We start from the raw sequence: 58,467 nt of genomic DNA, 5'->3' as shown, positions 1-58,467 counted from the left end.
ACAAAGTTTCTGAGCTTGAATAAGTTAAAAGTGTTTTAAGCAAAGCGCTACTTGTGCCTGCTCCTGGGTCTTCACGTAAAGAACGGAATTGTTCTGATCTTGCGACTCTCCTCGGAGAACGTTTAAAATTATATTTTGTGGCCGATTTATCATGCTTATCAATCACCATTATGCGAGTTGTTCTTTGATCAAGAAGGAACTGTTGTTCTGTAACAGGGACACAATTTTCCTGCGGGCAAGTACATTGCAGAAAATTGGAACACCTAGGCTACACCAACCGATTTCAAATATTTTTACTTAGCAGATTCTTTCATTTTGGTCCAAATTTTACTGAAATTTAGGCCCACCTCTAGAATTTGACTTCAAAATGTTATTCATTTTTTTTGTAACTCTTTATCATAAATATGTACTGATGTTCGTACCTCATTCGTATCATCCTGCAAAGTTAATGGACAGAACATAAATGAGCGTACAGCGTTAACACCATCTCGCCCTTTTGCGACAAGTTTGTTTATTGAGCAATGACAAAATAGCATCTTAAATTGGTGAAAATTCAGCATTTTGGTCGTCGATGCGGGGCAGTAAACCTTAAGCTTCGAACATGCCTTTACATAGGAAAGTTCTGGGTACACCCCACTTACAATTTATAACTAGCCAGTCGAAAAATTATAAAAAAAATTATGTTAAAACGGAAAGTGAAATTTCCCCTTTTTTTTCAAAATATTGAAAGTTTGACCCCCTGCGGGGGCAGAAGATGCACCCCCAAACTGACAAAATTTTGCACACGTAATTTTTTCATGCATGTGCCACTTTTTATGACTAGCCATTTTTGAATTTCGAAAAAAAGTCAAAAACGGCCCACCCTATTGCCCACCACTGTATCTGTACCGGTACTTCAATTTTCAGTAAAAATGTTGAGATTCCAATTTTAAAGATGTTGTGACTCCCATTTTTCTTGGAAACTTAGCTCTCACTAACAGCTTTGCACTGTTCATTAACAAATGCCATTCTGCATACGAGCAGAGAAAGATCACACAAATTTTATTACAATCCCTCTTGTATTTTCTTTGACATTTTTTATTGTGGGCTTATGAATTTCTGTTTGTTATTGTTTTCAAATAGATAAATTACACTGGTCAACACAGTTTCTGGTGCAACGAAGACAAGAGGGGTTTTCAAGGGTAGGAATCTGAAAATGAAGTCCGTTTTTGCGAATCAAATCTTATTTTTTTCACTGCAGCGGTGCAGCCATGACACGTCAACGTGTGATGGCTGCAGTGAAAAAAACACATTTGATACGGGAAAACGGACCTAATTTTCAAACTTAGCGACCCAAATTTACCCTTAAAACAATCTTTTTGTTCATGCACCAGAAAGTTGGTTTCAAATTGTTGACCTGTGTTATTAGTCCGAGTATTCAAGAATTATATGTTGTTGCTTCAGATGAGTTTGTCAGGTGCTCGCTTTCCAACAATTTTATCAGTTGTGCTAAGCTTTAATATAGCCTTTCTGTATAGCTGATATGCCCCAAATAATTTTTGTGTTAGTTTAGTTGGAGCAGTATCTTGGTATGTGCTGTGCAGAGGATGATGATGACTTCATCAGGAAAAGAAATCATATTGATACTTATGCTATCTATTGAAGTTTCATTGATTTTGTATATTTGACTTATCATACTCACCTTGTGAATTAGACAATTGCGGAAAAAATGTTTCAACTACTTTATTGGAACTTTGAATCAGCAGAGTGAAACAAAAATTTACCAATTGATTTATGTATTTTAAAAAAAATGCAGTATATTTTGTTATATGTATTAATTTTTTTAATCTGCATGTGGCACAGTGTTTCGATGCTGAAAGGGGTTGCATCAAAATGGTCATAATTGGTTTAAACTTACAGTGATAACAATTAAAACTAACTGTAATAGCACAATTTTAACAGCCCAACATCGGTTAGTTAAATGCTGTGTTGTATTGGCAGAACATTGGAAAGAGTTTGCAGTAGGCCTATGTTAACTACGTGTGACTTTTTCTGTCTCAAACCATGTCTCAGCAGACACCAATAATATCAAAGTTGACCCAATGGTTGGGCATTGTGAGTACACAATTTTCTATAATGCACATCTAATTACAGTTTGTTAAAATGCTTGATTTTGTACATGTTACACAGTCATCCAAATTTTTGATTTTCTTTGTATGGTTCATTTACCTCAACTAGTTTTCGAACAAAGCCCAAAGATTTTCACTTAACTATGCTACAGTAAACTCTAAGAATGCTGTGGTAATGTATTCTTACATAATGTTGGAGAAAAATGATTGTAGTACTGTGTCTATTGTGAAGTATGCTGAATTTGTCAGCAATCAACACTGAAGTCTACTTTACTATCCCGGATGTATTAGTGTGTTTGTACAACACTGTGTAATTTGGTCGATTTAAGAGGAAGCATGTACGACGTACGTACGTGGCCTACACTTAATTCTTATCATTTCTTTAGAGACGAAACAAAATGTGGCTTCGATACAAAGATGACATTTCCCCCAGGTAAAACGAAGACTAAGAAATATCATAGAAACTTAATTTTTTATGATCAATGACATGTCTGCTGCACACTGCACAGCCGAGGACTAAAAGCCCTGGTATAACGTTCGAATTGGCACCGGTTCGACACTGCTCAAACGCATGCAGCTGAGGCACGAAAAACGCACATCAAGGACAACCTCTATATATAAGCGGCAGCTATTGGGTGGAACAACTAAATGCCATCAATCTTAAGATCCGAGTCAGTTATTAAAACTTCTACAAGCATTAGAAACTACAGATAGAAAGCTTAGGAGAGACTTTTCGTTTGAAGATTAATTGCTCCGCTGCTCACCGCACGGTTTCATTTGAGGACTGGCTTTTCCTTTTGATATGGAACGCGTATAGTGTTTCTGCGGCTTTAAAGTGAATATTAAACAATCAAGGTTGTTTCCAGCTTAAACTGTTTATTAACAATACAGGACCATACCAAAGCCCAATCTTCCTCCAACTTCAAACGAAAAATTATCCGCCAATTACTACCACCAACGGGATCAGAGAAGGAAAGCAAGCCCTCCCTTCATCATAGCTAGCTCATTTTCTACCACCACTCCGAAGCTAGAAGCCGGGGCCAGGTTTGTTACGGTTGATATTCAATTTCATTTGCATATGTTTTTTACGTTGGTATCTGATGTTCAGAACGAGAACATATGTATGCACCAACAGTAGGCTGGTGGTAAGCTATTGTACTGTTCATATTGACAATGCAATGAAGTCTTGGTGACTCGAAAATTAGTATTATCTCCCTCGCATTTACTTAAAATGATAAGATATAAAGACTAAGCCCGCTGTAGCTACGGAAGCTTTCAGAAAGTATGCAATTATTCACAGCTACGAAAGAACTGATAGGTCACAATTTTTTATGTCAACAACATTACAAATACTTTTTTGTTTAGTTTGGCAGACCAGGCGGAAGTGGCTCCGACAAAAGCCAAATCCTCAGAGCTGCCAACTCCTGGATTTCCAACCAAATGGACGCTATCCACAGATGAACCTTATTTAAGAACATAACTTATGTGCTTATTTTTACGCTAAAATTTTCTGTGTAAGGATTGGGTGCACCAACAGCAGTTCTCTTAAGCCGTCGTTAGACCTAATCGTCTGATGATTTATTCTGCGGATCGGTAACTGGCGATTCTACTCTCCGGATCACGGTTGGTGTGTAAATGAAATTGCTGTTCCTTGAATGATCCACTCTTGGTGCATCCAACCCTAAATATATTAGTGGCGATATGATTTGATTAACGCAACATGTAAGACTCTATTGTTATTGAAAAATATGTGATTGGTTAATGCGAGCGATAGATCCCGGTTGCTGACTTTTGTTAGCTTTGTATAAGTGCGGCGTTCCCACAGTAAGAAATTCTTTGAGAAAACATGTCGGCACTGATGGATGATCACAGCAGGCCTACACTTTCAACCCTTATGTTAAACTAAACCGGAAGCATATTTCCACAATTTGGCCCAAATATCGGCTGTATTTCATAGTTTACCCTCAGATCAATATTGAAGCATTGACCATCACTGTATAACTGAAACTTTATTTATACTCGTTCGATAAAAAAGCTAAATCTTTTCCCACTTGACGGAATACTTCCAATACCCAGTGAATGACAAGAATACTGATGACAACGGCACAACAACATTCGCACAAGAGAACATATGGAAATAACTACGATTTGAAGAAATTGCAGGAACGATTTTACACTCATGCAAATATATCATGCATGTGTCAGGCGACAAACAAAATACAATCGCCACAAAAGTAAAATTTCGAGACAGTGGCAGACTCGGTTATGCGACTATCAAGTCCACGATAGTAAACTATAATTAAGTATATGATTTAACTAGATACAAAAATATGATTTAACGCAACAGAACAAATCCATTTGAACAGCCTGCAGCGTGCGTTGTGGCAAGATGCAAAAATAAAGCATCGTAAAGTTAACCCGGTGGCTCATACCTACTTCAAAGTTACATTTAAAACTGTATTGATACAAAATTGAATATAATGACATAGCCTATACAAAAATAACTTCGGTTTTGGGCAGTACGTTGGAGATAGCATACTTGAGGCTCTATCAAGCTAAAGTACAGTGTAGGTATAAAAGGTACTACGACAGTTTATCGAACGACGGTTAATCGAAACGACTGTTCATCGAACGACTAACCCTAGATAAAATTTGTTTCGGGAGATTCGTCGTCCGATAAATTGTCGTTTCGATAAACAGTCGGTTCAATAAACTGTCGTTCGATAAATTGTCGCGTCACGGTATAAAACAGCGCCTACCATTCCAACTCGGTGTTTGGAGATAAACCAAGTGCAACAGAAAAAATTACTATGAAAAGTTCTATAGGTTTAAAAGACGACAGCCAGCGCCCCCACGTGGTCGTTCCTGTAAGTACCGGATTGGGAAACTAAACTCGCCATCAAATTTTGACTCATAAATATGGTGCAAAAAACTGTACTTTTCCACATGAATTTACGCAAGCAGCATCGATTCGATTCATGGCGTCGGCAGCAGTGGCCGAGTGGTTAGCGCGTTGGGCTCACAGTCGAGAGCCTGCGTGTTCGACTCCAGCCACCCGCACCTGCTGTTGTTTCTCTGGGCAAGAAACTTAACGATAATTGCCTCTACCCAGTGATCGATTTCGAGTAATGGGTAGTTCCAAATTAAAGTCATAAGCAGAGTAGTTGTTGTCGGCTGCAGCGTGGGTCAGGTGTACGTCGGAAGGCGTACACCGATGCATAGCGCTCAAGTCCGCTTTCCCGCAATGCAGGATAAAGATAAACAAACAAACAGCACAGCCGAAAGCAAAAAGACGTGGTTAAGCAAATTGACAGCGGATACTCGAATTTTCTATAAATGGCAAGGTTGATTATATACAATGATTGAAGAGACACCACAGAAAATGTGCAAAACAAATATATGTGGCATAACAGTGATGGAATATAACAACCAAACACATTCAGCAAAACTTTGATATAAAAACAACATCATTGGTGCAACTTCGCTGTCATATATCTTCATGTAGTCCACCAATACAAAAAAGCTATGTAACAAAAGGTTATTAGGTAAAACAGCCACTCTCAATCAAGATAATCGCGAAAACGTTAAGGGGTTCCAAGAGCGATCATTTTACGTAGAATTGATGATTAAAGTTTCTTCATTGAATCAGGGATCATTACACTTCGGCACACCGACCGCAAATACTCTATCAAATTGACTTTAAAATATTGGGTGGGGCAAAAAACGATAACACTGAAAACATAATGAACGCTACGATTTTAAGTTTTGATAGTTATAAGTTAGGTAATGTAACACTGTGAAAATTTCAACGTTTTAGGTGAAACAACAAACGGATACCATCATTTTTAAACATCATACCAAAAAATGCAGTGTCGAGACAAATAATATAGATTAAAAAAACTATAGATTATGTTATGATAACGTGTCTCCATAATAACGATAGTATCAAGCACCACATGAGGGCTGAAACTACACACCAGAAACCGGCAATACAGCGGCCAAATTTAAATCAACATATGAATGACCACGCCAATTTTTAGATTGCAATCCGATGGATTATAGTTGGATTTGCTTTCAGAGAAAGTTTACAAAAGAATGCTAATGCGTTTGAAGAATGCAAAGAAATTTATTTTCACACGAGTCAGTTCAATCATATATAGCTAAAAATCGATTTCGATCAGCTTGAAGCTAGATCATCTTCAGTTAAGCTTATTCAAATAGAATGACACCTGTCAGAAGATACTTCTTTTTCTTGATGCGTTTGAAGAAATACGAAAGATTACAAAAGTGGAGGGAATGATTTCAAGTACGAAAAAAAAACTAAAAAACACAGTTGCAAACAGTTTGCAGGAAATTCGGCTGTCACAACGATCACCTTTTCAGTTCAATGTATCATTGGACTTCCAACATTTCAAATTCGTTTCAACACTGCATTTTTGGCAGCTAATTTTTAAAATAATAACGTTCCGTTAGTTTTTCCATCAAAAAAGTTGAAGTTTTCAGAACAATACAATTATTGTAAGACGTGATAGTCATATTTTAGGATCATAGTTTTTAGGGTCTGCTACTATTCGGTGAGTTCCTAACCTCTAACCCTAACCCCAAAACGGCAATGATAATTAGGCTACGGTACCCGATAATTTAAAAAAAAATTTAAAAAAATCCCCCGTTAAGGGATCGGACTCACCGAAACGGGCCATTCCGTAGTTTTTAACCTTTAAAAAATTGAAAGTTTTATCTTTTTTCAGTAGTTTTATATCTGAACGTTGTGAGCTAATTTGCTCTCTATGAGATGCCAAGCCTCTTCAATGGTTGGTAAGCGCCCAGTAAAGCGGATTATTAAAAACGAATGCAAATATTTCATGTAAAACTAATGATAAAAATATGTAAGTTCAAATGAAATATATATGATAAAATTGCTAACAATATTTAGCAGCTATGTCTTTAAAAAAGTATCAGAGAATTTCCAGGTAAGTGGTAATTCCAAAGTTATCCATTGCCTTTGAAGAAAAAGAAGAGTATTCACATATTACAAAATCAATAGTACCTTTTGTGATACGCAATAACGTTTGCACCCACAGCAACAACATGCACACCAAATACTGACAGTAGAAAATCTTGTTCATGCAGTGTAAAGTACAGTTGACCTTAAAAAGAATTCAAACTATTCAACAAAAGCATTACAATTAAAAAGAACAGTGAGCTACATCTTCAAGCATGCTTTGGTAAAATGGTAGCATTGGGTCGTTTGCGCCTCTGTCTTTTTCGAACATGTCTTCCGTTGATGTGCGCGGTTAACATAGCCTTCGCTGAATAACTGCACCCGCAAATAAGGCATAAATGCCTGTGAGTCGTACTGTGATGAACAACAGCAATGTGACTTTTGAGAAATATCAAGCCAGAAAATCTTCGGTTGGCGCAATGTTTACATTTGTATTGCAAACGTGTTGAAGATCTGCTCTTGGAGACAATAGCACAGTCTTTATACAACCAGGCTTTTTTTGGTTTTCTTCCACTTGATCTCTGATTGGGTATTGCTGAACGAAACAAAGGAAATTGGATTCGCTTCGTGTGTTCTTTCGTTCTAGATTGCGATAACTCAATCGTCGTATTTTTTTCCATTTGAATGTTTGCGTCGGATTTGGTACAAACTTGCCTCTGTAGCAAAGCTTGCAACTGTGGCGCGTTGCCGTAAACTTCTTTAGTCGCTTCTGCCTTCTGGTCTGGGAGAGAATTCTGAAAAAATGTACCACTTATTCAGAAGCAAAAATGGAAAATAAGCTATGCTTATGAGCATTCGGTTCAGTTTGTTTTGTATTTTTGACCATCACAGCAAAAACAATACAAGTGAGTGTAGCAGAGGTCAAGAAAAAAGTAAAAGCGACAAAACACAAACGTTAAGACTTGCTCGAGACCGAACTAGGTCATTAAGTTAAATAATTGGTTCGGTCGCAACACCTTCAGAAAAATTTAAGATTCGAAAGAAACAATAAGTGGCATTAGGCCTGATATTACTAACACTACTGGAATTCCTTTTCCAATATTACAATAAAATCATTCTTTTGTGACAATAATGTAGGCTCTGATTTAGTTTCTGAAGTTTTGCACTTTGATATCTAAATCGCTAGGCCATCTTAATTTTGTTGCCAGCATCATGAAATTAAAAAAACAACAACAATAAATTCTCTGCACTTGCAGCTACGTTTGAAAAGCTACATAAAGCGATTAAATGTTAACAAACACTGTGAAAGGAAAATATTCTTTCGCTTTTTAAATCACTGTCACATAATTTAATTATGTCTATAGTTTTTTATAAGTACAAATATTCAGTTTTCGATTAACACAATAATACCCCAACCATGCTTTATCTGCTAAACTTACCGCAATATTTACCTCTTCTGTCCTCGTGGCTTTCCTTGATATCATCTCATCTTTACACTCACCTACTTTTTGTGACTCAGCGCCTGTCATGCACTCGTCCATATCGTTGAAGAGATGCCCATATTTTTGAGCAAAACCTTCCGATAATTTCTTACTCTTTGCAAAATGCTTTCGTCGCATGTGGCCGCGCAAATGATGAGCAGTCAGGCACCGCTTTCCACACTCGGGACAATTGCAAGGATTCAGCCGAGACACGTCACGAGTTTGAATTTTTGGATCAACGTGAGAACGCATGTGACGTTGCAGATAGCACAACCTGCAAGCACATAAACTTATAAACAGTATTCTATTGAGATCACATGTAGGCTGCATAGCCGAATGGTGAAAGCCTTTATGCGCACTCCAAAGGGCACCGGTTCGAAACCGCTTAAGAGCATGGGCCAGTGTGTTTTGGCAGGATACTCAAAGGCAATATGGCTTAATGAAAGTGGACACAAAGATTAGATTCCTTTGCCTTCCAGTCCACTAAATCATCAACCACCGGGTGTAAGCTTGGATACGACAAAAATCACACGAAAAAGGTTATGCCAAAACGTAAACACAGTATCGTTTCTTCATACAGTGGATCGCAAAAAATGTGGCGGAGATCATTAGGAGGCACGAAGTCAGCGGATCGCATTGTTTTTTAAATGTGTGTTATATAAATAAGTAAATTCAAACTAAACCTGATGACTGCGTTAGATTTTTTACACGTAAGTTAAGAAAATTAGGGACTTGTACTCAGCCTGGCTTTGTGGAGATTTTAATTACTTGCACCAACCTGTCAAAAGTTGAACTGCAATTTCTGCACTGAAAAGGCCGCTCACGCAAGTGCACGAAGCGAATGTGTCTTTTAACATTCCCGGCCTGGGCAAACCTTTTCTTGCAAATGCAGCATTCGTGGGGATTCAGACTGAGGTGAACTTTTTCAACGTGCTGCATTAAGTTGTTCATACCCTGGAATGCAACATGATTCTGATGTAAACAAACGTACTACATTATGTGAAATAAACACAGAGCAAGCACCTGAGAGTAGGCTTATTTAAAAATACAGTGAAAAATATTGCTCATTTTCTCCACTTATCTTACGGTAGTGTCCAAACAAAATAACATGACTTGAAAATATCAAACTTTCCAAACAGCGCAAATGTATAAAGGAAAAAGTGGTATAATTTAAGGTGATTTCAATCTGCAAAACAGTTATGTATCTAGAAATAATGGATATTAGAAATAGGTAACGAGAAAAACAAAAATATGTTCTACATTATTATCAGAAGAATGCTGCCAAACTTAAATATGCAGCTAACATTGTTGATACGGTACTAACTTTTGTGAACGTTTACAGAAGTTAAATCAATCTAAAAAAGAGCTGCTTCGCTGGTTTAGACAGTTTGAACGCATTAACTTGAATGGCTACAATATCAGCCTACCTTAAAGATTTCATTGCAAACAGTGCAGTTGAATGTGACAAGGTTTTCAGCATCATCTTCTTCCTTAAGTATCATTGTTTGAGCACCAAAATCTTCTTCCTCACCATCACAGCCTCTTTTTTTCTTGGGCCGACCTCTCCTCGCTTGAAGAGAAGCACATGTGGGGTGTGTGCTGTAATCTGATGTCGATGCTTTGATAGCATTTGTATTCGTTGTGGCTTGCCATGATTCATTGAGCTTCTGATCACTGTTGATGATCTGAGATTGTGAAGCTTCAGATGTAAGAGATGACGGTTCATCAATAAAAACTGCATGTTTTGAATGAGAATCTGCAAGAGCAATTGGACTATTCAAAGATCCAGGATGTGCAAGGTGCACTGTATTTGGATGGTGAAAATTAGATAAAGGTGAATTGGATTGAAAGACAGATAGTTTTGTTGGAAGGTATTCTGCAGTATAAAGAAATAGACCATCATATGAAAAATCAGACAACGTCTTCATTGCTCTTGAAAAAGCTTCAGAAACTGTGTTGGCTTCACAACTTGCTTGACTAAGATCTTCATCAGTATACTTTTTTCGCATCTTTAAAACCCATGTATGGCCACTGCAAGTTTGACAGTATATCTTGATTGCGACGCAGAAGCGATTTGGAAACTGTTCTTAACAGATCAATATTGTAGCATTGATGAATTTGCATAATCTGGTATTCTTACAAAGAAAGATAAACAGTAGGCTATTTCTTGATGACATTGTCAAGATCAATCCAGCTTGCACAAATGTGAATCCATGGTTTTCTTAAATGCCTTGATGTTATAAATTTCCTTCAGCTGACATGCTATAGTTGGTAAAGATTGTTCGGAAATAATGGATAAGCACCAGTGCCAAAGCTGTGAAATGTTTCACAAAATATCAATATGTGAGAAATTTCTTCCCAGAAAAAACAGTTTGCGATACCGTACCAAACAGGTTAGGTTCAGATTTTTCTGAAGCAAAACACTGGCACAGTAGGAAACAAATATTACACCTAAAATCAAAATACCATTATGCTTCCAGTACTTAAAATAGACAACAATTTTGCTTAAATAGTTACAAAAGCCACTTAAAAAACTTTTGTGTCTAGCTTTATATGAACTAATGTCACAAAAATGTAACCAGAATTTAATTTCTCTGACAGGATATTTTGCACTATGCAAATGTAACATTCTGCAAGCAATGTATATCGAAATAAGAAAACTATCTCTAGGTGTTTTTACTTGCTAAGTGCTGCATTCATAATGCTGATTTTAAACACACAATTTAGTTTATGTCAATAACAATAAAATTTTGTGTTCATGTTTATTGCAATACATGATGAAAATGTTTATTAAATATACAGTTCAACTTGATCATGGACACTAATTATTCAATTCATCTATTGTTTGTTCTTTCGCTTGTATCCTTTGTATACATTTCTGTCTGCTGAATGTACCATGGTCATAACTACAAACTAGTCACAGGGAAAAAAGTCAATGCAGCAAAATTACAATAATACTTATATATATCGGGAATTAAAGGCTCAAACAGCTCTAAACCTCCATCAAAAAACTTCTTCAGTTAGTAATTTGATTCAAGGTTGTGATTTTAGCAGTTCACTAATTTAGTCATGACAACAAACTAATGTAAAGCAAACACACAGTATGTGAGCCTTTGATTGAAAATAAGTTTAGCATCATAAGTAAAGCCAACATCATGTCACAAGCCAAAACTAGCAGATGCCCTTTTGTGTCATGCATAACAAAGAAGATTATCCCAGCAGCCTATGTATATTGCAGCAAAGTGTACTAATAAATGTAGTAATGCAAAAAGTAAATACAGTAGCAGCATTGATGTGATGAGCCTCTGAATGTATTTGCAGTGCAAGGGGGAAAATACCTGCAAGGTGAATGATCTGCATGTTTGCATTATTTGAAAATTCTATTTGGGTGACAAGTTATGCAACTTTTAATGACACCATAAATCATGATTAATATGCACTGCTCTGTCTGTACATTACACCGGCCTTTGCAAAACAAAAATAATCCCATTCAAGCTGTTTTGTTCATCAAGTATAACAGCATCTGCCAAAGCTCAATGAAAACAATCCTCAACTCTGAGCATTAATTATGTATGAATTACTTTCAAAAATATCTCCAATTACATTTTAATGTTTTTTATGTGGGTAACAAAGTGTTTTTGTTGTTGTTTAAAACAAGGAATTTTCTCAGTTATATAGTACCCAAATAAGCTGTGTGAATGAAAATTAGTTTGACAAGTTTCACAATGCAGAGAGTATGTTAAATATATACACAAGGAAAGCCACAACATTACAAGAGTGACAGCACAAGGGGTCATGAATAATTCAGTCACTTTTACTTTACTAAATCTAAACTATGTACTTCCATTTACACCAGAATAGTAGCTATGCCATTACATTTTTCTCAAAAACTTGCCAGCACTAACAAACAAGATAGCCTATTCATCGTAAAATTCAAAAAGACACAGCCTGGTTGCAATCATTATAAATGGACTTAAGATTAACAAAACCATCCATGGTAAATGCACAGCTCGCTTGAATCAAGTGTTATAACAAAGTTGTCACTAGTTTTTATTTAGATATTTTAAGGTAACATACGCCTTACTTGATTGCATTTTATATCTCTCCTGACTCCAAGAGCAAAAATAAAAATTATATAACTTATGACAAGAATAAAGATCCAACTGATGAGAAAAGGTGAGGATCGGGATGAGGATTGAGGAAACTAAAATTATTACCCAGTGAAGCAAATGAAGTACGTACATTACAAAATTTATTAATCAACGATTAGCAAGCCATAAGGCTTAATTGTTTTACATGCTGTATTTATTGTTTAACATCTTCTTTGTTTTGCTGCATTGCTGCCCAACATTTTATCAAATCGGTTCAAAGTTTGTCCTAAAATTCTTTGTTTTGAATTCCGTCGTTTTTTAAAGTGCCTTTGACAGGAAAATAGATTCGCTAAATTTACCTAAGATCAGGGTTGGAAAAAATCATGATTTTTTTAAAAAAATCAAAAAAATCAGATTTTTTTGATTTAAATCAGATTTTTTTGATTTTTTTTATATAAAAAAGCGTCGAGTCTACCTGGGGGAAGAGATCATTTTAGTAAGATAGCAGATTTTTAACCCCTTGATTGATTGAAAGGCTTTGCTTTGCAAGTGTTTAATCATTTTTATTATCATATTGTAGGCTAGCCTGTCTATTGCACATATTTTTAAGTAGGTGTGATATGCTGCTTTATACTAAATCATAATGTGCATATCGAGATTGAGGTACGTCTCAGACTGTCATCTCACTACACTAAGATCTTTCCTTACGTTTGAGCACAGATCACTTTGCTTTTTTGCTCAACTGATGCATAGCCTACAACCAGACTGTTTGCAAAGAAAGTTTAACTGTGTAATATAATTATGTTACCGACGTACCATATCAAAACAATAAAAGTTCAGATGACACAAAAATTGCCGTTTATTTTGCATTGAGAAGTTTGTACATAAATACAAGCTCGCCAGCTTTTGCAGTGCCCAATCGATTTCAAACTTCTGATTGAACCAGACCAAAAGTGGAAAAAACTCGCTCAAAAACTATGTTTAGTGAACAACACTGGGTGCTCTTGCACAAGACGCCCTGTTGGTCAACTGGACAAAATGATGACGTCAAAAACGTCACACACATTGGAATATACTATTATGAAAGAGGAAGTGCGGGGTGGAAATGCAATGAAACACACCAGAAGGAAATTGTCTCCCATTTATTGATTTGTTGTTCAATTTAAACAAATATGCGATCGGTGAAAAGCACAAGCATAGATCTAACCAAAAAAGTTAATACCAAGTCCCACTATGCTACTAGCTCCATCTGGTGGCCACCTAAACTTGACCAAATGCAAACCATTATCAAAAGTTTATTTGCAATGATAAAAACATTAAACGACAACCAATTAAAAGAAAATGTTACTGTTTATTGAAGGGCTAACTTTCATTTTTATATCTTGTTTAATATGCGAGCAATCGTTGTTCGGAGACAGCCCCCCAACGAAGCTTTTGCCCAATGCATTTCAATGGCGAATCGATCGTCTTTCAGTTCACGCCCTGCTTGTTCACGACAATTAATTGTCTCCCATTTATTCATTTCTTGCTCAATTTCAACAGATTTGCTATCGTTGAAAAGCACAAGCATAGATCTAACCAACTAAGTTAATATCAAGTCCCAAAAACTACTAGCTCCATCTAGTGGCCACCTAAACTTGACCAAATTCAAACCATTATCAAAAATTTATTTGCAATGATAAAAACATTTAACGACAACCAATTGCAAGAACATATTACTGTTTATTGAAGGGCTAACTTTCATTTTTATATCTTATTTAATATGCGAGCAATCGTTGTTCGAAGACAGCCCCCCAACGAAGCTTTTGCCCAATGCATTTCAATGGCGAATCGATCGTCTTTCAGTTCACGCCCTGCGTGATCACGATAATTAATTGTCTCCCATTTATTCATTTCTTGCTCAATTTCAACAGATTTGCTACCGTTGAAAAGCACAAGCATAGATCTAACCAACTAAGTTAATATCAAGTCCCAAAATACTACTAGCTCCATCTAGTGGCCACCTAAACTTGACCAAATGCAAACCATCACCAAAACTTCATTTTAAATGATAAACAATCTAAATCAAATCCAATTAAAAGAACATGTCACTGTTTATTGAAGGGCTAACCAGAGATATAAATACAAGAGATAGGCAATAGAATCCGCGTGCGCTTTAAACAGGCGGCGATGTTGAAAAGCGGTCACGGTTGACTGGATAGGGATCAAGCGGCAGCTCTCGATGCCCGCAAACTGCAAAACGTGATAATTTCAAGCAGTTTACCCAGAGGATTACAGGTTTAGTGAGGAAGTTCCATGGAATTTGATGGTTCCAAATTCAGTTTTGTAGAGCTTGCATTAATATTCGTCTATTGGAAAATTAAATATGGTAGATAACTTAATTGCTATCAAGCTAAGTTACCGTATGTATTATTGACCAGTCGGCAATAACCCTAGCAGATTACGGTAGCCCTTTTGGATTTATTGATTATTTTGCGAGTATATGTAGGAAGCAACATGCAGGTTTAGCAAGAGTTTCAGTTTTTAAACTAACTAGCTAAATACTTAGTCATGGGCATGGTAGTTCTTATCACCATTTGCAAGATTAGGTTATGAATTGTGGTGTATTTTACAGTTATGAATTCTGTTGTTATAATCATTCATATTTGTTTTATAATTTCAGGAATGTTATCATTATGCTATTTATTTGCAGTTATTTATTAGATTATAAATGCCAGCTTCGAATCGCCCAATCCCTCAGTGTCACACGGATAGAAGTAAAAGGTTTTTCGATATTTAAGCTGTCAATGTTTATGCGAAAGGGAAATACAGTGTGGCATAATGAAGTTTTGAAGAATGTCATACTTAAGTATAGAGATGAACGTGATCCAAGAGATAATATTAAACAAGTTCTTCACAAAGGAAATGCTAGAATTTGTGAGAAACACTTTAATGCAGAGGACATAATAATAAATTCCAAAAGTAGCAGTAGGCTAAATCTTTGAAGTTTGGTGCCGTCCCATGCTTAAACTTGCCACAGAGAACCGGTGATAAGCTGCTGTATCCACTATGCGTCTAACACTGGTCCGAGACCGAATTACACCATCAATACATGAAAACATTGGAGATGTCAAGAAATCTTTTAACAGGATAAAACGAATTGGGTGGCAATTTCAAGAACATGCAGATTATATTTCAATTCAAAAGAACGACCTTGTTCTTATTGTAAATATCTCAACATTACAATACAAATTTAGTGTGTCTAACTTTCATTTTAAAGTGTCTGAGGACAGTCAGGACACAATGTTCTGTAACAAGCTTGGTGCCCAAATCACAGAATTAGAAGCACTTCCAGCAAAAATTTGTCCCGGTATTACAACAAAGCCGGTCATTGGCACTAATTGCATTGTATATATATTACAAAGCATACAATGTATTACAATGTTGAATGATTTTCAATAAATATTTTTTGAAAGTCAACTTAAAGTTAATCAAAAGAATTGTAAAACAAAATATCATCCTGAGATTATCCGATTTGCTCTCAGCCTGCAGTTAAAAAGTTCCTCTGCATATGATCAACTCGGATCAACTTCGTGGAGTTTTGCGCTTGCCATCAAAACGTACTTTATTTGATTATCGTCATGTGCATCAAAACCAAACCGGGACATTCAGCAATCATATTCTGGATGCATTAAAAAATCAAAGTGATTCATGCAAAGATTTTGAGAAATACCTTTATATAACGTTTGATGAAATGAAAGTAGCCTAAGATCTAATTTAGTATTCAAATCGGAAACCGAAAAAAACATATTATTCAACTACTGATGCCAGACTTGAACGATTGCAAGGTGTATTTTTGCCGTATCTTAATAATTGGCATGAACAGATAAATGCAGACACTCAAGTTTCCAGGGAAATTAGAAAAAAGAAATTCATATCTGACCAAACCTTTAAAGGATTGAAATTATCAGTTAATGGCATGATTGGAATTATCGAATGCCTTTTCTTTTGTCAAACAACATGCCATTTGTTTGTACAAAACGTGTGAGCCAAGACGTATTGGAACATATAAAACTTCCATTTTCCTATACCGTAGCCTAAAATATATCGTATGCTTTTATAACCTTCGTTTTCAAAACGTAAACTAAGTGAACTCCGAAATCGAAAATACTGTACTGAATGCCTCGTAGCCTTTCCCTTATCGCTGTTGATCCATATCCACGCACCGTGACGGTGACGTCATCATTTTTCAACATCGATTTACGAATTGGCCACTTTGCCTATCTCTGTATTTATATCTCTGGGCTAACTTTCATTTTTATATCTTGTTTAATATGCGAGCAATCGTTGTTTGGAGACAGCCCCCCAACGAAGCTTTTGCCCAACGCATTTCAATGGCGAATCGATCGTCTTTCAGTTCACGCCCTGCGTGATCACGACAATTAATTGTCTCCCATTTATTCATTTTTTGCTCAATTTCAACAGATTTGCTATCGTCGAAAAGCACAAGTATAGATCTAACCAACTAAGTTAATATCAAGTCCCAAAATACTACTAGCTCCATCTAGTGGCCACCTAAACTTGACCAAATTCAAACCATTATCAAAAGTTTATTTGCAATGATAAAAACATTTAACGACAACCAATTAAAAGAACATATTACTGTTTATTGAAGGGCTAACTTTCATTTTTATATCTTGTTTAATATGCAAGCAATCGTTGTTCGGAGACAGCCCCCCAACGAAGCTTTCGATCGTCTTTCAGTTCACGCCCTGCGTGATCACGACAATTAATTGTCTCCCATTTATTCATTTCTTGCTCAATTTCAACAGATTTGCTATCGTTGAAAAGCACAAGTATAGATCTAACCAACTAAGTTAATATCAAGTCCCAAAATACTACTAGCTCCATCTGGTGGCCACCTAAACTTGACCAAATTAAAACCATTATCAAAAGTTTATTTGCAATGATAAAAACATTTAACGACAACCAATTAAAAGAACATATTACTGTTTATTGAAGGGCTAACTTTCATTTTTATATCTTGTTTAATATGCGAGCAATCGTTGTTCGGAGACAGCCCCCCAACGAAGCTTTTGCCCAACGCATTTCAATGGCGAATCGATCGTCTTTCAGTTCACGCCCTGCGTGATCACGACAATTAATTGTCTCCCATTTATTCATTGTGACGTAATAGTGAAAGACATTGTCACGCAATTCAAACAGGTGTTCAAAGATGGTGATGCCATGTTTCATGTTTAAACAGGTTTGACACAAGTCTTACGAACGATGGTGCAATTTTGGCTCATTTTTAGGAAAATTCCATGACGTAATACGCTAAGATTCAGTAGACCTGAACGGTTTTTATATGACGTTTGATTAGGTGAACCATTGTCGGGAACATTATCTTAAATACGCTTCTTTTTTTTTGGTGCGTATGTTGATTCGTTGAAGCGCGGGAACGTTTTAACGTTTTATTTATTTTTTCTCTTGTAAGCTTATTATGGCAAAATCGTTATTTCCGTAGGGTGGCAATTGACTAATAGACCGTATGGTCGTCTCGTTGTCTCCCTGTCGGTATGGGAACTTGTGTAACTTTTGCATTGTGTAGCCTATATTATTTGCATATTTCAAACATGTACCTATATGTTCCTGTTACTGACAAATAAAACATTGATTGATTGATTGATGAGTTGATTATGAGAGTTGTGTTTTGAGTTGTGGATTGGTAATAAGTGCAGAGATTATTGTTGATTGAGATTTGAAGTAATTGAATACAAGTAGATGAGAATTGGTGCTGATATAAATTGTGTTCGAAATGAGATTTATTCGAGAAGCCCTTCGTTAAAGTCCTTCAAGAATTTTCATTATCATTTCACCAGTAGAACTATCCGACATTTAATTGACTGCCTTTCGGTAATATCTCATTAAACTACGTCATTGAACCTTTCCAAGTCTCTTTCCTGGTAAGAGATAAAAAGAAACCTTGACAGACTTAATGTTTCGTTTTTTTCTGGAGACGTGTTTTCTTCTATTCAGCTTAGTTCAGTGTTATTGGATTTAAGGACATTCACCTCTCTCCTCTAATCTTTGCCATTGTGATTGATGTGAATACCGAATGTGTAAGTGGTCACAGCGGTAAACCATAATCTCTTCGTGGGAAAATTGTAACATAAGATTCCCAAATCCGTTCGTCTGCATGTAATGACCGAAAAAGAAACACTCCTTCGAAACGTTTATTCAAAATTGTATTTCTGTAAAATTAGCCTCAAAGCTGTCAAAAATGGGGTGCAACGCCGTACACCACTAAAACTTGTCACTACAGAACAGATTACTTAGATAAAAGACGGAAAATTTGTCCAGCTAGCAAGCACCAAGCAAACAGTTAAATATGCGACTGACTTCCAACAAACAATTTTAAGAATGACTAGAATAATTTGCGATATCTCAAATGCACGTAGACAGTAACTGTGACGCAATAATGAAAGACATTGTCACGCAATTCAAACCGGTGTTCAAAGGTAGTGATGCAATATTTCATCAGGTCTTACGACCGATGGTGCAATATTTGGACATTTTCTAGCAATTTCCATGACGTAAGATGCCAGCTAGGTTAAGTAGACCATAACGGTTTTTATATGACGTTTGATTTGGTGAACAATTGGCTGGAACAGTAAGAGAAAATTCATTGATGGAGATATACTGTACGCCGATGATTTAGTTTTGTTGAGTGACAGTGACGCAATGGAAGATCTGAGAGAGAAATCTCAGAAATAGAAGGAGTCACTGCAATGTACAGATATGCGTGTCAATATGAAAAAGACAAAGATTGTAATAGAATGGAAAGAAAAAATACAATGAGCAAAACCGACCCTTGTGGGGTATGTGGAAAAAGAGTGAAAAAGGCAAAATTATGTTATGTGTACGAAATGCAAGAAGGAGGTGCATGGAAGATGTGCAAAGATGACATGCAGATTGCAGAGACTGACATGCAGATCTGGAGATGGTTTTGAATGTCAAACATGCAAGCAAATTGAAAAAAGAATGGTTAGTCCAGTTGAATGGCTGAATGACGAAGTTGAATCAGTGAATGCCTTTTGCTATCTAGCAGATAAATTAAATGCCAGTGGTAGTGGTGAAGCGGCAGTGACTGCTGGTCACAGCGGTAAACCATAATATCTTCGTGTGAAAGCTGTAACATAAATTTTCCGGATCCGTTCGTTTGTATGCAATGACACGAAAAAATATTCCTCTGAAAACGTCTTTTTTCAAGAATTGTATTTCAGCAAAATATAACCACAGGCTGTCGAAAATGGAGTACAACGCGATACACCACTAAAAACTTGTCACCACAATACAAATTACTGAGATAAAAGACGGAAATTTCGTCTAGTTGGTAAGCACAAGCAAGCAGTTAAATATTCGACCAACTTTTCAAAACGACATATCTAAAATGACGAATTGATTGCGATATTTTAACTGTACGTAACCAGCTTCTGTGACGTAATATAGTGCATATGCATTGTTATGCAATTCTCAACAGGTGTTTAAACGGTTGTGCAATGTTATGCTACAGGTGCAATGCTTTAATTTACAGGTCTTACGAAGTATGTTGCAATCTCTGGACATTTTTTAGCAATTTCCATGACGTAAGACGCCAGCTAGGTTAAGTAGACCAGAACGGTTTTATGTGACGTTTGATTTGGTGAACGATCGATTGTACGGAACAACTGCATTGACTTGAGTTTATAGCTTGACTTGAGAAATTAAGAATTCAATACTGATTAAAACTGAGTACGGCTAAGTCAGACTAAGTAACAAAAGTGAGTCAGGAATCATGGTTATATTTGCTTAAGAAGGATCCTAGTCTTGATTGGGAAAGCGCTAGTATGCGCATTACAAACGCTTTAGGCTACACATCCATACGATGTAACATATAACGGCAAATCTACGTGTCCATGTCAGAATGCGGTTTGGCATTCTTCTAAAAATTTAATGCTTACAATTGCTTAAATTTCTAAGCGAGACACAGAATTACGCTAAAAGCCCGCGGTATGGTACGGTACTTCGAGTGAGGGTCTTAAATTTCTAAGCGAGACACAGAATTGCGCTAAAAGCCCGCGGTATGGTACGGTACTGCGGGTGAGGGTCGCTAATCCTCACACCCGTTGGTCGACGTTGGCTCACATGCGAGAGTGGGAGCTTGCTCAGCGAAGGCAAGTCGACCCTTGTGTTCTACCAGAAACAACTTAGGTTTGTGGTACCGAAATAGAGAAAATCCCGTAAGCGGATTAAGCTGTTTCGTACCACAGTACAAATCAAGTGGATTCCAGCGCGCGTGACGTCAGAGAGAGAGTGCTCGGGCGCTACAATTTCCATTGAAAATGAGAGGAAACATTTATAAAAAAAAAAGTGGCGTGATATCTGCAATGCTGTACGAACGTGAGACATGGTGTTTATGGGGAAACGAAGTAGCGATTTTAAGAAGAACTGAGAGAGCGATGGTACGCTAAGGGCATTGTAGGCTACTGTTATTTGAAGCTGATGGACAAAAGGAATACGCTACCGAAGAACTTATTAACTTGCTTGGGTTGAATGAGAATGTTGATAAGTTAGCAAAGGCGATTGGAGTGAGTATGGGCATGTTTTTAGAAGGGATGATGATGTTTTGAGAAGAGCGCTGGAGTTACGAGTGGAGGGTCATCGAAAACAAGGAAGACCCAAGAAAAAGTGTAAAAGGCAAGTTGAGAAAGAAAACAGCAAAGCTTGAGCTTGACAAACGAGGACGCGTTAAACAGATCAATGTGGAGGCAGGTTATGAAAGCGATTGCGGCGCTCGGAAGTGAATTCGGCCACCCTCGGTAACGAGAACATCACCGGATTAAAACTGGATTACTATTACTACTGGATTACTATTACAAAAGCTTTTTTGTGGGTATCTGGCAACACAGTCATAAAACCCAATTGAGCAATTCGGGAATTTCGGGTTAGAGTTGCCAATTTGGTTTTTTTGAAGCCAGATTTTGAGAATCTGGCTGTTTTTCAACTCGCTTGGCTTATTCTTTTTAAATAAAAAAAGCCAGAAAAATTAGGCTTTTTCTGGCCTTTTTTTATGTTTCATCAATTTTTTGTCAAATTAATAAAAAGGCAAGATATTTTTGGCTTAATTTTATCTTTCGCGATTTTTTTTAGGAAAAAAATTCGGTCTGCGTCAATTCAAGCAGTAATTTCTACCTTATATTTGGTTGTAGTGTCCGACCGAATTTCGTTTTGAAGCCGAAACTAGAAAATTTTCTAGTTGTTTGTCTTTTCATTAACTAAGTTTCTGCGTTGTCGCTGAAGTCAAAGTTCGGTGGGACACTATTTGGTTGTGTATGTTTAATGAATACTAATTGGCTTTTTTCAGCTGTTTTTTGCTGGCTTTTTTTGTGACTAGGTCTGGCTTTTTTTGGTGAAGACGGGTTGGCAACCTTGCTTCGGGTTCAGCCAAATCGTCATGGGTTCAGCTCTGGGTATGGTATGTCAGGAAATCCTGATGATCTTTAACAATCTTTTTAGTTTAACAATCTTGTTAAAGTTACAAGCTCTTGAGATTCAGATTTCGAACTGTTTTTCTTTTAACCATTGAAGTTTTGTAAACGTCATGATATTAGCTTGGTTAATATTGTTAAGTTTTGATTAAACTTGCAATAATAAGCAAGTTACATATAAACATAGTCTCTTTTTTAATTGTAATTTTTGTTGGTAAATCGAATGTTATGTAAAATATGAATAACTTAACAACAATTTAATTACTGGTACTGCTTTTTGCAGTATGTGTTATTTGTCAATTAATTTGGTTGCTTGCAAGAAATTAGCTCACCTCTGTTATAGTTTATAAGTTTTACATACTACCACAGCACTTCAATTGGTAATGAAGAATCGTTGCAATGGAAGATATTTTTTTTGCTGCCACATCTGATTTAGACAAAATTTTAGATGAGTTTGAAGAAAGTGAAACACCTACAGGTAAATTATGTGAAAACTTGAAGAAAATATTTCCTATTTCATCTAAAGTGATCAATATTTACAACATCATAAACGTCTTTGTAGCAACTGACTAGTGGACTATTATATATATATATAATTGTGTTGTTGTCTATCTATCAAAAACAAAGCTTAAACATTGTAAGTGTTACCTGTATTATTTTATGTCTCTTCTGTGTTTTTTTTTTATGAAATAAACAATTCATTGATTATATTGGTGAATCTCTACATGATACGGTATCTTGTAAGTAATACATTGTTGAGGCAATGTGATACAGCAACATGTCATTTTAATATATTAACAATATGATCATGCTTTACTTTGCACCTGGGTTTTTTTTTTTTCGCTGAGACTTTTCGGTCATTTGTCCGAAATGACTTGAAAAAATTTGGTCATTTTTTATTTATTTCGATCATTTTTTTTGATGAAAATATTTCCTTTGAAGTAGCTGATACCATAATTTGCACTTTCTGACTAGCTATAACATTAAGTTTTGCTGAGAAATGTTGTTTTTTTTCGGACATTTTCACCGAATTGACTATATATTTTTTCGGACATTTTGACAAAATTGACTATATTTTTTTCGGACATTTTGCTAAAAAATTGGTCAATGACCGAAAAAAAAACCTAGCTTTGCACCCATTACAATAACTTAGTACACTGCAAATCATATGCAAAACACAGCAGGTACGTACCATTAGTTGTATACTGCAAAGGGACATATTGTCATGGAGTCAGCTCTCAATTATTTGCATAATATTTTCTTGCCCGGTATTCTAGTATAATAGGCAAATTTGTGCTATCTGTTTGTAAAAGCATAGGCTGGAATTACCATATATTGTAACCATAGCCTCTGTGGCTAACTGGCAATGATTAGCTTACATCACTCAAGCAAGATGTCATGCGCTCAAGCAGATGTAAAACATCAGGTTGTGGGTATACTATAACCACACAAACTTAGCACCAATAAAATTAATAATAAACAAAACTAATAAACCATCAAGTTAAAAATATACAATTATACATTTACAAAATATTTTAGATAATCATTAATTTGTACAGATATCAAAAATTCTCGTTAACAAAATTAGTCAATTTTCTAAACTAAACTAGTTACTAATTAAAGCAAACATTTGTGCAGTGAGGAATTATTGTTCTATATGAATGATTTGATAATTGTTATTTAACATCAAACCTTAGGTAGTGCATGACTTATCTGATGTTGTTCTGTAATTATATATTAAATGCTGCACTTTAATTTATTTTTTGCTTGGGTTTAATTTAAAATTTAGTTAACTTGTTGATGATTATTTTTTTCTATTTCAGTACCAAAGAAAAAGGTTGCACTGGAAAAAAGAAAAGAGGTTTCTGTCCCCTCTAGCACCAATCAAACACCAGCTTTAAATAACCTTAATAGCATTGCAAGTAACACCAATAGTGGAGAAACATTGAACAATGCTTCTCCCCCTTGTAACTCTGATGTTATAAATACCCCACAAACTGGACCTGATTTGCTTATTGATTTTTCTGCTCCAAGTATTCCTGCTACTACAACAACAAACGAAATACAAAATGAAACCATAAAAGACCTCGATTTTTTATTATCGTTCACACCAACTCAACCAAATTCAGAAAGTAATGCTACCGGTACAATAGATGAAATCAACAGCTCTGCTAAAGAGGACTTGTCTGATACTGTAAAGATCGAAAATTTGGATGAAAGCAATGCAGTTTTAAATTCATTCGAAACAACGGATGTGTCAAACCACACAAGTATCCAATCAAATCAAAAACCTGAAGCTGAATCTAAGAATCATGTGCCTGAACAAACTGATCATGGTGTTGCTTCTCCCAGTCATGTGGTTGGCTTTACAGAGAATGTTGAAGTTGATGACACAGAATTTTTGAAATTCATGGAGGAAAGCATTTCTGGTCTTGATCGTTTAAGTGAAGATCGGGCTGACAATAATCAAAGTATTAAGTCTGCACCACACCTACTGGATTTAGACTTTCCAAGTGAGTCTACCTCATCAAATGCAAGTGAAGAAAGTTCTACAATATCAAATGCTACTACTGTTCATAAAGTAAGTAATTGCTCTCAAATATCTGCAGTAGAAAGTTCACATGCCAGCACAAATTCTCCTGAACTTTCTGTCACGAAAGATCGTCCTAAACTGAAAAAAATATTTCACAAAGATATTGTTGCTTCAAGTTCTTCCAGTCCATTTACTCACAATACTAGAGAGCGTGCTTCAGCACCTGAAACATCTCTTAAAAGAGCAAATCTCAGAAGTGAGGTTCATACATCAGATGATCGCAGTAGCCCTAACCCATTTTCCTCCTCTTCACCAACTCCTAACGAACCACAAACTATTTCTACATCCAGTGATAGCTTAATTGCTAATGAAGTGCCTTCTGACCTCCCTCAAGAGAGTCAAGAACGACCATCTTCATTACCAGCTGCTTTAGATGAAGAGGATGAAGAACAAAGAATTCCTAGTTCTTCCCCTCCGTCATACTCATCTGTGATAGCTGGAGATTACTCCGCTGGAACGATTGTTCAACAGGACCCATCCATGACGTATTCAACTAGTTCCAATGAAAGATCAGTTCAACATTTTCCCCATGCTGGTAAGATTGTTCTGTTATTAAAAAAAGAAAGCTAAAAAAAACATGACTACTATGGAATCCTATGGATGTGTGCCTTTTCATAATTTCTGCTACCTCCAATTTCTTGATCGAGAACACTTCTTTCTATAATTTATATACTTAAGCAAAATCTTTATACTTTTAAACCGATATACTAACAGAGTGATAGTATAATTTCTTAAATAGCATCATATTTGATTAAATGCTTTGAAGTCAACTGAAATCTTTTCAACTTGTTATCCTTGGTGTTGGTTTAATAGCCTATTATAGAAAAGCACTCACTGCCATGTGTTATGTGGTTTGCACACACGTATGAATCAGTGGCGTACCGTGACCACTTTGACAGGGTGTTCAGTGACGACAAAGCAACAGCGGGGGGTCCGGGGGGCCTCCCCCAGAAAATTTTTAAAATTAACATTGAATTTGGTGCGTTCACAGAGCATTTTCAGCACAAATTCTGAACATGAACAGAACTGACAAAAATAATGTTGTCGGAATGGAGAAGAATACAAAATAGATATTTATTTGACAGCGCATTGAATGAAAGACTTAATAATATCAAACATTAAGTTGCATTTCTAAAGTCACATACTTCAGTTCACTTTTTATTTCCGACCATCAAAACGAACAATATTACTTGCCATAACACAGCAGGAGTCTGAAAAAACGCGAAAGTTAAAGCGTGCTCGAGATGGAAATGATTTGCTTCATGCAAGGATCAGGCACGGTCGCAACACCTTGAGAAATGTACAAGCGAATTAAAAACAAACAGGTGAAAGTTAAAACAAAAAACAATAGCAAAGCAACTCGATAATAAACAAGAAAAGAAAGTCGATTGCTATGTTGGTCGGCTGTACTTTTATCCGCCGGTAAAAACGAAAATGTTTAACACCTCGACTACAGAAGGAAAATTCATCTATAGCATAATTCGATTCTTGTTTGTGCAATAAATTTTTGAATTACATTGTCGTAGAAAGCTTGCTTTTGCTTCAGTTCTAGCAAAAGTTGTTTCCAGCGCTGATCACCTCAAACTCTAATCCAACAAGCTAAAACTTGCTATTGCCTGGGATTCCCCCAATGACGCGCCAAGGTGTGCAGATCAGCGAGTGCACAGCCTGGCTGACCTAAAACCATTGCTGTTTTCGCTGCCTTGTGACGTCATTTTTCTTGTTTATTTTAAATAGCACTCGCCAAGCTGTCAGTGCACACCCAGCTTAAAGGTAATGACCGAAAAAAATTAAAGGCAATGACCTCAAACGTTGGAGTATTAAAATTAGAAAGGGAGGAGTTTTGCAATTGAAAAGAAAGCAATCAGCATGCAGCAAGATGTTAGAATATTATGAAAGTAAAGAACATCGACAACCGATGGAAATTTTCTTTTTTTCTGGATTTCTTGGGGTGTGCAGTGCACACCTTGAACACCCTGAATATACGCCACTGGTATGAATGAATTGATTCTTTGATAGATGTATTTATGTCACAAGTGAATATCATATATGAGAATTCAATATTGTCTTTTACTGCACCCAACAATGATGAAGTTAATAAATTATGAGCTTGTAAATGTATTACATAAATTATGCATTATACTAACATGTATTTTATTTAATTGAAATGTGCAGTTCCAGTAGTAGCCACTACCAGTGACCAACCAGCTAGTGGGGAAATGATTGAGCATGGCGTTGAGGTAGATCGACTCTGTTTTGTATGGGCAGTAATTTAGGGTCCACGTCTTTTAGGCGCTGACAGTTAGGCGCTGGTCTAATAGGCGTGCACGCTGTGGCGTCTGGATATTTAGGTGCGGAGCACTGTGGCGCCCGTTCATTTAGGTGCTATTCCTAGTAAAGTCTGTAGATTGTATCAGCTTGGCAGGTAGGGGCGTAGGACAATGCTTTTCACACAAAATATTATATTGAACAAGAAAATATATTGTTTTGTTAATGCGTGTGCGTTGTTGGTCATGGCTTCAGTGAGTGAAGTTGCTTAAACTGGCAATGCTTTTTCACACAAAATGTTATATTACACAGAAAAATATATGGGTGAAGCTGCTTGAACCGGAAATGCTTTTCACACAAAATGTTATATTGAACAGAAAAATATGTTATGGCTTCCGTGAGTGAAGCTGCTTAAACCGGCAATGATTTTCACATAAAATGTTATATTGAACAGAAAAATATGGTGTTTTTTTAATGCGCATGTTCAGCATTTATTTGTTGTTAGTCCAGGTTTGCGCCGGCGAAAGCTTTATCAATAAATTATTCAAGTTTCCGAACATGTATGAGTTCACTTTTAGTTAGGTCAAATAATAACTAAAAATCAGTAAGAAATGTACCGTATGCTGTACTCAAGCGGGCGGTAGGCTTGAGTGAAGAGTAACTTAGTTTTCCGTCAAAACCCGGACTAGGTTTAATAACGAGCGAAGTCTCTCCATTATGCTTGCAACTTGTAGCCAAGGTGTAGCCTATATGCCCTGTAGAAATGTATTCATGTGAACAGTAGTGGAGCGTCTTACGCGTTCTCATCACATGGCCAATCCATCCCGAACAGAAGTAATTTATATGCATGTCATGTGATCGACGTAGACGCACAATCTTGACATCAAATGAAAGCATACATCTTCAGCTATCCGAAGATGCAAAGCTTTGCAATAAAATTTGAATCATTCTATGTACAACTAGCAACTTTCCAAACGGTATTTTTTCTAATTTTTAAAAAAATTAAAAATTGGCAGAAAAGTATACTTCATTATAATTTTTACTACCCAAGCATGATACAATAATATGAAAATATATGTAGTTTAATCGAATGCCAAAACAATTCTGCACATGAGAAAAAATTTACTTCGTTTCTGCGCGCAATGCTTTAGGAGGTACAGCAGAATGATTATGGAGAAATTTGGAAAATTTTAAGCAAAAAGTTTACGTAATTTAGCCTACAGTCTTTTTGATCGAGAAATTCCAAAGTAAGGGGTTGCCTAGCCAGTTTTGACTGCCAATTCCAATGAGTGAAAGAAAAAAAATCCACTGTGTCCCCATCTTTAAGAAGTCCTCATCTGATAACTGCACCGCCAAAATATTTTTTTTTAATTAGCCAAAAAAGGACAGGCAAAGACTATGGATCATTTACATTATTTTTTTGCTTGAAATAGGCTACCTTTTAACCTTGGACGTAGGGATACTTCCTTGGTCATCATGGCAAAAATCCCAAGACGTGTGTATACGTCCGTAGTCGCGAAAGAGTTAACTAAAAATGAACTCAATAATGTTCGGAAGCTTCAATAATTTATTGATAAAGCTTTCACCAACGCAAACCTGGACTAACAACAAATAAAACAATAATAAATCAATAAAACAACAATATATTTTTCTGTTCAATGTAACATTTTGTGTGAAAAGCATTGCCGGTTTTAGCAGCTTCACTCACTGAAGCCATGATATAATTTTCTGGCAAGCTGCCAAGCTGATACAATCTACAGACTTTACTAGGAATAGCACCTAAATGACCGGGCGCCACAGTGCTCCGCACCTAAATATCCAGACGCCACAGTGTGCGCGCCTATTAGACCAGCGCCTAACTGTCAGCGCCTAAAAGACTTGCTCCCGTAATTTAGTAATAGAGAGAATTTTTTTAAGATATTACTATGTATTAATTATTGTCCAGAAATAACCAATCATATCGTATTGTTGTTTGGTCATGTTTAATTAAAAGGCAGTGATGTATTTATATGTAAATAGTGTTCAAGTCCTATGTATTTTTAACTATATATATATACACTTTTAAATTGATCACCTTCAGCAGATGCTGTTAGCTACCGCATCATTTCTATACTGGCACTTGAATTTGAGGTGTATATATGTAGTTATTATTCAGCAGCACTCCAGCTTGCCAAATATGTCTTTCAAATACCATTCAAAGTCAGCCTCCTCAATGTAAAAAAGACATCTTTTTCTTGCCGTGACAACTGACAATGCATTGGCACGGTTATGCTAAGACTGTTCATGTCTGAACAGATTACAGAAGACGTTGCGGAAAACATAATGCAAGGTTCTCAGGGAGTTCAAAATGAAACTAGCAACACTGGAGGAAGTCTTCAAGTTATTGCTCCTCGCGTTCTTCAAAGGCCTGGCCATACCAAACCACACTGGGTTCCTGATGAAGACAGTCCAACTTGCACTAAATGCAAAGTCAAATTCACTTTTACCAGGCGGAGGTCAGTTTGAAAATTAATGTTTTGGAGGATCTTTGCAGTGTTGCATCTAACGCGATAATAAACTTATCTTTACAGCTACAAGATTAGCAACAAATTTCTGTCATTTTCTTTAGGCATCATTGTCGTGCCTGTGGACGAGTATTTTGTAGCTCCTGTTGCGGTGAGAAGAGTAAACTGGCGTATCTGGATTACACCGAAGCTAGAGTTTGTATTTTCTGCTATACGGCAATACTTCAAGGTGATTAGATAATTTGAGTTTGAAACGCTTTTTGCTGAAGCGATTATTTTATGCTGTGCTCTCAATTTCAGAGAAACTTGTGTATTGTAGATCTCGCTTTGAAGCAACTTACAACAAAAGAATTCGTGCAGCTTGTCATAACGTATAAACAAACAAGTGGTTTCTTTTTTTATTGCGTCGCTTACGTCACGTTTATAATGTCATGCGTTAAAGCGCAATTGTTGCATAACATTGTGGTGTTGAAATTAGCCATGACACTTTTACAAAGTTGGGATACAATGTTGTAAGGGAAAGAGAGCTATGCATTCAAACACTTGAGATTGACTCACGATACAAGAGATTCACAAAGGATACTTACATACGTAAAATTAAAAATAAAAATTACTAACGAATAACTTCCTGTGGCTCATCGTTTCTTTTGTGTGTGTTCTAACTGTTTGTCAAATGCCTGTAGTTTACACCTCATGTGATCTGTTTTCCACCATATAATTTACTCGTTAGCATTCTTGTATCAGTTGTTTAGTATTTGCTTTTCAGTCCAGAGTGTCGTTACAGTTATAGTGCAAAGGCAAATTTATCTTACAATTTTTCATTTTATGTATAGCCTATTGCAGATTTAAGTAATTCCTGATGAAGACACACGTACGTGTCGAAAACGTTTGAGTTATTATGTCATATGTATATATATATTTTTTTGTGTAATACATCTTTGACCGTAACTTACAGCAATTATTAGCTTTAGTATGTGTATAATATGTCTTAATATATGTTTCTATTTTCATTGATGTTCTGTACTATTGTAGCTATTCGTTGAAATAATATCGTGCTCATTCATAAACCAACTTAAAACTCAACTAACAGCAGAACCAATTGAAGGGGCAAATCAGTACTTAGTATAAGCTCTTGGCGACAAAAATAGAAAAATTGAGCATCTTAAAGTAATGTATTGTTAACATGAATGCTTGTTGCGTAGCTTCAGAATTGAGCTGCAAAAGAGATCTATTCTGTCCTGTTTCAAATATAACAACCAACAATTTATTTCATTTTTACATTGATTCAACGTCTGCAGACGTTAAACCAATTTTAAATGCCTTGGTTTGCTCGCTAACTGCAATGATGACCTATTCTTACCAGCTGATGCACTTGCGAGTGGCTCATATTCTCAAGGTACTCCTGATACGCTTCCTGCCTCTTCAGCCTTGCCAGCTTCCTCGTCGGCATCAACAACCGGTACCAGCCCTAGACCAGTGTTGAGGAATGGCGATGGTGAGAATGTCCTTGTGTTCTTCGTTAACTTTTTTTAAGCGATTTTATAAGCCAAAGTATCGTTAAAAGTTGAAATGGCCTCTTGGTCGTTGACCAGCTGTTCAGTTGGTGATTACGTCACATCAGCTGATCGTGCACACCTTTTTTGATGCAAGTCAGACCCAGTAGTCTATCATGTAGCTAGTTAGATAAACTTACTTGTAGCATTTTCTTCAAAATGTCTGTCATCGAGTATATGGATTTATCTTTACTTCATTACAGAGAGCGGCGAGAGCAATGCGAGCAAGTCTGTTCGATTTTTTGACGGCACCAGGCCTGATCACCCCGCAGTGTTGCCCGCTACACCCCCACTCCCGACTAGGGCTTCAAGGTTTGAAAAAAAAAATCTATTTAGAGCCGTTTTAACATCAGCTTTAGTCTATGTTCTGTGCAAATGATATCGTTTTGTCATGACTTGGTTAAACTTGGTTGCTTGTGTAAGGAGAACATTGCGCTGTGGTGATATCTGTCAATTTATTTCAACAGAGCAAAGAGACTAAAGCAAAGGTCTGAGAACGGCCAACCTCCCCGATCGTTGCTTCCTCCCGTTGTTATTGGTGAGTCTTCTGCTTTGTCACAAAATGCAATCCGTTGTTAATTTAAAAGATGCAACTCAATTACTGCTGAGATACTCGGATTGTTCGTTATCAAATTTATTTATTGTTATTTTTGTCATTTATTTTCATGATTTTTTGTTTGTTTCAAACAGCTCAGCTGTTCAAAAGGACTTTTATGTGATCGAGGTGAAATTCTCTTTTGTAAGAAAAACAATTTTGCTCGCTGTTTAAAATACTACATTACGAAACCACAACAAACACACCGGTTCGCGACTTTTTCTACATCGACTATATTTTCTTTCAAAGAACACAATGACGAAGGCACACTCGCAGTTGATGAAGATCCCGATCCTTTTTCCATCACCACCTTGCTGAAGAGTGATCCCAATCATGCAGTTTGCTTTTCACTGGGTGCAAACCTCTTCGTTTTCTTAAAGTTCATCACATGTAAGTTTTATGACGGCCAGTAACGGGACCAGGGAGGGACAATTGGGACGACATACCTCAAACACAGAAATCTCCCTGAAAAATAACTTTATTAACGGTATATTTGGTGTATTTACAAGGTCGGATTAATGTTGACCTACACAGCAGCGTGTTGTTTAAATTCTCCCCCCTTAAGGCTACTTGCCGGATTCGCCTCTTATGACAGTTTGTTCGCGTTTTATTTCACCCCTACTGTACTCCGATTTTAAATTGATACTAATGAAAACAGAAAAACCGGTGCTATTAAATGCACTGACTTTGTGGTGTGCTTCGATTTTTATATGTTATTGTGTAACTTAGCACATCATGTTTTAGAATTTAATCACTGTAATAACTGAACCCAAAGTACTAATATTTAAAAAGAGGTCAAATTCAGACCTGAAGCTTTTTGTTATTGTTTCACCTATCCATTGATACGTTATCACTATGTTGCAACATCCTATGAAATATTCAGTTTCAGAATCTACTGAATTATCTCTGAACACTGAAAAGTGTTCATCTAGAAAAGATGAATGACCTCTTTTGGGTCATCAGCTTCGTTGTATTGCAGATAATTCAACGTTTTGTTATTACTTCGTTTCTCTTGGCTTGGATTCGGTCGGCCAGTCAGAAGTGGCCTTGCTGCTTCAAGTTAACCCGTCCGACGATTCCATCCCTGTGCAAGCTTTCAGCTTGTACACTTACCTTTTTGATAACGCAAGGAAAGGGAAAGCTGTCCATGCCAACGACTTTTTGTCGACGAAGGACATGTGAGTTAGATAAGCAATTTTGTAACCCAGCCAGCAAATCGGCCGTTTTTACATTGCTACAACACCTTAAGACATTGAATCAATGTAAACTGCACCAGCTGGCTGGAGATAAATTAATCACGTGATCCATCGTACAGTACTTGTTTTTCTGGTTTCCAATATTCGTCGTTTTTACATTGATTCAAAGTCTACAGTTGGATAAGAGTGAATTTTGCCACCATAGGCGGATTTTGAAACCTATTGTACGAAAAGGTGGATTTTGTTGTTTACGTTTACAAATGTTGAGTCAATCTTTTTTCGTGTGAGACAGGATTGTTCAAATTTTAGGGCAGGTTCTTAATGTAAAATAGAGAACAAATTTTTTAAGTTGGTTGTTTGTTGCACGCAGCTCGGGCTCATCAGAGATGTTGTTTGGTTCGAATGACTACGCTGGCCTCATGTTTGTCCAAAGAACTTGTCAAAACGTAGAAAACCTATCCACTGAAACAATTGGTAAACTTTTCATGTAATTTACTGCGTTCTTTTTTTTATATATACATAGTCGAGTTTTTAGACACTGTGGTTTTTGTTTCGTTTTGCATGGCAGAAAATGTGTGAAGAGAGCATCAGGATATATTTAGTGCTAGGTACTAATTATCTTATATGAAAACTAGTTGTTTTTCTATATCAAGATTGTGTTCTTAATTACCATCCTGTCGTGCAACACTTTAGTGCAGCATGTGCTATGCAAATCATCTCAATAGACTAGAAAGTTGTATGAGATGCATGTTTACTTTCAAGAAAACTAAATGCTAACACGATATGTTAAATGCTGTCTAAACTAACTGTGACTTGCAGCCGAAAGATTAAAGCTGAAATCCGAAACAGTCCAATTTTCTTCGACTTTGTTCGCCTTGCTGGTGCGAAAGGCTGAGGTTCAGTGGGCTAATCTATTTTGTTCTCGATTGCTTCTGAGGCTTGGTGCAGAATATAAACGTAAGTCCTTTTTTTTCACGGTTCATTGCACAATCAAATTAAATTTCTTCGTCAGAAAAATAGGAAACATCGCATCTTTTGCAAAGTTTCCTATCTTTTAATTACGTCATTTCCATGGTTAATGTAAGTTATATGATTTTGAATGAAAGCAATCAAAACGTCCATGATGTATCTCCGCCACTGTCGAAAATCATCTTTTTTTTTTACATAAAGTTGACCTCTGTAGACCTTGAATCTTTGTGAAAAGGAACTGATTTGTCAGTCGGATCAATGATTTGTATGTTTAAAATGCTTTTTGTGAAAAAACAGACATGCCTAAAACATAGGGCGATTTGAACTTTCTCGAAAGTTTTTTTCTCATTTATCACTAAACAGAATAGAAGAAACTGTCCCAGACAGCGAAATTCGCCATTTTTGCATGGATTTAACTTCTGCAGACTGATTGATTGAATATTTATCCTCGGACTGGGAAAGCTTCTTGCAGGGCTTAATCAGACGTTGAATCAATGTAAAAATAACGGATTGTGCTGCCTGTGATGCTTTGTCCTCAACTACCACCTTTCTTGCAGAGTTTCCATGCCCACTCATCAACATGTGGGATCGGCCACCAGTTTATTTTGACATTGGCAACACTATTCTTGGGATTTTATGCGACTTCAGAAACTACAAGTACCGTGTCGTATCAGTGCCTGGGATATCGGTCATCGTCAACAAAAGCGGTGTCATCATCAGCATCCCATGCAACAGGTGAATAATTGCTTGTTAAATCTTTCTAATTGTGACCTGATTAGTTTATTTTGCTTTACAACTACCGCACTGCTTTTTTCCAAGCTTTAACCCAAACAGTAAATCAATGTAAAAAACGACTGATTTGCTGTCTGGGAATGTTCGCTTGCCATATTTTCTCACCTTCATGTCATATGCCGTTTCCTGCGGTAGCCAAGCAAGAAATGTCAGTTGAGACTTTTCTTGGAAATGTCTAAACGTGACAATGAACTTGTTCATCATAACTGTCACTTTGCAACCAATGCACCAACTGCCTTGGATTGGCGTGCGTTAGAATCGCCGGTGATCTTTACTTTGCTGACGTTGCGTAGTGGGTTCATTCGTTTCGAGATAGGTACGACGTGAAGAAGAAGAAAAAAACTTTAGTAAATATTGGTACATCCCCACATACAAATGTATATCCCCAGACAGCAAAATCTGTCATTGTAGATGTGGAATCAACGTAAAAATGACAGATTTTGCTGTCTGGGTCACAGTAATCGTTCTGATCGCCCAATTTTCCGAAAAACTTTTCAAAAATTTTCTCATTTTTCACAGAAACTTGTCTAAACATTGTTTTCTTTTCAGATTTGCTGACATTGTGAAAATAATAAACAGTTCAAACGAGCACGTAGTAGCTTTCGGGTCGGACACCTTTCTATCCGACGACGGCTGCACGTCTCATTTAGTTAGCATACAGAACCCCCAGAACTACGACTATCACACTGAGATCATGACCTCTGTGGCACAGGTTGGTAGCAGTTTTGTAACACGTTCCAGCTCAGTGAATGACTTACACCGCCTCATACCCAAACAGCAAATCAGCCATTTTTATGAAGAGAACATCTGCAGATGTTGAATCAATGTAAAAATGGCAGATTTACTGTTTGAGTAACGAAGAGCATCAGTTGTTATAGATGACTTTGCAAAAATCACGTGTTGATTTCTATTAACTTCTAACTACTACTGCTTTGTCACCAAACTTGTCTTTTTTACATCGTTTCGACACCGTTAAACGTTGTAACGATGCAAAAGTGACAGATTTGGTTGCATGGATGAAAGTTTTGATCAGTTTGTGAAGTTGTTTTATGATTTTCAAGGGCGAGGAAATGGATTCCAGCGCTGGCGCGGCATTCGTTGTTTTCAATGGTTCTTTGAAATCGGGAAACACACAGAAAGCGAAATGCACAGTAGTTGAAGGTCAGCTTATGCCACTATACTTCTCACTGTGCGTTTTTTTTTTCGTTTTCTTTTCTAGACTACTGGTAATTCAGTATTTTCCGCTGAAGCCTTAAATGCGCTACGTGACCTACATTTGTGTTCAGTGGTATTTTATGTAATTGAGAGCTGACGACAATTCGATATAGTCTGCTCTATAGTTTTCCTTTCAAAAAGTGGATTAACTTCCTTCATAAGGCTAGATAGAGGATGTGATTCAGGGGTGATGCTGTGTGTTTTGGTATGTGTCAAAACCTGCAGTCCTGCAGTGATTTGAATACGCTTTTCATCAGTAGATAGCAAGAACAAGTGGGCTGTTATTAGTTTCTCCTCAGCAAACTAACTCCGTTCTTTTTAAATCTGTGAACGGAATCCGTCTGCAGACGATAAATCTCTTCATAAAGGACAAATTTCATTCCTACACCGACAATCTGTGTCACCGCCAGAAACCACCCAAGCAGCAAATCAGTCGTTTTTACCATGATTCAACGTCTGCAGACGTTGAATCGATCTATAAAACGACTAATTTGCTGCCTGGGCATCTAATCTATAACTTATTTGGAGTTATTCTTTTGCGTTCAGACGGTGTCATGATCCAGTTACTGCCAGAGAAGATGGCGGTTTTGAAAGAATCCCTGAAGGCGATGGAAGACTTCAAGTTGAACTGCAGCCAAACAACGTCGCCACAGGAACCGGAGTCAGAGCAAGCGAACAAGGTTAGAACATTTAGGCCTCATTACCCCTGTGAACTGACTGATACCATTCAATATGTCGCATTTATAGCTTACGAATAAAAGCAAGCAAAAACTTCTCTTGCCCTTACATTTTCATTTATCCTTTGGCTCACGTTTAAAGGCTAATTTGCCACATCACTTAAAAGCAAAACTTTTGCAAGTTTATCTTACAATCTTACTTCTCTAACTTGTTCCAGATTTTCGATATAATTACTCAACTTATGAAGTAAATTTTCTTATAAAAATCCTTGTCGTATTCGAATAGAATTTTTACATAGATTTATTAGATATCACAAATTATGACATGATTGTGATGACGTCTTTTCGATTGTAGGACGACTTGTCTGCAAACACAACTGAGCATCCAGGGCCGAACCAGTCCGTGGAAGTGCGATGGGTTTCTGATGACACCAAATTCAATATCGGGTTAGGATCTCCAGACAACAAAATCCATTATTTTTGCATTGGTTCAACGTCTGCAGACGTTGAATCAATGCAACAATGACGGGGTTTGCTGTCTAGCTCCGCTTTCTGCAGCTTGCTGAGGCAAGAATTTTGTTAACCTCTTTGTTCAAAGATTTGTTCAGTTCGTTTGCCAAAGCAGAGTTTAACTAACTTTTCACTTGTTCAATTCTCAGCCTTTCGAGTCCAATTGACTTCAAATCTTTCGAAGGGGTGATGGGGTATAATGTTCAAGGGAAGAGTGAGAAGAAGGGAAAGAAACTGGTGCTTCGATGGAACCAAGTAAGCGAAACTTTATGAAAGCTTTTGATGAATCAAGTCTTGACTGAGAACGAAAATTAACCCTCTTGCGGAGTTATTTCTAACGTTTGTACTTTCATTTCTGAAAAAGTCAGTTCCAGAACGGCTTGTCGAATGTCGTTAGTTTTCTTTAAGCAGAACTTAGACAATCGGGATTCCCTGGTAACCGACATAAACCTGCAAAAACCGGTCTTTCTTTGACGTAACTCCTCGCTTGGATAATTGAGTTCTATTTGGAATCGCGTTTTTGATTGCAATTTTCACTGTATCTCAATATCTGCTACGAAACGTTCCCGTTGCAGGTCTTCTTCTTCAAGAGCACCAGTGACATACTCGACATGAGCAGATTGGCCGAGCGAGTCGCCAACGGTTGCTTTCGTGCCTTGGTTCCTCACATGAAGCTGCTGCGTGATTCATCGCAAATGAAAATCGGCATTCGAATCAATATTCATCCAGATGACGTAAGTAGTTCATGAGACAATCGCCTTTGTGGCTCACAACTCACGGGTCCAGTTGTATATTTCATGTGACATTTAAACGTCCATTAAAGAGGTCACTTTATTGCAATATTTACCACATCTACATGACACGTGAATTATGGTGAAAATTTTGTGCTGATTTTCTACCTTAATCATTAAGAATTCACAATTTCAAAACATAATCAATTTTATTCAAGCCCAACTCACATGAGCGAATGATGCTGCTATGAAGTTGTTGATACTGTTCAACAACAACTTGATAGAACTGGTAAAAAAGATCACCATGAAGCCTAAAAATTCTAACGGTTTTTGTGCGTCTTTTTTGTTTCATTTTTTTTTTTTTATCTAAGTGGATATCGTTTGTGGTCAGGTTGACTTTTGATTTTTCACTTTTCAACACGAATTCAGAAGCAAAGTTTGCTTTGCAAATAAAAGTGCAAATGGCAACCCTACCAAATTCTCCAACTTTACCCACAGGTTGGCTACGCAGTGGGGAGTTGTGGGCTCCCACTTCCGGATGGATGTCTCAACGCCCTGGATGACAATTTAATCCCCATCGTCCACGATGCTTCCTCAAACTTGCAATCGGATGACGATCCTGTTTCGTTTGAACTGATCTTTTCTGTGTTAGAAATTCGTTCCACTTGGGCAACGTTAAATAAATAGTTGTATACAGTATATACGAACCGCAGCTGATGTTTGTATTATATATTGATTGATTCTTTGTCGAAAAAACGTCTTTGAATTTTTCACAACCGTTGTCGTATGTGTGAAAAATTGCTTTTTTTGTTTCTCAAATTTTTCTTTGCGAATATGCATGGTGCTCTTATCTGGAGTTATAGACATAATTGCTACTTAAAAAAGAAGTTCAATAGTCTATAACGGTTTTTGTCTTTCGGTACCATGCTCTATATTCATCCACCAAATGCCAATTTCCCTGCTACATAATTCTACACGATTCCAGATGGACAAGTTTTCTCGCGTTTAATCTGTGTGGTCCAAACCTGTAAAATGTTCGATTGGGCGACTTCATGCAACACCTGTGGTCACGCCTTGTGCTTTATGGAGGTCTTTTCACCTCGTGTATTATGTCTAGAATTGTATCAGCCATTGAAATCTGAGGTTTTAGTGCGGCGTTCCACCGCCAATTTTCAAACTGCAAAAACACAAACATTGACTGTCTTAACGTGTAAATTACCACCTCGCATTGCAGTTCAAATAAACAATGTCCGCTTTGCTCAACGACCAGAAGTTGCCATTTTTACATCGCTTCAACGTCGTTTTATGTAAAAAAATAGCAATTTTTGCCTGCAGGGTATGCGCTTTCTGCTCAGTCTGGCGCTTGCTGATTGAACTTATTATATAATTAGCCGAAACTTATTATATACGTGACGGATGTGAAGGCGTCTCTTGCTCGATTGTTTTCGGAACCCTGCCTGCTTCAAACATTCAACGTGTAAATATTTGCTTTAAAATGATTATTTTAATCACTTTTGCAATATTTGCGTCAAGATACATCATTGCTCGACAAACGACATATAACGTGAAGTGGAAATTGCCTATTTTTCAACTTATACTAAAAGATAATTGTACTGTAAATAACTAAATATATGGCATATAACAGCCCTACCGATGACCAGTATTGTGTTATTTCTTGAAACATATCATTAAGTTGATATCTGTTAACGTTAGGACTGTTTAATAAGCACTTTTTATTAGAATTTTAGTTATGGCCCCTTAAAATTGTTCAGCTTCAACTTAAAATGAAAAAAGCAGATCCCAGAACTTTCGGTTCAGCAATGACCGTGCAACATCAATTCGGGATTTCTTATTTTGACTTGATTGTGATGAAATGAAATTTAAGAAAATACTTTTCGCTCTTTTTTCATGAAAACTGTTCAAAAGTGCAACTTTTTTTAATCAAGATGGCCGCCGTTTAAATTGTTGGGTTGCACTTAAAAAACCCTCAAGCCCAATTTGAGCACGCTAGCTTCAGTATTGACCAAGGGACTTCCGTTTATTGCAATTAATTAGATATTGTTGAATTATTCTCAAAATTTAATGAAACGCATGTCACACTGCCAATTATTAACTTGAGGTTCATGAAAATATAGTAAAAAGGCCATTTTCCTCGGAGCAACCAAATAGCTGCTAGTTGTTGAAGTGCGGCATCTGTCCCGCGACGCTTCGTCACTGAACTATGAAACAGTTTTGCATCTATAGATATGTTTTGATACATAGATATTGCATCGCAAAAAAAAAATTTTTTTTGAGGAAAGTAATTTGTTCCAAATTTCAACTAAAATTCGAAATTGACGTTGCGCGGTCAGTGCTGAGCCAAACGTGTATTTTGTTTTTTTAGATGAAATTGAGCAACTATAAGGAGGTTTCACTAAAATCTTGAAAAAAATGGTTATTTTTCACCTGCGTTTTTGACTACGTAGTGCAGTGTTAGTAGATATCCATCTGTCTATTGTATGTTCAATAAATATAAAGAAATCTATTTTCACAGAATTGTAATCCCGACTCCCTATTTACTTTTTAAGATTTCATGGTGTTCTGATTCGACGCGTACCCATTAACTACCATCCGGCAGCAAAATTCGTTCTTTTTACATTGATTCAACGTAGAAATGACGGATTTTGCTGTTTGGACGTTGGTGTCGAGTGAATAATTGAACTGCCTTCCGATGATTACGAACGTGTGGAAACGGGCTATTGTTTCAAGCAAAACCAATGACCACTTGTTGATTTTTCCAGGGTCACATTCACAAGACTTATGTGTATCCCAGTTCCCAGACATCAAAATCCATCATTTTTACGTTTGTAGACATTGAATGTAAAAATGCTGGATTTTGCTGTCTTACGTAGTTTTAACGTCATACGATATTGAATTTGTTCAAACAATGCCCTATTTTGCTGACTGACTCAGATGATATCACTTTGAAAGCTTTTCCACGTTAGAATTGTGCAATTGTTGGAGTGATAATAATAATTATTGCGTCGCTTATTACTTTGGCAATCTTGGCTTTTTCTTATTTTTGGACACCCGTATTATTATTGTTCTTACTGTTAACAAACAATTATATCATTATGTCAACAGAGTTAAGAATTCTTTCATGTTGTTTTAATAATTTTTATGCCTCAATTGGACTTTTCGCGACTTTTTACAAATAATCATGGACGTTCTGTGGGAAGACCGAGACATTCGCTTTGACGTCGCATTGCAGTAAGTCCATTGATTTTGTAACGTTTTTTAATGTTATGCAAACGAATGGTAATGCAAAGTTTTCTTTCTTATCGTAATCCACAGAACAAAATCCGTCATTTTTACATTGATTTGACCTCTGCAGACGTTGAATCAATGTAAAAAAGCCAGATTTGGCTGTCTGGGAACAAGAGCGTTTCATTCACATCTGTGTACATCAGACAGATGAATACGAGGCCTGGTGAGTTCCTGATCGAGTCGTTCGGTGCGGTCGAAGACACAAAAGGGAATAATGGCGAAAGAGGAAAACTGATTGTGACCAACTTGCGAGTGATGTGGCATTCTCATGCTCTGCCTCGCATCAACCTCTGTAAGTGACCACTCTCTGCAGACGTTAAATCAATGTAAAAATCGTAAATTTTGCTGTCTGGGCACTTAGTGCATCACCAACAACTAACCGCCCCATAAGATGCTTCAGGCAAGAAGTAAACATGGGTGCTTTTTCAGCTGTTTTGTTTGGTCTATTTTACATTGATTCATTATTTTACATTACGTTGTTAAACGAACTAATTTTTCCAACAGGCTATGTCTTGTTTTCAGAATGAAATAGAAACTTTAGGTGACAAAATGAACAGTCATTTTGTGCTCCTATAACTTCAACGTAAAGTAATCCATTGCGCATATCACTAGCTGCTGCCTGAATACGTCCGTTCACTGAAGCCCTAAAGCAACGTATTGTTTTTCAGCAATTGGATATTCGTGCATTCTCAACATAACAACAAAGAGAACCAACTCAGTAAGATTCAGTATAACTTGTATGGTCCAGAGTATGTCCTGTCGCTTTTTGAACAAACCTTTTTGTAACAGAAACTGCGAGGCCACACAGAAGCACTCAGCATCTCGACGAAATGCAACAACAATCGCTACGAGTTTGTTTTCACAAATGAAGTGTCTCGTACCGCTGGATTGTTTGTCACCGTGCTGGCAGTGTTCAAGTAAGCTTGTAGGAAACGTTTTAAAATGTTTACTTCCTGGCTTTTGAGGCGTTGTTGCGCTGCCATCCCTTTTACTTGCGCTTTGTGTTTGGAAGCAGTCTTGCATCAAACTTAAGGGAAAGTAATGGTTAACCAGACCAAGATATCATTCACATTTCGTGTCGTGGCATAGACCGGACTCTCAAAGGCATCATGGCCAGAATTGTGCTTTTTCTGGTATTGCTTGATGGTCAAATACTGACAGAGAGTTCTTAAACAACTTGTACTTCCAGGGCGTACGACTCCAGTAAGTTGTATCGAGATTTAAAATTACGAGGAGCGCTGATTCAGGATAAGTCACTCAAGTTACTGCCCAAGGTACGTCATAATAACAAGTGTTTATGTTTAAATACAATCATGAAACTGTCAACAATGACTGATGCAACATTTGTGAAAATGTGGATCGTCCCATGAAGTGCAGTCGTGTGGCAGTACATGGACAAGTACGCCTTCCCTCTGTGGGATGGGCTTCAATTACTGTTCAACAACAAGAATTTTGCATTTCTTGAATGTCGAATCTACAGTGAAGAAACTTATCAATTATCGTTTACTTTATTTGATAAAAGTTATAGACTCTCTTGCTTTTTATTCTATTTACTTTTACATGTTACGTTTCTTCATTAGTAATTAGTTTGATTAATTCATTAGTAATAGTCTTTATAAATATTTTTTAATTGTTTGTTATTGTGGCGCAACATGCAATTGTTACCCCACAACACCTACACTTGAAGCCTTTGAAGAATTTTATTATTATTTTTGCTTTTGACATGATCAAACTGAGGATGCTGTAATGGCGAAATCGATTTATGATTAAAAAATGAGGCTGGTAAACTGTTTGTTACGTGAGCAGCTAAGCTTCTACCATTTTGAGAAAGGTCTTTGGTCGAACGAAAGCAATCTTATGATCTGTTAGAGTGCAGCGCGCATTGAAACTTCAAATTAATTTAAAGAACCAATTCCATGTGTTAACGTTTGAAAAGCGAACAATATGAGCCTTGTTTCTGCAGGAGGAAGTTGCTGACAAGATTAATGGAGTCTGGAACTTGTCGAGCGATCAGGGAAACCTTGGTTCATTCATCATCACGAACATCCGAGTGGTGTGGCATGCCAACATGAATGAAAGCTTCAATGTCAGCATTCCCTACTTACAGATTGTAAGTAATTTAGAACCTTAACCAACAAATCAGTCATGTTTTTACATTGATTCAACGCTTACCGAGTTTATAGAATGTAGTGAGTTTCCCAGACAACAAAATCTGTCCTTTTTACATTATTCAACGTCTGCAGATGACGTAAAAAATCAATGTAAAAATGACAGGTTTTGCTGCTTGGGTAATTCTTGTTAGTAGTCAGATTGTTTTCGCTGCGTCTCTTGCGGGCTGATATAAACTTTGCCTTTGAATAAGTTAAAGAGCACGGTACTCCCTCCAACCGACTACAAAGCTTTCGTAATTGAAAGAACTGCGTTCTATCCCAAATTTTGTCTTACATTGCTTCTTACTGACGCTTTCCACCGCTTTGCGCAGCACAGCGTAAAAGTTCGCGATTCGAAATTTGGCCTCGCGATGGTGATAGAGAGCACGTGGCAGAGCGGTGGATATGTGCTTGGCTTCCGTATTGACCCGCTGGAAAAATTACGATTGGCGGCAAAGATGATACAAAACCTGCACCGGGTCTACTCGGCCAGTCCTTATTACGGCGTGCAGTATGAACGCTCCGTTGATGAGGTAATGTTTATGTAGTTGGTGATTTGAGCAATTGCTGACTGACCACTAGGTCCGAGTCACTAAGCTTGCACCAGGTGCTGGTGGCGTAGTGCAAGCTTTGGTGTTGTTGCAATTACCATTCCCTACGTAACGCAAAAAGAACACGCACCATTATGCTATTTCGTTTTCTTTGCAAAAAAACGTTAGATCTTTTCTGCGGCTAGTGAACCGTTTTCACGTGCGTGTATCTGAACTTTACTCAAATTAACAAAACCAGTTCGAAATGAAATCAAGTCTCCTATTTCACTTCCCTCTCGACAGGCCGACCTAAAAGGTTCAGACGAGACGACCGTGAACGAACCTGAGGTAGAAGACCTCGACATCGACACCAGCGTCAAGTCCGATGCCTCTGCCGCATATTTCGCCGATGGAACGGTAGAGGACAAGTCACCGGCCGACCCCGTCTTTTCCCCTGAGCTTGGCCTCGCCATGGAGCCATTAAAACCGGGATGCACGTTAGAAAGCTTATGGAACATATTGTAGGGCTTAATGAGGTAGTGGTGAGCGTAGATGCCATGTTATTCGAGCCAGGTGCAAACCACACCCCTTCACAAGTTAAATGTAAGAGTTGGATTTTCGATATTGCATCGGAAACACATTTTCATCACGTGTTTGGTTAGCTGGTCCCCGAAGTCTGTGGTTACGCCACTGTAAACAAAAGGGATTGTCAACATCCACAGAGTCATACTGTTACGTATTCTATCCTACTGTAATTCTCACTTTAAGCCTGCAATACCACCCTGTAATTGGAACAGGATTAAAAAATGTGCTAGTGATTCCATGCTCGTGATATTAGCTACACGATTTGTGATTTACTTAGTAAAGTATATTTTTAATAATCTGTACAATGTACAATTGTACATTGTGTACAACCTTCATGGTGCTTTTCGACAATATTCAACGATTGCTTAAACAAGAATTGGATACTTTCATCTATCAGAATCAGTCCATTTTGCATGGCCTCAAATGTCCAAAGACTTAAGAGTTCAATGTAAAAGGATTGATTTGATTGGCTGGAATTGTCATTTCAAGTACGGTGCAAACGGCTTTGTTTTGAAAGCAATTTTTGTACAATAAATCACATGCATTTATAATGAAGACAAAAGTTGCAATCATGCGAAAATAAAACGACATTTTGTTTAATGTTTATGTAATGTAGTTTTTAGCGATTGCAGTTGTAACCACTGAATTAACTTGCTCACTGTAACTGTGATGAATGCCTGTTTTTATACTTGAAAATTATTTATGTTTTGTATTTGCAAAAAAGGCAAGAAAATAAATTACTATCCTTCATTCTGACACTGGCACTGGTGGCTCTATGTGCTTTATCAGCGACTGGATTGCCTTTGACGACCCTTTTGTCTGCCCAAGATAGACTTTGGCAGCGGCAGACATGTTCCGTCTATTGTCGTCGCTTATTTTCTTCAAGCGATCCAGTTCCATTCTCCAGAAATCGTCATGCGTCTTTTTGAAATCAGCATGGAATTTTTCCTTTTGGTCGATTTTGAATAATCGAGTTTTCATTTCGTACCTAAACATTGGTAGACAAAAAGGTTTTGTGGCTTTTTAATGTCTGCATATGATAAGATTTTTGGTCGTATCTAAACAATGCAACCAAAAGCCTGGATGCCACAGCAAAGTGACTGGGGTGATGACAAAAAATACACCGTCTGGTTTACTTTTTAATCAGTTAAATTTATAATATTTAAGTTATAATATTTAAAGTTATAGTTATATAAAGTTATATTATAAGTTAGTTAAAGTTATAATATTTGTTTCAATAACAAGCAAATTATGACTTAAGTTTTGTTCCACCCAAAGATTAAACAACGATTCTTATACCGTAACGCGTGAACTTCGTTGTAACTTATTTTCTTCTTTCCAACTTTTGGCCGGACGATGTGCACCATGGGAAACGGGGGGAGTCTTGTGCTGCCCTCTCGCGGTGGTCGTTTTTCCTTAATTTCTCTAGAAATATAAAATCAAGTTAGTTTCATGGAAAGCGTAAACAGTAAAAAATTGGTAAGAAATTATTTCAAAAAGAGAAACACTTTTTTCGAATAAAGCTCGACCGCAAATTGTGTTCTCCTTTGCAATTGCTTACTTTTCTGTTGGCGCTTCAGATGCTCCGGTTTCAGCCATGTTCTTAAAAGTTGGTTTTTGTGCTACGTTTAAATAAGAGAGAGAGAGAAACCTTTTATTTTGTCTGTTGCGACAATAGTACGGTACAATTATACACAATACGAATAAAATAGTACCATAGCTATCTAAATACCACAACAGACAGGAAGCAGCGAAAGACTATATCAGTCATCGAGTCAGCTGCTTCCCAGTTCTTAATGTGACAAATGTCAAGCATCGGCAAATTACGTTGAAACAAGATAGGATGATGTTCAGTAATATTAATAAAAGAAAAGAAATCATGTGCTGCTGCGATCCTCAAGTGAAGTCCTGTGGTTTTATTCAAATATAAACTTTATTCCGGGTGATTAAACATAGGAAAAACTTTTGAAATCAATAAACTCTTGTAGCAAGGGCGTTTAAACTTCAGTGCAACCAAGATAAATATTAAATAAATAATAATTAGTAACTTAATTCGTTTTTCAAACAGTGTAAACTAGGCTACTCTGAAAGTATAAAAAAAATTGCTGAAAGGAATCTGCCAATAGAGTGGGCTATTTGGATTTTTAAGGTTCATTCATGATAGACTCTGGTTTTCCGAAGTTTTTGTGCCAGTTGCTTTCAAACAGATGTCTGTCACTTTGCCGCAAGACATGGATATATCATATATGAAACTTTAAATACAAATAACTATTTTTATAGGCTACGGACTGCACCCAAATTTTCAATGCCTTTCGTTATCTTGTCGGCTGAGTTGTGAAGGTGCCTACATGGTGATCGAATACACGTTGGTGCGACACCACTCGAGGTAGTGACTAAACTCCCATGCACGAAAACAGAGTTCTGTGTTGGCAAGGCACCGAATGGATTTCCGAAACGGGAACACTTGAATGAATGACTAGTCTTTTGTTGCTTCCTACTGTCCGCATCTGTAATTTGCCTACATTGTAGACTACTGTAAGCAATGTTTTGACAACGTACACAAAATAAATCTGTAGCTTGTTATTCATAAGCTGCGGTAGGCCTACTACGGTAGTTCACCGAAACTAAGTTAGATTTTGTTCGGTGAATTGTCATAGGGTAGAGAGATGGCTGACTACCTTATTAGGCCTACATTTCCCTACTAGGCTACTGGCCTACACAACCCAAAACCGTAAGCCTACAAGGGAAAACAGAAAAAAAAAACTATTTTTACGTATGCATGCTGTTGTAACGTTTTATGATGTGGTTGTGGACCAAAGAGATAGTAGAAGTAGATATATTGATAGAGATAGTAGAAGTTTTAAAGCATGCCTGGACAGTGAGCACTGAGGTCGACACTCACTCGACAGTCATATTATGATTGCAAGATAGGCCTAGGCCTACTTGTATCGTTGCCTCTGGCTGGTACAATCATCTATCAGTGCGGGTATCGATGGCTGGAGAGCTGTCACGTAACAACTTTTGTAAGGCATGAACCAAACCAGAACATGGTTTAAGTGGCTACTGTCCAATTGTGACCCTTCCAGCATTCAGCCAGAGAGTTGATTAGTGGTTTGAACGTTGGCAGGTCGGCAGCAGTGGCCGAGTGGTTAGCGCGTTGGGCTCGCAGTCGAGAGCCTGCATGTTCGACTCCAGCCACCGCACTTGCTGTTGTTTCTCTGGGCAAGAAACTTTACGATAATTGCCTCTACCCAGTGATCGATTTCGAGTAATGGGTAGTACCAAATTTAAGTCATAAATAGAGTAGACAACCGGAAACAGACATTGCAGTCGGCTGCAGCGTGAGTCAGGTGTACGTCGGAAGGCGTACACCGATGCATAGCGCTCAAGTCCGCTTTCCCGCAATGCAGGATAAAGATAATAAAACAAACAAAACAAAACGTTGTTTGATAATTACAGAAGAAAGAGTTATGACAGGGCTGAAAATCGAACCCAGCACCTCATCCAAATGTATTCCCTAACCCTCTAGGACACGCTGGCTACGGGGGAACGTTTACTTAATTTACTTTCAATCACAACTGTTAGCGTTTTTTCTCTCTTCTACCTCTAACTTCCATTTACGCAATGGCGTCAGTCACAGACAACGCAGCTTCTAATTGGTTTATGCTTTACAGGCGTTTACAAAAGTTGTTATGATGAATTAAGTGGCTACCCACTGAAGTAGTGTACATAGCCTACCGACTCCGAGAGTAACCATAGTTGTTTAATTTTGCAAATTCGTTGTTTGAAAAAAAAGTGGTGATAGATTAAATTATAAAAAACAAACAAATATATCTAGACATAGAAACTTAGTTAGTACTTAGTAGAAAGAACATAGTTAGTAGAAAGAAAGAACTAGACATAGAAACATAGTTTTCTATTTTCCTCATATTTTGCGTTAAAAATACGACATTCGTAGGCCTAAAACGAAAAAACGTTAGGCTTTCTATCTAAGACTTAGCCAATGCCATGGACATTCAAATGTTATAGGCTAATAAAGTCTGACTAGCTTTAACATTGATATGTTTTTTTTTTACATTTTTTATTTGTTTCTGTACATTTTTTCTACTTTGTTTGCAGCATTCATTAAAAATGAAAAGAGTAGGTTACAGACAAACAAAAAGTACGACTTTTAAATCTCGTTCTTTGCTAAGGCTGCTTCGCACTCTTAGAACTTCACCACGAGAATTGCTGTTTCAACGTCACAATTTTGTTCTATCCTTACAAAAGAATTGCTTGTCTACCACCTGTGTTCCTTCAAAGTAGCTATGCATTATAGCTATCGGTCTCTCATTTTTAAAAACTGAAATGATAGCCTATTGGTTATCGCACCAGTTTGTTGATGATTCAGTTCTTTATTGTTGAAAACAATAACATCTGAGCATGGACCGACACGATACTTTTAATCTCTTTAGGGATCATTTTACACCAGCTTGTTGATGTTGCTATTGAAAACTTGTTGAAAGACATTTGATACCTCAACTATTCGGAGACAAGATATGGTTTTACTGGAATTTTTCTTGAGAAGCCGGTTTGGCTTATGCTATGCGATATTTTTACAAAATAGTGTAGTAGGCTAGCCTATTGTTTATTTTAGGCTAATAAAAATATGCGCTGCCTACCATTGTTCCGTAGGCCTATATTCACAACAGCACAATTTAATTTATTCGATGAAACCAAAACACTTTTCGCTTAACTTTAGACTAGAGCAAATACACCTAATAACGTGTAGCTACACTGTACATTGGGTATAGCTTACTTTTGGACGGGCCCGAGATAATTTTGAAGTTTGGAATCTTTCCAAGATACCAGAAAACGTGAAAGAAGCCATACATACATTCTTTTGATACAGTGCACTTTAATTGAGAGATAACCTCAGCTTTAAAGGGTAAACTTCTTGTTAGTTTCGGCAGAGTTTGCTTTCTTATACCAAAGACATCGAATTTTGAGTCAATATGCTCATTGAATGATTGAAATCTCCCTGATTGAAATGGTAATCTGGTTTGATCATGTGCGTATTAGCTCGTGCTAAAATAATTTGCTGTAATGAACAGAGAAATTAAAACAAATGTTCTATAATAATAATTTATTTTAAATATAGATGTAAAATCAGTTATTTTCGTTACTTGAGAAGGGCTAACTTGAGTATGGCCGAAAACATTTTTAGTTTCTGTTCACTCTAATGTATGATGCTTCTTGTTGCTTGGTTTTATCTGCCTACGGTTGAAGAAAGTCACCTCTCTACCAAAATTGTATCTATCACTGGTCAACAGCAAATTTTAATCGAGCTCGTGATTAATTGATTCTAGAAGCATTTTGTGCGCTGATTTCAAAAATGTCTTTATTTTTTTCCTAGCACATCATGTTTTCTAGATATTCCAATTTTAAAATTTTGAAGACATGCCACATTTACAGGCAAGTAAAGCAGATTTTTTATTTGCAAATTAAGTGTGACGTCATAATAAAACAATAATATAAACAATAAAACAATGATACTTCATAATCAAGCAAAGGGACAAAATAACTTATCCAAACTTGGAATCTGCTCGCCGGCCGGTTCCTCATGATGAAGCCATGTCGCCACCTTTACCTCCACAGGGAGGCCTAGATTCCATTGAAAATGATGGTGATGACGTCGCTTCATTAAGCGAACTCTCATCAACAAGTTCTGAGTATCAAGAAGAAGAAGAAGGCAGGCCACAGTTATTTTCCCAGGAGCACCTCAATGATTTGATTAGAGACCTTGGCCTTTCAAAGCAAAAGTCAGAAATCCTTGCGTCAAGATTAAAAGAGCGAAATCTGGTTGAGGAAGGTGTTGCAGTGAGCCATTACAGAAAACGAAACAAAGACCTCGCTGCTTTGTTTAAAGTTGATGGCCCCCTGTGCTTTTGTCATGATATTGAAGAACTTTTTCACAAATTGGGAGAAGTTCACAATCCTCATGAGTGGCGAGTTTTCATCGATTCCTCGAAAAGAAGCCTGAAAGTTGTTCTTTTACATAACGGAAATGAAAAGCCATCCATTCCCATAGCACACTCGGTGCACCTAAAGGAATCTTATGAAAACATCGAAATTCTTCTCAATGCTATTAATTACAGGGATTATGAGTGGAGTATTTGTGGAGATCTGAAAATGATTGGAATCTTAATGGGGATGCAAGGGGGATTTACAAAGTACTGTTGTTTCTTGTGTCTGTGGGATAGTCGCGCTACTAACTGAGCACTACCAGAAAAAGGATTGGTCAACAAGAAGCTCCTACAATCCTGGAAGAGAAAGTGTTCAAAATGTCCCGCTAGTTAATCCTGACAAAATTCTTTTGCCGCCGTTACATATCAAACTCGGCTTGATGAAGACTTTTGTGAAAGCAATGGGCAAATCAAATTCAAACGGTTTTCTGTACCTCGCAGCTGTAAGAAATTTCCAAAGCTAAGTCATGCAAAGCTTAAAGAAGGAATATTTGTTGGTCCACAGATTCGAGAAGTTTTAAAAGATACTGACTTTGAAAAATCACTCACTTCATCAGAATGTCGAGCATGGCAATCCTTTAAATGGTTATGCTTTAACTTTTTGGGAAATTTCAAGGCTGCTTCCTTCAGAAAAGGTGTTGAAAGGTTGCTCTCAAATTACAATGACATGGGCTGCCGTATGTCCCTCAAGATTCATTTTCTTCATTCCCACCTGGACTTTTTCCCTGAGAACCTTGGTGCAGTGAGTGATGAACAAGGTGAAAGGTTTCACCAAGATATCCAAAGCATGGAAGCACACTATCAAGGGTTCTGGAACGAAAGGATGATGGGTGATTACTGCTGGATGCTGCATCGCGATGATCCAACATGTACACCTATGCCCAGCGATTTTAATGCAGCAATGTCTAAGTGTCATTGCAACATTCTAAACACTATCTTTGGTATCATGCTGAACGTTTTTCTTGTATTTTTGTAATATAATACAGGGAGCTTAAAAACCTGACACTTCAGTATTGTGCTAGCTCAAGTATTTAGTACCTCAGACAAGGTTTAAGAGGCATTTTTTGCACTCTAATGTCTATGCATACATGTGCAACTAAATAGTGTTGAATCTGTGAAAGCAATGCACAAGTCTGAAACACTCTGCTCTCTGAAGCTAATCTAAATTTGAAAATTGTAGCGACAAAATCGGTATTTGAACGCAATAGCCTATTGACGTTTCTGGTCAAAAATTTTCAGACCAATAACTTTAAAACCTGATGTGCTAGAGCGAAACTAGCGCCAGATTTGAAATCAGCAGCAAATTGTGGTCTAAGAAAAGTTACTCCCATTTTCGATTAAATTTTTTTTTCAAATTTTGTTAACCATTATAATGGTTATCCAAAATTGTACTTTAAGAAAATATTGAATCGCTTTATCTCCACGAATTCCAACCAAAAAGAAAAGGATGAAATTGGGTTAAACATGACACATTGCTTGCCCATTCCGTTTGTGGGAAAAAATCTAAAACATTGGACAGTTTATGAAATGTAAATTTGATGAGGCCGTTTTTCTTATTTACAAAACATTCAAAATTAGTTTGTATTTTTAACTAAAGTCCCAGACTCCTTCGTCTCTCCGCTCAAATGTAGTAAGTTATACAGTTTCACATGTCCGTGTGATTCGGCATTGACGTAGGCCTACATCGGTATGTCCACCTGACATTTGACAACAAGATTACCAGAGCATCTGAACTTTCGGGACTTGAAGAAAAGTGCCATCAAAGACCATATCATATGGAATGTTTATTTTGCACAGATCCAAATTTTCTGCTGACTCATTTAAAATTTTACGCAAATGCAAATTACACTTTGACACAAAAATTCAGGAAGCGCTGTTAATCAAACGCTACAACCCAAATTTAAACATACAATTATTTGCGAGAAGCGCGTCGATTCTCCTCAACACAGGCCCGGATTTAGGGGAGGCAGAGGGTGCAGGTGCCCCGGGCTCCTCGACTTTTGAAGGGTGGAAAAATGTGATTACGTGGGAAAATGTGGTATAATAAAATGTGGTAAAATAAAAATGTGATTACCCCCTACGTGGAAAAATGTGGTTTTATGTTATTATTATTTTTTTTCTTTCAGCCTTTGAAGTTTCTGCAAAATGCTGTGCAGTGCAGTGCTGGGTTAATGCTACTGTAAGCATAGAGGTGTTTTTTCGCGCCCACGCGCGTAAATTTTTTTTTGCGGGGGCCCCCCGATCTAAAAGTGCCCCGGGCCCCCCATCAGCTAAATCCGGCCCTGCCTCAACATTTACTAACTTGGATGTAACACGTAGCCTACCCTGTGGTGCAAATTCTTTTGTCGTAACGAAGTTTTCTTTTCCTAATGTAGCCTAATTTGTTTTTCCGTCTATCTATCTGTTTTGCACGTTATTGCTTTTAATCGCTGTGTATTTCTTGATGCTTATAACCAGTTAGCTAGTTACTTTGAAGAAATTGGAATTTATTGCACTTTTATAAATATTTTCATATTCGTGATGAGGTCTTAAGTTAAGCCGAAAACGTTCGACTGCTAAAACTACTTGTAAATATGTAAAATATATTGTTATAATACTGGACCCTGTTGTATTGTTGTGTTTTGCCTATCCTTGATATAAAAAAAACTTCTTTTTCCTTGATGATATTGTTAATATATCCGATTTCTCTGAAAAAGTTTTGTCATTTTTAGGCGGTGGTTTAGACTTGTTCAATCTCAATTTATTAGGCTTAACCAAGTCGGCAGCGTTATAGGCACGCAGGTTTCAGCAGTGGATTTAAAAGGTAGACATTTTTACGTGACCCTCAAAAACTAAGGAAATAATGGGCTACAATATTTCAAAGTAAGGAAATAAGCAGTGTAACTTGGACCAACGTGTAATTTGGACCAGTCCCCTAAATAAAAAAAATTGTTTTGTCAATACTTTTAAACATCTTGAAAGAAAAAATAATAATGGTCCGGATGTAAAAAAAACTTAGATCATTTGGCTACGTAGGCTAAGGTGGATGGGAGACCATAATTTGTGGTATTGGGTATGCTGATGTGTCACGGTTCTTTCTGTCTCTTGCCAAGAAAGAGACTTGGAATGGATTAATGACGTAGTTTAATGGGATGTCAACGAAAAGCAGTCAATTAAATGGTCGAATAGTTTTACTAGTGAGATAATAAATGAAAATTCTTGAAGGATTCGAATGGCTCAACATTTCCAACAAATAGTCAAAGTAGCAACGAATAACGATAGATTCCAACGCCTGTAACTGTTATAATCGACTTTAACTAGTCTTGCATTAATGAAGGTAAGCCATGCAACATACGAAAGGCATTGTTGTAGCCTATGCAACATGCAAATGATTGATGGAGGCAAGAGAGAAATTACACCAAAGTTGACATGCATAAAAAGAATTACAATACACCTGAAATAACAAGTTTTTAATAGAAATTGTGCACTTCATGAAGGTGTGTTAGCTTATAACTTGTTTCCAACACAATAAAGATGTCTTGTTTGTTTATGTCAATGTCGTCTTTTATGTACATTAAGGTGATTCATTTTAGGGTTTTTTCGATAAAACAAAAAGCTATTGAAAACAATTAACAAGGAACTGTTATGATAAGAAAATAATTAAAAGTCTAGATGGTCAGCACTTGTCTACCAATTACAATAAAATGTTAGCCTCCCAAATGGATAATCTTGTTAATGTGGTAAACTTTTTTATTTGATTAACAATATGCATTATATATTACACAATTAACTATGGGTTAGAGATTTATAATCTTCATGTTGTAGAACGAGTTTTGTGGTTAACTGCATTTGTCTATGCCTGGCTCAGGATATTAGGCTATACTTAGAGTTATAGCCTACGGTAGCTTACACACTGGCTGTTTTTACCATATAGGCCTATGTATAATACCTTTGAGACTATAGTTTTGTAGTCATTTGAGCATAAACTTTTGGAACTAGCAGTTTTGTTTTGTTGACACTTAAACAAGAAAAGCTACCTTCAATTACGTGATAACTCATTGCTTCCAATGTTAAGTTGCGTGACCCACGTGTAGTGTTTGCATGTAAGAGTTTGTGGGATTTCTGTTCGATACAGCTCAAAAGCTCTTTTTTGTCAATCTTGAGTATTTGAAGCAGCTTATTCAATGATGGAACGTTTTCCCTAGTTTCAGCTATATTTTTCTGCCGTATTTTAATTTTAACTGTGTGTTGTCACTGTTCCAGACGGTTGTTCGCCTGGTCAAACGTCATGTAGAAACCGTTCGGGTCTACTGAATATTACGTCATGGAAATTCCTAAAACATGGGCCAAAATTGCACCATCGTCCGTAAGACCTGGGTCAAACCTGTTGAAACCGGTTTAAACATGAAATGTTGCGTCGCCTTTGAGTTATCACAAATTTTTCTGATTCATTCTCGAAGTTGTTTGTTGGAAGTCGGTCGCACATATAACTGGTTTATTTGGTGCTTGCTAGCTGGACAAATTCTCCGTCTTTTATCCAAGTAATCTGTATCGTAGTGACAGTTTTAGAGGTGTAGGCATTGCATACCCATTTCGATAGCCGCGGGCTAATTTTACAGAAATACACTGTTTGAAAAGAAGTTCAAGTGTGTGTTTCTTCGGTCATTATATACAGACGAACGGATTTGGGAATCTTATGTTACAATTTTCCCACGAAGAGATTATGGTTTACCGCTGTGACCATAAAAAATAAAAGACGAGTTCTTGTCAGTTGGTAGGTCAAGAAGAAATTAAAGCAAAAAATAAAAATAAAAGACGAGTTCTTGTTAGCTGGTGGGCCAAGAAGCACTTGAAGGCATAAAAATAAACGACGTGTTTGTTGTCAGCTAGTGCAGAAGAACTAATTAGAAGTACAAGAAATAATAAAAGAAGATTTGTTGGTTGGTAGTCTACACTCTTACAGAAGCAAAGAAAAGTAAAGACATTTCTTCTCAGTTTGGTACTGAAGAAAAATAACTTTGACAATCATTGGCAAGAAAGAAGATTAAAAGACAATCCATCTGTGCTTGTAGATTCAAGTGGAAGAATCCAAGCAAGTTTTGTGGACTTTAGGACTTCATACTCGTACAGCTACGGTATCGTGCATTTAAATTCTTTTTTGTATTTTTACGGTCTTTGCAGTTAAGTTTTTTATAACTACTGTAGCCTAATAATTTTGTGTGTTTGTGTAACTTAATTTTTTTAATTGTTAAATTTAGCCCCAACATTTAATATGTCTACACTCGGTGGCGACAAGGACTCGACCGCCGTAGACTCGACTGAGTTTAAGCCTGATGATGTTCTTTGCGGTCGGGCAGGCCATTCTGGGGAGGGACCCATTAACGATGAGGCTAAGTCAGTTCGAGAGGCCCGGCATCTTAGACGGGATATTTTGACTCAAATTGGGAAACTTTCTGTAGCCCTAGGTTCTTTGAGTGATAAGCAGGAACTGTTAATTTTTAGATCTAAGTTATCTACTTTAGAAGAGGAATTACGGCATTTCCATGCTCTTTTGACTAAAATCTTTAACTCTGCGATCTTGGCAGAACTTCGCGATAGGGTAGACCCCGAATTTAACTCGTTAAAAATAACTTTGAACAAAAAGAAAGTGAGTTCTCAGATATGTTGGATGCTGACATACATCCTGAGGATAGCGCCTCAAATGTAAGCACTAGGATGTCTATGACTTCGTCTCGGATAGTGGCACAAATTAACCTGCAGCTAAGACGAGAGGAGCTCCAGATACAAGCTGAGGCCGAAGCGAGAGCTGCTGAGGCCATTCGAGCTGAGGCTGCCGCGAGAGCTGAGGCCGAAGCGAGAGCAGCTGAGGCCGCCGCGAGAGCCGAAGCGAGAGCTGCTGAGTTCGCACTCAAAGACGCTCAGTTGAGGGCTGAACAACGTAAAGAGGTAGTTTTAGCTGAATATCGATCAGAGGTGGGCTCTCGGCGTAGCTCTAAGAAGGGCTCTTCTAGGCATTCCAGAAATGAACATCAATCGCAGTTTAATTTACATAACCTTTTCCAAACGCCCGTTCAACCTGTGAGTGGACCAGGGCAATCCACACTTTTTCCAGCTGTTTCAGGAGGTCTCGGGGCCGCGGCTAAGGGTCTTCCGAATGCTGTAGAGCCAAGGTCTGCGAATTACAACCGAACTCCTCCCCCAGAGCGTACAGGTCACGGGGCCGCCATTAGTAGTAATGCTTTGCCCCCTTCACAGTTTTCTGCGCCGCTAGGTTTTGATCGCCCAGCTACACGTAATTTGGGTGGTTGTGAGAGGCGTATTGCGTCTCCTGATTTTAACGTGTGTGAGGATCGTGGTCGGGCTGTGCATGTGACTGAGCCCACTCAGCCCCTTAAGGGATATAGCTTGTCTTCTCCCGCTAAATCGAGTTCTCAACAGCAGGATTGCTTTTTTGAATACCAAAATAGTAGGACGCTTTTCGATAAGGCGGCCTTGATTGGTTACGATGGTAATAATATGCCATTTATCTTCTTTAAAAATCGTGTTACGGCCTTAATGGCAGCTTCGCCCTTTAAGGGGACTCGTTTAACTTTGTTACAAGCAGCTTGTGTTAGGACAGCTGCGCAAACGATTGCTAATTTGGTTTCTGACACCCCTGGCTTGTCAGAGGAAGACAGGATAGAAATGTCGTTAGCTCGCTTGTCCCAGCGTTTTGGGGTTCGTGGAGGTCTGTTTGCAGAACCAGAAATTAGAAAGTATCGCTATGGTAGCAAATTGACTTCGACCTCTTCCAGTGATCTGAAAGAGTTTAAAGATGAATTATCGCAGTGTTTGCTTTACGCGCAAGCTTATGGTCAGCGTGACAAATTGGAAGGACGTTTTGTTTTGGATTTGGCTAAGCGACTCCCGTTTGACGCTAAGCAGCGTTATCTTGACTTTTTAGGTGATCAGTATGGTGGCACTGATGAGCCTACTTTTCAGAGTTTGTTTGAATTTGTAGTACGGGAGGAAACGCGTAAGTCGACTGATTTTAGCATTATGCTAATGGGCGATTCTGGTGAGTCGCAGCATTTTAAAAAGTTTGGCAAAGGAAAATTGCCTTCATGTCCGGTTAGGCAGACGTCCGTAAAACCCCACGATGATGTGATGTCAGGGAGTTCGCAGTACTCGACTGTTGTTGGCGCACCGCGCGGTGGTGAAGCCAGACGTAAAAACCTACCGGCATGCATTTGTTGTTCGTCACGTGGTCAAGTTGAATATCATTTTTTGTCTAATTGTAAAGAATTTTTGCGGTTGACACCTAAAGATCGGAGAGATGTCATTGTGAAAGCTGGCAAATGCTTGAATTGTTTGCGCCAGCATATGGTTAGGGATTGCGTTCATGCAAATAACTGTCGTAAGTGTGGGCCTAACAACGATAGGAAACACTCTTTTCTTCTGCATGATTTTTATGTGACGTCACATGATTCTCTGGATTCTGTTGGGAAAGATAATGCTCGTGCCAGAGTTCCTGTGCGTAATGTTAAGATTGGAAATGTTAAAGCAGCCTTTAACCGCGTTACTGCTGCTCGTGTTTTGAATCCAATGACTGGCAAATCGAAGTTGGTGTATTGTCAGCATGATCCTGGTTCGCAGTTGACGTTTGTTTCGAGTGACTTGGTGTGTGAACTTGATCTTAAACCGTACGATAAAGCGTCGTTTAAAATGGATACCCTGGCTGGTCAGAAAGCTACTTGTGCTGACCTTGTCAAACTCAACATCCAGTCGTTAGAGACAGATGAACTGTTTTGTGATATAACTTCGGTGGTTAACCCAGCTTGGGCTGATGATGTTAAAACTTTACCGCATAAACAAGATTTAAATGGTTTCCGTCATTTTCATGACGTGAATATGTTTCATTTGAATGATTGTAGTACTGTAGATGTACTGATTGGCAACGACAACGCTTATTTGATGTGTGCAAAAAAAGAGCGTGTTGGTGAAAATCGTAGTGAACCACATGCTTTGCTCACTCCTCTCGGTTGGTTGGCTTGTGGTGGTAAGTCACCCTTAGATGAAAGCGTTGCTAAAGTGTGCAGAGTGCAGACGTCTTCAGAGTCGGATGTCATCTCTGGCTTTCAGCGTAAAATTGAGTCTCGTGATATGGAAATAGCAGACCTGAATAAAGTCATTCAGGAT

The 58,467-nt window shown here is 37.4% G+C and overlaps 5 protein-coding genes across 5 annotated transcripts; 3 read left to right on the top strand and 2 right to left on the bottom strand.

Moving 5' to 3' along the window:
* The first annotated feature begins 715 nt into the window (after positions 1-715).
* Positions 716-3,855, top strand: LOC145781937 (NADH dehydrogenase [ubiquinone] 1 alpha subcomplex subunit 7-like). The gene is made up of 4 exons (XM_082593637.1): positions 716-2,094; positions 2,495-2,541; positions 3,000-3,152; positions 3,474-3,855. The coding sequence occupies exons 1-4, from the start codon at positions 2,044-2,046 to the stop codon at positions 3,586-3,588; spliced, it is 366 nt and encodes a 121-aa protein (XP_082449763.1). The 5' UTR covers positions 716-2,043; the 3' UTR covers positions 3,589-3,855.
* Positions 3,856-6,859: 3,004 nt separating this feature from the next.
* Positions 6,860-10,807, bottom strand: LOC145782441 (uncharacterized). Its single transcript, XM_082594229.1, has 4 exons — positions 9,959-10,807; positions 9,310-9,485; positions 8,502-8,805; positions 6,860-7,844 (listed from the first exon to the last, which is right to left on the bottom strand). The coding sequence occupies exons 1-4, from the start codon at positions 10,538-10,540 to the stop codon at positions 7,320-7,322; spliced, it is 1,587 nt and encodes a 528-aa protein (XP_082450355.1). The 5' UTR covers positions 10,541-10,807; the 3' UTR covers positions 6,860-7,319.
* Positions 10,808-22,530: 11,723 nt separating this feature from the next.
* On the top strand, positions 22,531-38,422 carry LOC145781660 (zinc finger FYVE domain-containing protein 9-like). The gene is made up of 20 exons (XM_082593335.1): positions 22,531-22,609; positions 23,955-25,259; positions 26,900-26,964; positions 29,288-29,487; positions 29,601-29,725; positions 30,860-30,991; positions 31,253-31,361; positions 31,526-31,587; positions 31,894-32,034; positions 32,624-32,822; positions 33,211-33,314; positions 33,660-33,797; positions 34,367-34,544; positions 35,151-35,313; positions 35,663-35,762; positions 36,363-36,553; positions 36,876-36,940; positions 37,153-37,258; positions 37,579-37,737; positions 38,233-38,422. The coding sequence occupies exons 1-20, from the start codon at positions 22,531-22,533 to the stop codon at positions 38,419-38,421; spliced, it is 3,810 nt and encodes a 1,269-aa protein (XP_082449461.1). The 3' UTR covers position 38,422.
* A 23-nt stretch (positions 38,423-38,445) lies between these two features.
* LOC145781850 (BBSome complex member BBS5-like) lies at positions 38,446-45,061 on the top strand. The gene is made up of 8 exons (XM_082593530.1): positions 38,446-40,983; positions 41,184-41,332; positions 41,709-41,758; positions 41,830-41,957; positions 42,230-42,314; positions 43,004-43,150; positions 43,523-43,723; positions 44,024-45,061. The coding sequence occupies exons 1-8, from the start codon at positions 40,934-40,936 to the stop codon at positions 44,243-44,245; spliced, it is 1,032 nt and encodes a 343-aa protein (XP_082449656.1). The 5' UTR covers positions 38,446-40,933; the 3' UTR covers positions 44,246-45,061.
* On the bottom strand, positions 44,841-45,963 carry LOC145781851 (uncharacterized). The gene is made up of 3 exons (XM_082593531.1): positions 45,867-45,963; positions 45,605-45,730; positions 44,841-45,293 (listed from the first exon to the last, which is right to left on the bottom strand). The coding sequence occupies exons 1-3, from the start codon at positions 45,902-45,904 to the stop codon at positions 45,053-45,055; spliced, it is 405 nt and encodes a 134-aa protein (XP_082449657.1). The 5' UTR covers positions 45,905-45,963; the 3' UTR covers positions 44,841-45,052.
* Positions 45,964-58,467: the final 12,504 nt, after the last annotated feature.

The sequence above is a fragment of the Aplidium turbinatum genome, chromosome 13, assembly GCF_918807975.1.
Source record: "Aplidium turbinatum chromosome 13, kaAplTurb1.1, whole genome shotgun sequence".
NCBI classification, from domain to species: domain Eukaryota; kingdom Metazoa; phylum Chordata; class Ascidiacea; order Aplousobranchia; family Polyclinidae; genus Aplidium; species Aplidium turbinatum.
Note: the sequence above shows the minus strand (reverse complement) of the source record. Positions and strands in the feature narration are given on the sequence as shown.

Excerpts from the sequence above, each read along its gene's own strand:
- LOC145781937 (XM_082593637.1), top strand. The coding sequence starts at position 2,044 with ATGTCTCAGCAGACACCAATAATATCAAAGTTGACCCAATGGTTGGGC. Across the intron at positions 2,542-2,999 it reads AAAGATGACATTTCCCCCAG|GACCATACCAAAGCCCAATC; the intron begins GTAAAACGAAGA and ends TTAACAATACAG. Across the intron at positions 3,153-3,473 it reads AAGCTAGAAGCCGGGGCCAG|TTTGGCAGACCAGGCGGAAG; the intron begins GTTTGTTACGGT and ends TTTTTTGTTTAG.
- LOC145782441 (XM_082594229.1), bottom strand. The coding sequence starts at position 10,540 with ATGCGAAAAAAGTATACTGATGAAGATCTTAGTCAAGCAAGTTGTGAA. Across the intron at positions 8,806-9,309 it reads TGCAGTTCAACTTTTGACAG|GTTGTGCTATCTGCAACGTC; the intron begins GTTGGTGCAAGT and ends ATGTGCTTGCAG. Across the intron at positions 7,845-8,501 it reads AAGCCACGAGGACAGAAGAG|AATTCTCTCCCAGACCAGAA; the intron begins GTAAATATTGCG and ends ACATTTTTTCAG.
- LOC145781660 (XM_082593335.1), top strand. The coding sequence starts at position 22,531 with ATGGAAGATATTTTTTTTGCTGCCACATCTGATTTAGACAAAATTTTA. Across the intron at positions 26,965-29,287 it reads TGATTGAGCATGGCGTTGAG|ATTACAGAAGACGTTGCGGA; the intron begins GTAGATCGACTC and ends ATGTCTGAACAG. Across the intron at positions 29,726-30,859 it reads CTATACGGCAATACTTCAAG|CTGATGCACTTGCGAGTGGC; the intron begins GTGATTAGATAA and ends TATTCTTACCAG.
- LOC145781850 (XM_082593530.1), top strand. The coding sequence starts at position 40,934 with ATGGACGTTCTGTGGGAAGACCGAGACATTCGCTTTGACGTCGCATTG. Across the intron at positions 40,984-41,183 it reads CGCTTTGACGTCGCATTGCA|ACAGATGAATACGAGGCCTG; the intron begins GTAAGTCCATTG and ends TGTGTACATCAG. Across the intron at positions 42,315-43,003 it reads CACTCAAGTTACTGCCCAAG|GAGGAAGTTGCTGACAAGAT; the intron begins GTACGTCATAAT and ends TTGTTTCTGCAG.
- LOC145781851 (XM_082593531.1), bottom strand. The coding sequence starts at position 45,904 with ATGGCTGAAACCGGAGCATCTGAAGCGCCAACAGAAAA. Across the intron at positions 45,731-45,866 it reads TCTGAAGCGCCAACAGAAAA|AGAAATTAAGGAAAAACGAC; the intron begins GTAAGCAATTGC and ends TTATATTTCTAG. Across the intron at positions 45,294-45,604 it reads AACGAAGTTCACGCGTTACG|GTACGAAATGAAAACTCGAT; the intron begins GTATAAGAATCG and ends ACCAATGTTTAG.